The following is a 72089-nucleotide window of genomic DNA, read 5'->3' on the forward strand; positions in this document are numbered from 1 at the left end:
TCTGCTTTCCATCCTCAGACTAATGGACAGACGGAGCGAACCAATCAGACTTTGGAGGCTTATTTGAGGTGTTTTGTCTCTGCTGATCAGGACGATTGGGTGACATTCTTGCCGTTGGCTGAGTTTGCCCTTAATAATCGGGCTAGTTCCGCCACCTTGGTTTCGCCTTTTTTCTGCAACTCTGGTTTCCATCCTCGCTTTTCTTCGGGTCATGTGGAGCCTTCTGACTGTCCTGGGGTGGATTCTGTGGTGGATAGGTTGCAGCAGATCTGGAATCATGTGGTGGACAACTTGAAGTTGTCACAGGAGAAGGCTCAGCGCTTTGCCAACCGCCGCCGCGGTGTGGGTCCCCGACTACGCGTTGGGGATTTGGTGTGGCTTTCTTCCCGCTTTGTTCCTATGAAGGTCTCCTCTCCCAAATTTAAACCTCGTTTTATTGGGCCTTACAAGATATTGGAAATCCTTAATCCTGTATCTTTTCGTCTGGATCTTCCTGTGTCGTTTGCTATTCACAATGTATTTCATAGGTCCTTGTTGCGGCGGTACATTGTGCCTGTAGTTCCTTCTGCTGAGCCTCCTGCTCCGGTGTTGGTTGAGGGCGAATTGGAGTACGTGGTGGAGAAGATCTTGGATTCTCGCCTCTCCAGGCGGAGGCTTCAGTACCTGGTCAAGTGGAAGGGCTATGGTCAGGAGGATAATTCCTGGGTGGTCGCCTCTGATGTTCATGCGGCCGATTTAGTTCGTGCCTTTCATGCCGCTCATCCTGATCGCCCTGGTGGTCGTGGTGAGGGTTCGGTGACCCCTCACTAAGGGGGGGGGTACTGTTGTGAATTTGCTTTTTGCTCCCTCTAGTGGTTACTAGTTTTTTGACTCTGGTTTTTCTGTCATTCCTTTTATCCGCACCTGGGTCGTTAGTTAGGGGTGTTGCTATATAAGCTCCCTGGACCTTCAGTTCAATGCCTGGCAACGTAGTTATCAGAGCTAGTCTGCTGTGCTCTTGTCTACTGATCCTGGTTCCAGTTATATCAGCTAAGTCTGCCTTTTGCTTTTTGCTATTTGTTTTGGTTTTGTATTTTTGTCCAGCTTGTTCCAAATCTATATCCTGACCTTTGCTGGAAGCTCTAGGGGGCTGGTGTTCTCCCCCCGGACCGTTAGACGGTTCGGGGGTTCTTGAATTTCCAGTGTGGATTTTGATAGGGTTTTTGTTGACCATATAAGTTACCTTTCTTTATTCTGCTATCAGTAAGCGGGCCTCTCTGTGCTAAACCTGGTTCATTTCTGTGTTTGTCATTTCCTCTTACCTCACCGTCATTATTTGTGGGGGGCTTCTATCCAGCTTTGGGGTCCCCTTCTCTGGAGGCAAGAAAGGTCTTTGTTTTCCTCTACTAGGGGTAGCTAGATTCTCCGGCTGGCGCGTGTCATCTAGAATCAACGTAGGAATGATCCCCGGCTACTTCTAGTGTTGGCGTTAGGAGTAGATATATGGTCAACCCAGTTACCACTGCCCTATGAGCTGGACTTTTGTATTCTGCAGACTTCCACGTTCCTTTGAGACCCTCGCCATTGGGGTCATAACAGTTGCGGTCACGTGACCGCTCCGCAACCAATCACAGGCCGCGACGTCATCTAAGGACTTTCAAGCACTCATTCTTATGAACGGAGGCTGGCGGTAACAACCAGGGCGCGTCAGAGGGTGAGTATATCAATATTTTTTATTTTTATTCTTTATTTTACACATTAATATGGATTCCAGGGCCTGAAGGGGAGTTTCCTCTCCTTCAGACCCTGGGAACCATCAGGATACCTTCCGATACTTGGTGTCCCATTGACTTGTATTGGTATCGAGTATCGGTATCGGCGATATCCGATACTTTTTGGGTATCGGCCGATACTATCCGATACCGATACTTTCAAGTATCGGACGGTATCGCTCAACACTAATGATAACACCAAAATTTTTTCTCCACTCATGGTTAGTGGTTGGGTGAAGCCATTTATTGTCAAACTACTGTGTTTTCTCTTTTTAAATCATAATGACAACCCAAAACATCCAAATGACACTGATGAAAAATTCACATATGAATGTATATACGCTGGCACTTAATCACCTGAAAGGATAAGGTGGAGGCCCCAGAAGCTGCATATGGTTGAAACAGGTTCTGTGCAAGACACTGTTAAAAAATTTACCGACTAATAATAATACTGCAAACCACCGCGCTAAACTCAGGCTAAAAGTATCGTTATACTTACTTCTATTGTGGCTGTTTTTGTGTTGTGTGGGGACCCTTATGAATGAAGGGTTGCACCCGATTACAGCGATTTACTGAAAGGTAAAATATACAGGAGGTCGGTATATTATTTGGGCCGTACAAATAAATTATCAAGAATATTAGTTGAATACACTTACTCTTCTTATGAGACCGTATAGGCTGCACCTGAAGTGTTCCTATGTGGGGTTGAGTGTTTCTCCTTTCCACGGTGTGATAAACCAATGCTGGAAGGTATCCTGTATATTTTACCTTTCAGTAAATCGCTGTAATCGGGTGCAACCCTTCACTCATAAGGGTCCCCACACAACACAAAAACAGCCACAATAGAAGTAAGTATAACAATATTTTTAGCCTGAGTTTAGAGCGGTGGTTTGCAGTATTATTATTAGTCGAAAAATTCACATACCCTGGTGATTTTGGCCTGATGACATGCACAGAAGTTGGCACAAATGGGTTTGAATGGCTACTAAAGGTAACATCCTCACCTGTGACCTGTTTGCTTGTAATCAGTATGTGCATAAAAGCTGACTGGGTTTCTGAGATCCAGGCAAACTCTTGCATCTTTCATCCAGCCTCTGATGTTTCTGGATTGTGAGTCATGGGGAAAGCAAAAGAATTGTCAACGGATCTACGGGAAAAGGTACAGTAGTTGAACTGTATAAAACAGGAAAGAGATACAAAAAGATATCCAATGAATTGATAATGGCAGTCAGCAGCATTAAAACTGTAATTAACAAACGGAAAATCAGGGGCTCTGTAAAAACAAAACCACAGTCAGGTAGACCGTATTATTATTATTATAAATGCCACAAAGTATCTCTTCTACAATACGCAAAACAGCACAGAGACAAGCCTCAAAACTTCTGGAGCAAGGTAACTTGGAATGATGAGACCAAAATTAAACTTTTTGGCCACAACCATAAACGTTACATTTGGAGATAAGTCAACAAGGCCTATGATGAAAGGAACACCATTCCTACTGTTAAACACTGATCGCTGATGTTTTGGGGGATGTGTGAGCTACAAAAGCACAGGAAACTTGGTCAAAGTTGAAGGAAAGATGAATGCAGCACGTTATCAGCAAATACTGGAGACAAATGTACACTCATTAGCCTGGAAGCTGCGCATGGGATGTATTTGGACATTCCAACATGACAGCGATCCAAAACACAAGGCCAAGTCGACCTGTCATTGGTTACAGCAGAACAAAGGGAAGGTTCTGGAGCGGCCATCTCAGTCTCCTGACCTCAATATCATTGAACCACTCTGGGAAGATCTCAAGCACGCCGTTCATGCTAGACAGCCTAGGAATTTACAGGAACTGGAGGCTTTTTGCCAAGAAGAGTGAGCAGCTTTACCATCTGAGAAAATAAAAAACCTCATCCAAAACTACCACAAAAGACTTCAAGCTGTCATTGATGTTAGATGGGACAATAAACGGTATTAAGAAATGGGGTATGTGAACTTTTGATCAGGGTCATTTGGATGTTTTGGGTTGTCATTATGATTTAAAAAGAGAAAACACAGTAGCTTGACAATAAATCGCTTCACCCAACCACTAACCATGAGTGGAGAAAAAGTTTTGGTGTTATCATTCATATTGTCTGAAAAAAGGCCAAGAAAGCAAAAATTCTGCCGGGGTAATCCATCCAGGCGCCGGTAAAGGTCCAAGAAGCCCGACGCCTGCGCACTGCAGTACTTTACACTGCCCTCAACAGGGCAGATAAAGTACGCCTTCGCAGGAGCTGCGGCAGGAAGCAAGAAAGAGGACGTCATCGCATGAAGATGGGAGGTGCCGGACCCGGACCGTGACTCCCATCGGAGCGAACCACACTGGACCGCCCCCCGGGTGAGTATAATCTAAAGGCCCTGTCTCACATAGCGAGATCGCTAGCGAGATCGCTGCTGAGTCACAAGTTTTGTGACGCAACAGCGACCTCCATAGCGATCTCGCTATGTGTGACACGTACCAGCGATCAGGCCCCTGCTGCGAGATCGCTGGTCGTGTCGGAATGGCCTGGACCTTTTTTTGGTCGTTGAGGCCCCGCTGACATCGCTGAATCGGTGTGTGTGACACCGATCCAGCGATGTCTTCACTGGTAACCAGGGTAAACATCGGGTTACTAAGCGCAGGGCCGCGCTTAGTAACCCGATGTTTACCCTGGTTACCAGCGTAAATGTAAAAAAAACCAAACAGTACATACTCGCCTTTCGGTGTCCAGGTCCCTTGCCGTCTGCTTCCTGCTCTCACTGACTGCCGCCGTACAGTGAGAAGTGAGAGCACAGCGGTGACGTCACCGCTGCGCTCTGCTCTCACTGTACGGCCGGATCTCAGTCAGAGCAGGAAGCAGACGGCAAGGGACCTGGACACTGAAAGGCGAGTATGTACTGTTTGTTTTTTTTGGTAACCAGGGTAAACATCGGGTTACTAAGCGCGGCCCTGCGCTTAGTAACCCGATGTTTACCCTGGTTACCCGGGTGCTGCAGGGGGACTTCGGCATCGTTGAAGACAGTTTCAACGATGCCGAAGTCGTTCCCCTGATCGTTGGTCGCTGGAGAGAGCTGTCTGTGTGACAGCTCCCCAGCGACCACACAGCGACTTACCAACGATCACGGCCAGGTCGTATCGCTGGTCGTGATCGTTGGTAAATCGCTTAGTGAGACGGGGCCTTAACTTGTTTTTCTTATCTTTCAGGTTACATCGGGGGCTTATCTAGAGCATTACAGAATGCTGTAGATAAGCCCCTGATGGCAGTGGCTGGAGCTTATATACGAAAAAGTAGGTGACAGATTTCCTTTAACACATGAATACAGCAATGGAACCATCATCAATATATAAATACAGCACCAAAACCATTCGTGCATGAATAAAACAGCAGAAATATGTTAGCACACAAATACATCATCAAAACCATCTCCAGTACATAAATACAACGTCATCATCAGTACATGAATATGTCACCAGAACCATTATTGGTACATGAATACATCACCAGAACCATTATGAGCACAGTACATGAATACATCACCAAAAATATCATCAGTACATGCATACATCACAGCACCAACTTTAGTTCATCAATACAGAACCTGCAGTACCATCAATACATAAATACAGTACCTGGGCCATCCTTAATACATGAATATAACATCTGAACCATCTTTAGAATATGAATACTGCACCATAACCTTCCTCAGTACATGAATACATCACCAAAACCATCATAGTATGTGAATAGATAATCAAAATCATCAACAGCACATAAATGCAGCACTAGAACTACAATGAATACATGAATACAGCACCAGCAATAACATTAGTGTATGAGTACAGAACCATTGCTATTATCAGTACATGATTACAGCACCAAAACTTTCATAGACAAAATTGTAAAATCCATAAAGACATCTCTAGGAAAGGGACACATCACCATCACATTAAACATATGGGATTATTTATCACTGGGGAATTGATAAACTAATTATAACTGGGGAAGTGAGAGAGAGAGAAGACAATTCAGCCTCCATTGAGGTAGGACCTACTGCCATGAATAAGTAATAACAGTTAATCTGCTCTGAGGGCTAGTCATTAACTATAGGATTCCTAAACACAGAGGTGGAAAAGTACAGGGGCCTGTACAGTTTCCTCTGTTCAAAGGATTTAGCTTCCTCTGTTCAAAGTATTGTTCGAGGCTCTCTGGAGTCAATAGTCAATGATCAATATTGGAATTTGCCTCGATCTGATATTTATGGGAGAAATAGTTTTGGTGTTGTAGTGAAGGGACTAACATATCACATTCACTCACATCACCGTAAGGCCATCCGAAAGCCTCTAACTTACAATCGGGAAGATGGATAATGCTATCCATGTCATGTTTCATCTTTATAGAATGGTAATATCATGATTGGAAAGATGACCATGATACCTCCTGCCTGGTACCCCCAGGGGCAAAGATATCCTGAAATTTAGAGATCTTATAAAATCTTAAAAGATCTAGCGCATTCTACGACCACCCCCATATGACCTCACCAAGGGGAAGTATGTTGGCGTAACGTTGATCTATTAAGAATAAGAGGTTGGGTTTCTGTCATTGGTCAATCCTGGAAGGTACAGCTTGCTGTAGTTCTGTCCATTTTACTAAGGAGTATTTCCCTCTGCTAAGCTCTGAGACATTTTTGTGACACAGATTTAGTACTTTTTCTTTTGCTACCTTTTTTATTTTATGAGATTGTATATACTGTATTGTTATATTCCCATTTTGTAACATGTTTGTATTTTTTTTTATATATACACTGCCTACCTTTCCGAATTAAATAACGTATCTTTCGGAGTATAAGATGCACTTTTTCCTCCAAAATTTTGAAGGAAAATGGGGGTTGCATCTTTTAGTCAGGATGTACCTGCTGTGGATGGGGTGGTGGGGGAGGGGCAGCGGGTCACAGCAGGGAGGAACTGCTGCGGCAGCTGACACCAATGCTCACTGTTGAAAGAAAATTAATATTCACTGCTCCCTATGCCCATAGTCCCTCCCATCTATGTTGACTAAAGCCATCGCTGAGAGGTGGGAGGGAAAATGGGCTTGAGGAACAGTGAATATTCATCTTTTCTAATAGCACACTCTTAGCGACAGCCATCGGCTTTCTGCAGCAGCTGGGCAATCACATGTGCCAACTATTAAAGAGAATGAATATTCACTGCTCCTCACACCCATGGTCCTGGGCATGGGGAGCAATGAGTTTTCCAGCAGCTGATCTCAGCCTGTAAGCAGCACATGACTTCACCGCATTACGCTGCTTACAAGCTGTAATCAGCTGCTGGCATTAGAACAGGATGTTGCAATGGAGCGGAGGGAACGTAAGTAGAATGGTTTATATTTTATTAGTGCAGCATGATGGGGGCCATGTATACCACGATGGGGATGGGGGCCATGTACACTGCTCAAAAAAATAAAAGGAACACTTAAACAACAGAATATAACTCCAAGTAAATCAACTTTCTGTGAAATCAAATTGTCCACTTAGGAAGCAACTCTGTTTGACAATCAATTTCACATGCTGTTGTGCAAATGGAATAGACAACAGGTGGAAATTATTGGCAATTATCAAGACACACTCAATAAAGGAGTGGTTCTGCAGGTGGGGACCACAGACTACATCTCAGTACAAATGCTTTCTGGCTGATGTTTTGGTCACTTTTGAATGTTGGTTGTGCTTTCACACTCGTGGTAGCATGAGACGGACTCTACAACCCACACAAGTGGCTCAGGTAGTGCAGCTCATCCAGGATGGCACATCAAAGCGAGCTGTGGCAAGAAGTTTTACTGTGTCTGTCAGCGTAGTGTCCAGAGGCTGGAGGCGCTACCAGGAGACAGGCCAGTACACTAGGAGGGGGCCGTAGGAGGGCAACAACCGATCAGTAGGACCGCTACCTCTGCCTTTGTGCAAGGAGGAACAGGAGGAGCACTGTCAATGCCCTGCTAAATGACCTCCAGCAGGCCACAAATGTGCATGTGTCTGCACAAACAGTTAGAAACCGACTCCATGAGGATGGTCTGAGTTCCCGCCATCCACAGATGGGGGTTGTGCTCACAGCCCAACATCGTGCAGGATGCTTGGCATTTGCCACAGAACACCAGGATTGGCAAATTCGCCACTGGCGCCCTGTGCTCTTCACAGATGAAAGCAGGTTTACACTGAGCACATGTGACAGACGTGACAGAGTCTGGAGACGCTATGGAGAGCGATCTGCTGCCTGCAACATCCTTCAGCATGACCGGTTTGGCAGTGGGTCAGTAATCACCTGGGGTGGCATTTCTTTGAAGGGCCGCACAGCCCTCCATGTGCTCACCAGAGGTTGCCTGACTGCCATTAAGTACCGAGATTAAATCCTCAGAACCCATGAGAGACCATCTGCTGGTACGATTGGCCCTGGGTTCCTCCTAATGCAGGACAATGCCAAACCTAATGTGGCTGGAGTGTGTCAGCAGTTCCTGCAAAATGAAGGAATTGAAGCTATGGACTGGCCCGCCCATTCCTCAGACCTGAATTCGATTGAACACATCTGGGACATCATGTCTCGCACCATCCACCAACGTCACGTTGCACCACAGACTGTCCAGGAGTTGGTGGATGCTTTAGTCTACATGTGGGAGGAGATCCCTCAGGAGATCATCCGCCGCCTCATCAGGAGCATGCCCAGGCGTTGTAGGGAGGTCATACAGGCGTGTGGAGGCCACACACACTACTGAGCATCATTTCCTTGTCTTGAGGCATTTCCACTGAAGGTGGATCAGCCTGTAACTTCATTTTCCACTTTGATTTTGAGCATCATTCCATCTTCAGACCTCTGTGGGATATTAGTTGTGATTTACGCTGATAATTTTTAGGTTTTATTGTTCTCAACACATTTCACTATGTAATGAATAAAAATTTACAACTGGAATATTTCATTCAGTGATATCTAGGATGGGATTTTAGTGTTTCCTTTATTTTTTTGAGCAGTGTATATTAGGATGGGGATGAGGGGCCAGATATACCAGGATGGTGATGAGGGGGCTATGTATACCAGGGTGGTGACAAGGAGGCCATGTATACCCGGATGGGGATAGTGGGCCAGCTATACAAGAATGGGGCCATGTATACCAGAGTGGGGATGAGAGGGCCATGCATATCAGGATGGGGATAAGGGGGCCTTGTATACTAGGATGGTGATGAGGGGGCCATGTATACCAAGATGGTGATGAGGGGGCCATTGTACCAAGATGGTGAAGAGGGGGCATGTGTACCAGCATGGGGATGGGCGGCCATGTATACCAGGATGGGGTGGGGGGCCAGCTATACAAGGATGGGGCCATGTATACCAGAGTGGGGATGAGGGGGCCATGTATATCAGGATGGGGATGAGGGGGCCTTGTATATAAGGATGGTATGGTGATGAGGGGGCCATGTATACCAAGATGGTGATGAGGGGGCAATGTACACCAGAATGGGGATGAGGGGGCCACGTACACCAGATGGGGATGAGGGGGCCATATATATCTAGATGGGGATCATATATATCAGGATGTGGGGCCATGTATACCTGGATTTGGGATATTAGTACAAAATTGGGTGACATTACCACTATAATAGTGTCAGCAGCAGATCCACCCCCCCATAGCAGTGCATCATGACCACATTTTTTGTTTAATTTTTTTTCTATTTTCCTCCTCCAAAATCTCGGTGTGTCTTATGGTCTGGTGCATCTTATAGTCCAAAAAATATGGTATATAAAATTTAATAGCTCCATTCCTCTTACTCTGTAAACCACACCTCTGAAGCTATATGCTACCTATAAAGGGTGTCCAATCAGCCTGTATAGATGACTGATGGTGGCAGCTAGTAGTTCCTTTTGTTATTGTGGAGTGGGCAGTGACTGTACAGGGGTTTATATGTATATTCCATGAGTTGGAATCAGAGGTGTATATAGCATATACTGACTGAGTTCTCCAATAACTGGCCTGCCTAGTAATGCAAACAGCCACTTCTTTGTCCATCAGCAGTGGGATCTGCGTTCTTTTTCCAGTGCATCCCCTGACAAACTGATGGCAGCAGTGGGACTTGAGCGATCTCTCCGGTGTTCTTCCTGACAAACCATTATCAATACATAAATATATTACCAGAACTATCATGAGTTCATGAATACATCATCAAAACCATCATGAGTACATGAATACAGCACCAAAACCATCATGAGCACATGAATACATCACCAAAACTATCATCAGTACATAAATATAACATCAGAATCATCATCAGTACAGAAATACATCAGCAGAACTATAATCAGTACACAAATACAATAGCCTAGCTATATTCAGTTCATTAATACATTACCGGAATCATCAATGCATGAATATATCACAGGAATTATCATCTGTGCATGAATACAACACCAGAATCATCATAAGTATATGAATATCGCACTTCACCATCATCAGTACATGAATGCATTACCATACCCATCATCAGTACATGTGTAGAACCCCAGAATCCTTATTAGTACATGAATAAAGAACATGAATAAACCATCAGCACATGATTATAGCACCAGCAGCACCAATATCAGTACTAGTGATGAGCGAGTATACCCGTTGCTCGGGTTTTCCCAAGCACGCTCGGGTGACCTCCGAGTATTTGTTATTGCTCGGAGATATAGTTTTCATCACCTCAGTTGCATGATTTATGGCTTCCAGATAAGCTGAATACATGTGGGAATACCCTAACAAACAGGCATTGCTCACATGTATTCAGCGTATCTGAAAGCCGTAAATCATGCAACTGAGGCAATGAAAACTATATCTCCGAGCAATAACAAATACTCAGAGGTCACCCGAGCAATGAGTACACTCGCTCATCACTAATCAGTACATGAATACAGAAGCAGAACCACCATAAGCATATGAATACATAACCGAAACCATCATCAGGATAGGATACATCAGGGCCATCATTAGGATATGAATAAATCACCAGAACTTTCAGTACAAACTCATAATCAGAGACAACTTCAGTACAAGAATACATTACCAGAACCACATTAGTACATTAATACATCAATAGAACCACCATCAGTAGATAAATACAGCATCTGAACCACCTCAGTACATGACTGTCATCAGAAACACTGTTAATACATGAATACATCACCAAAACCACCATCTGTACATCAATACATGCCATAATCACTGTCTGTACATGAATAAAGCAAGGTGCCCTTAAAAACGATAGTCACCACACTTTCTGTCCTTATGACCAATTAATAATAGTTGATTAAAAGAAGAGAGTTGATCCAGCACTTTGAAATAAAATGCAAAACTTTTATTCCATCAATATTCGATCAGTAAAAACATGATTCAAGAGAAAATCCACATTCTGAAATGGATAAATATATCATCCGAGGAGAAAGTTACAAGAGAAAGAAAATTCAAAGTCCTGGGTGACTCGTTTCGAAGTGATACTTCTTATTCATAACCTCATTAGGTTTCAAAGTGATGCTTCTTATTCATAACCTCATTAACCTAATGAGGTTATGAATAAGAAGTATCACTTCGAAACTCGTTAACCAGGACTCTGAATTTTCTTTCTCTTGGGACTTTTTCCTCACATAATGTATTTATCCATTTCAGATTGTGGATTTTCTCTGGAATTGTGTTTTTACTGATGGAATATTGATAGAATAAAGATTTTGCATTTTCTTGGAAGTGCTGGATCAACTCTTTTCTCTTTATGGACTGCATTTCCTTGAATTTGGGATCCTGTGCACTTGTGGATGGGTGAGATGATCACACCTTTTTTTTGTATTTCTAGTGAATAATAATAACCTACACACATCCACATTTAACACTTTCTTATATTTACTGTTTCCTTGCACGCTGCTCACATCTCCACACTGACCTTCTTCACAATGTACCATCATACCGTTCACCCATGTTACCCCTACTCAATAAAATCTCCCCACATTAGCCATTCTGCATACTGTGCCCTGTTTCCCACTGTCTCCCTCATGCTCTCTACACTGCCCCTAAAAATTACGCCACTTCATATTGTACCCCTTTTTCACACTGCCTCTTTTATACTGTGCTCACTCTCATACCTTCTGTATACTATGTGCACCATATTTTGCTTTTAAACTGACTGCAATAAAAATAAACTGCAATAAAAATTCCATCATTCCCATCATCTTCGCAGCTTCTCAGGTGCAGCAGTGCCAGTGACATCAGCAGAGTGATCTGGTGATTTAATAACACTCCTGAAAATTGCCACAACCCCGATAGTGCTGACGTCCTACTTATAGCTGGCACTCTAGCAGCTCTGAGAGTCGGCTACCAGTTTAACACCTGGTTTGGGGAATATTTGAACCCCTCTACTGTAGAGCAGCAACATTCCACCCCGTGAGACACATTGGACCGCTCACTCAAGGCAAACCGCTGACTGTTTTGTTTTAAGCAGCTTGTGCATATAATTTTATAGATAGGTTTAGATATAGGACAAGAAGATTTCAATTTATTTTCAATGCTTGCACAATACTAGAAAACGGTATGTGCTTCAAATAGGATGGAGAACATAGACATCAAAGCTTCTATGAAAATCTGCAGTCTGGAAGAAATTAGATTGTGTTTCTGTCTCACATTCTGTTTAGGATTTTTTAATTATTTCACTTGAATATGCTCAAAAGAAGAGTTTGTTTATTTTTTGAGTTGACTTTTCTGCCTACCAGCGGTTGCAAAGAAAGGGTGAAATCAATGGAAATGAAGTGCTAATGATTTACTTTGTTTATTCAATAAATAAATATTTGCATTTCATCTTTTGAACCTAAATGTCTAACGATGTACCGTATAGGAGATAATCAAGCAGAAAAACAGTACACTGATCCACACTTGTAGGGATTTATTCACACCATGCAATGAGTAATCTTTGCCAGACATAATTTTTAGAAATTATAAAATGGTTCCTTTTTTACTATGAAGAGATTTGATTCTGGTACTTATTCAATAGATGGCAAAGCCTTCCTGATGTCCATAGTTATGTCATGTGTTAAATGAATAGGACACTATTGGCCAGTTATATATTTCAGTTTACATCTTTAGCACCTTATACTTACATACATGGCTTTTAGATAAAAGTATGACATTTCATTTTGAAATGTAATACTGCATTTGAATAAAACAGTAAGACATTTTAATGATATATCCTTTAGGATCACTACATACGCAACAACACCATGCATGGATCTTGGCCCACGACTCCCTACAATCACACTATAGGGAGCTGTAATCCAATGGAAAATATATTATTACTAGATTGTGGCCCGATTCTAACGCATCGGGTATGCTAGAATATGCATGTCCCCATAGTATATGGACAATGATCACTCCGACTGTGCCCGTCGCTGATTGGTCGAGGCAACCTTTTTGACATCATCATCGCCATGGCAACCATTATGACATCTACGTCGATACTGTGCCCGTCGCTGATTGGTCGAGGCCTGGCGGCCTCGACCAATCAGAGACGTGGGATTTCTACATCGATACTGTGCCCGTCGCTGATTGGTCGAGGCCCAGGCGGCCTCGACCAATCAGCGAATGAATAAACGGGACAGACAGACAGACAGAAAAACCCTTAGACAATTATATATATAGATGTTATTATGGCTCATTACCAATTGGTTGGGTCATGTTCATAGTTGTCCACTAACTGGATATCAAAGCAGTAAAGTGGATTACCACATTTAGACAATGTCGTAATAACCACAATTTTTTTTATAGTGACCATCTTAGCAATGTTTCTAAGACCATTAATTTATTAATTTGATAAATCACCTTTGGTGAAAAACATACTCTTATGATGCAGGATAAAGTGGGGATAAATGTCGCCTTTAGTAGAGGCACACATTTAGATAGATCACTGCTACATTTCACCCCAGTCTGTTGCATTTCTTGCGATTTTTGCATTGTGGTCACAGCAACTCACAGGTCGCAATATAGCCACATTCACTTTCATGATATTGCAGTGGTATTTGCCGACACAAGTGCCATGATTCAACAAAGTGTTTTTGCCCAATTTCTGGGGTTAAATTCTTTGAAAAGTCGCAATATTTTTGTGACGTTTGGTGTTCTGACACCAGACTCAGCCTGTTCTACTAAATTGGATGTAGTATGAGTAAGACCAGATGGGATATGGTGATGCACTCCTGACAAATTGTTCAAAAGTTGGCTCAGTGGTTAGTACTCTTGCTTTGCAGCACTGGGGTTCTGAATTCAAATCCCACCAAGGACAACATCTGTAAAGAGTTTGTATGTTCTCACCGTGTTTGTGTATGTTTCCTCCGGGTACTCCAATTTCCTCACAAAGTCCTAAAACATACTGATAGGGAATGTAGATTGTGAGCCCCACTGGGGACAATGATGTTAGTGTCTATAAAATGCTGTGGAATTAATCGCACTATATACCGTATATACGCGTGTATAAGCCGAGAATTTCAGCCCATTTTTTTAGGCTGAAATTGCCCCTCTCGGCTTATAGGTCATTCCCAGGGGTCAGCAGGGGAGGGGGAGCGGCAGCTGTCTAATCATACTCACCTGCTCCTTGCGTGGTCCCTGCACATCCCAGCTCCGTCCAATGTTGAGCGGTCACATGGTACCGCTCATTACAGTAATGAATATGGACCCGACTCCACTCCCATAGGGGTAGAGCCGCATATTCATTACTGTAATGAGCAGTACCATGTGACCGCTCAACACAGGAAGAAGCTGCCTGCGCCGGAGAACAGACGTGCAGGGACCGCGCCAGGATCAGGTGAGTATAACAGGGGCATTGTGCGATATTCAGCTGTCCGCGTTCCAACGCTGGGTGCCGTGATGATGCGATTAGTGTGCTCGCCGCCCTCTGCCTGAACTTCAGTGCAGAGGACGCGGAAGACACAGTGGCACCCAGCGGTGGAACGGGGAAAGGTGACTATAGCAAGTGTCGGGGGCCTGAGTGACGAGAGGTGAGTACGTGATTTTTTTTTTTAATCGCAGCAACAGCATATGTGGATTAATGTGTGGATGCTCCTGATTCAATGTGGATATTCAAAAACTCTTAACCTACTGATGTCTCAGTTAATTTTACTTTTATTGGTATCTATTTTTATTTTTGACATTTACCGGTAGCTGCTGCATTTTCCACCCTAGGCTTATACTCGAGTCATTACGTTTTCCCAGTTTTTTGTGGCAAAATTAGGGGTCTCGGCTTATACTCGAGTATATACGGTAAGTAAGCCAAATAAATGAATAAATAAATAAATAAAAATAATGGCACTTTAGTGAGGTAACCTAAACCAGAAATTTACTTCAGTTTGCTGAATGGAGTTACATTTCTGATGAGGTGACACTTACTGAATTAGTGGCAATGCACTCCACCACACCCCCCTCATGTACAATGCCAGTCTTACCCAAAGGTAATGTGCCTGAGTTACTGTGTCTTTTATTCAGTAAAAACTGGAGAAGCCACATACAAAATCATTATCAGATCCTGGGGTGGGTAAATCAGAGATTATTTCATTAAAGAAACAGTTGAAGAAAAAAAACAAAATCCATTATAGTGAATTAATTTGATCCGTGGCACGAACAATTCTTCCTTGTAAGCGTGAACAGTAAAGATACAAGGTCCATTTGATAATGATAACTTTTTCACTAGTTTATGTCAGCAGCATTTCAAAATTAAGAAAACATGATCCATTTGAAAAGTGTTGCAGAAAAAAACTGTGCACTAGCCAACATGTTTCGGGCAGATTAAGGCCTAGCATGTGTTCGAAACATGTTGATTACTTCAATGTTTTTTTCTGCCACACATTTCATGTGGATCAGGTTTATTGAATTTGGAAATACTGCTGAAATTATAGCTTGTCCGACAGCTATCTCTCCTGACTCCCCCATACACATGAACACTTGGCTATGGTCTCTATGAGAGAGCTCCAGCCAGGGAGAACAAAAAGATTGGCCATTAATATTGAAATTTAACAGATGATGTTGAGGAAAAGTCATGAGACCTCAATGCACACTATTTTGTCTATGCTGCTCTCACCGTTATTTAGAACAGTAGGTGTGACTTAGCACTCTTTGAGATAGGAAAGGCTGTCATATCAATAAGCTGAAACCTCAAGTGACCTCTGGACATTTTTACCCAGGTATTATTGACATTTCTACATGTTCTTCTCAAACCATGTATTTATACAGTATATAGCAAAAAGACCACGATTCATAAAACATTTTAAGCCAGTTCTATAAAGCTTTGTGAAGTTTCAAAATTTGGGGGCATCTCAGTGTTCTGCAAAAATATTGTGACTTTTTGTTTTCTCATTGCTGTTTCGCCCAGCTCCACCAAAATGGGCAGAGTTGGGGTGAGAGAAGGGTGCAGTGGGAGCGTGACACAACAGCTCGTCTAATTCATGATGAGCTGTGGCATACCTTACACCAGATATCTCACCTCAAGACTGGTGTAAAAATGGCCCGTCTTGATGAATTAAAGTCAAAGTCCTTTGTATGTCCCTCCATCACCCAAGGTTTGGGTCACTGTAATTGGCTGTAATAACCATGCTGGTTTGCTGCGATTAGAGAATCTAGTTGATTCCCTATCAATTATCATGACCGGTATTCTGCAATATAATTAAATATGTTCTTAAAATATTAGATTAATTGATTAATTAGATATAATTTATATGCTTACAAATTGAAAACTAAATGAAAAATAAAATATTAGCTAAACCATTCATTATTGTTGATTCAAGAAAACCAATACTGCATTCAGTCTATTTCTTTGTGTATATATGATTCATATCCTTCTGCTATATGTAGAGACTGAAAGTGAATCCAAACAGTCTTGTATTAACTCCTTAACAACCAATGACGGACATAGCACATCATGAGCATGTGTCAGTTCACTCATCATGATGTGCTATGTCCGTCATGGATTAAAACTGTCACAATGTCCCCGCTCTCTGATGGCTTCTCTGATGGCTGTAATCAGTCAGTCAATCTGACTGACCGATCACAGCATGAAAGTGAAAGCATACTGTGGATTCCAAATCTGCAGCATGCCCATTGTCATTGCTCAATTTTTACCCTATCCAATGCTTAGTAAATAGAGCAGGGAGAAATCCACAGGCAAAGCCGTAATGAAATTCACATACGTTACTTGTGGATTTCGTTGCAGATTCGTAAGTCTTCCTTATTTGTAATCCCTATACTAGGGATAGAGCATTAATATGTGATTTCTAGACAACGACTTTAAGTATATACAGCATATTTTTAGTTAAAAGTGGGAAATTGAAAATAGCAGACACCATAAAATCATGTACTAGATCACACTTGATTCAGCTCAAGGTTAGACTACATTCATACAGATAGTAATACCGAATACAAAGGTGCTGATGTACAAAAACTCATAAAAGAGATGTGTTCAAACTCCCCTTCTAGCCTACAAAGCTTTCAACAATTCTACTTTCATCTCAATTCATTTAGCCACTGACCTACAACTCTCAGTTTCCTTAGTACTTATTTCGAGAAGCCACTCTTTACAGCTCACTGACCCAGGTCATCAAACTGTCATGCTCAGTTTTAGGCATGCCTTAAAAATTAATTCTTCAAAAAGGCCTATGTCACAAGACCATATTCTATGGCCCAAACACAACTTGATTTCTAGCCTCAACTTGATACCTTTGTTGCAATACATTGCATTTTTTATATCCATCATGGCTCAGATGCTGGCTGGGTTGGGGGATTTTGTAACTGTATTTATATTAACCTGGCCAGCAAAGGGGCTGATTCCTTTGATAAAATTAGGATCATGTGCATTGTACATTTACATTAAAAAAGGTTGCCTGTTTAGTAAAAGAAGATAAAGAACTACAAATAGTACAAAGTAGCTAAAGAAAATTTTGCTCACCTCTTTAACCAAATGCAAGTCCAGAGAAGATGCCACAGCAGTCAATAAGCAGAGGCATAGCTAGGGTTTTGGATCAGGGGGTGGCGCAAATTCTGAGTAGGCTCTTAACCAGGTAACCTTGATTACAACTGGGTGACGCACCTTAATAGTGGAGGAGAACCTCAGCAGATGACAGCGATGTTACTGAAAATAATCTCTATATAAAGACCAACATGGATATTACTGCCATATGGTCAGTGGTAAATACCAGCCCTGCAGAACACAGCACAGTTATAGATGGTGACTTACCGCTGACATTCTTTCTGCTGGAATCATTCATTTTTCCCGTCTTTTCCATCTGGCCCACACCGACATGACAACTTCTTCCAGCTACAACTCGTCTGCAGAGAATACAACAAAGACACATTTCTCTTCTCATATTCCAGCCCCATCACCATCTATTCCCAACCTGCACAGACTCCTCATCCTGCTGATATCCCAATGCTGAGCTGCTGCCGTATGTGTCCCTATTACTGCACCTGCTGTGTGGTACTATGTGTCTTCGAAATTCTAAAGCAACCCTCTATAATATAGTAATGCCAGGTGCAAGTGCCCTAGAAAACAGTGCCCACATTTTGCTCCTAGAAAGTAATAATGCCCTGTGTGCCCCTTTGATAGTCACAGTAACCTGAGTTCCCCTATAACAATAAGTGCCCACTTTACATTTAATAATGTCCCGAGTCTGCCCCCTCAATGTATAGTACCACCCACACAGTATACTAACCCACTAACCCCTTAGTAGCCTCCAAACTGTTTGATGGCTCCAACACTGTATGATGGCCCCTTCACTGTAATCCCCACACTGTACGATGTCCCCCTCACTGTAATCTCCACACTGTATGATGCCCCCTAGATAGCCTCCATATAGTATAATGCACCAGATAGTCCTAAATGTAGTATAATGCACTCCCCATAAGCCTCCATATAGTATAATGCACTCCACATAAGCCTACTCTAAATTGTATAATGCACCCCCCACAGGCAGACTCTATAGCAAAAGGCAGCCCCCATAAGCAAACTCTATATTGTATAATGCACCCCCATAGGCAGACTCTAAAGCACAATACAGCACCCTCATAGGCAGACTCTGTAGTATAAGACAGCACCCCATAGGGAGACCCTGTAGAATAAAGCAGCACCCACATAGGCAGACCCTGTAGTATAAGGCAGCACTCCCATAGGCAGACCCTGTAGTATAAGGCAGCACCCCCATAGGCAGACCCTGTAGTATAAGGCAGCACCCCCATAGGCAGACCCTGTAGTATAAGGCAGCTCCCCCATAGACAGACCCTGTAGTATAAGGCAGCACCCCCATAGGCAGACCCTGTAGTATAAAGCAGCAGCCCCATAAGCAGACCCTGTAGCATAAGACAGCATCCCCATAGGCAGACCCTGTGATATAAAGCAGCACCCCATAGGCAGACCCTGTAGTGTCAGGCAGCACCCCTATAGTCAGATCCTATACTATAAAAAGCACCCCACAGGCAGACCCTGTAGTATAAGGCAGCACCCCACAGGCAGACCCTGTGGTATAAGACAGCACCCCCATAGGCAGACCCTGTAGTATAAGGTAGCACCCCCCATAGGCAGACTCTGTAGTATAAGGCAGCACCCCACAGGCAAACCCTGTAGTATAAGACAGCACCCCCATAGGCAGACCCTGTAATATAAGGCAGTAACCCATAGGCAGACCCTGTAATATAAGGCAGTACCTCATAGGCAGAACCTGTAGTATAAGACAGCACCCCTATAGGCAGACTCTGTAGTATAAGGCAGCACCTCACAGGCAGACCCTGTAGCATAAGACAGCACACCTATAGGCAGACCCTGTATTATAAGGCAGCACCCCATAGGCAGACCCTGTAGTATAAGACAGCATCCCCATAGGCAGATCTTGTAATATAAGGCAGTACCCCATAGGCAGACCCTGTAGTATAAGACAGCACCCCTATAGGCAGACCCTGTAGTATAAGGCAGCACCCCACAGGCAGTCCCTGCAGTATAAGGCAGCACCCCCATAGGCAGACCCTGTACTATAAGGCAGCACCCCACATGCAGACCCTGTAGTATAAGGCAGCACCCCACAGGCAGACCCTGTAGTATAAGACAGCACCCCATCGGCAGACCCTGTAATATAAGGCAGCACACCATAGGCAGACCCTGTAGTATAAGGCAGCACCCCACAGGCAGACCCTGTAGTATAAGACAGCACCCCCATAGGCAGACCCTGTAGTATAAGGCAGCACCCCCATAGGCAGACCCTGTAGTATAAGACAGCACCCCCATAGGCAGACTCGATAGTATAAGGCAACACCCCACAGGCAGACCCTGTAGTATAAGACAGCACCCCCATAGGCAGACTATGTAGTATAAGACAACACCCCGATAGGTAGACCCTGTAGTATAAGACAACACCCCCATAGGCAGACCCTGTAGTATAAGGCAGCGCCCATAAAAAATAAATAAATACTCACCTCTCTTCTTCCTGGTTCCTCCGCAGCTCTGAACGCCAGCTCATCTCCTAACAGCAGGTGCCGGTTAGTGACATCATCGCGCCCTCTGTCAGTGTCAGCATCGGTGACATCAGACGCTGACAGGGGGATGATGGGAGAAGGAGCATAGTGCTCCTTCTCCCATCGATGCGATCAGTTGTATCGGCTATATTCCAGTACAGCTGACCTTGCGATGATATTCCAGTAAAGCTGACCTTGCCTGCTCAAGGGCCCCATAGTGGCCGGGCGGCAGAGCAGGGAGATCAATTCTCCCTGCTCTGCCGCAGAATGTAGCGCTGATACAGTTACATTACCGTAACTCATGCTGGGCCCCTTCAGAGCACGGGGCCCTGGACGACCACCCCATCTGTGTCATGTCGGACGCTGTTCACACTAGGGCATCCGACAGACAGCAGTAATTCCACTTACGTCCACTACACGCTCAGTGGCGTCGGCTAGATTTTATCCAGCTTGCTCGGGGTTAATCTAGCTGGTAATCAGGTTGGAGGCTGGGTCACGCCCACGGCCTTTAAATAGTCGCGCTGGACTTTGGGCGTCGCCGATTATAGCTTGTGCTTTATGCCTGGTGATTCCGGTCTGGAGTGGTGGTCTTGTTGCAGGAATATCGTATCTGGTGGTGTATAACCCTTTGTCATATTCCTCCTTCCTATTTGTATTTGTTTTGCCCTGTGCACATTATAGTGTATTCCTGTGTGTCCGCGGCGTGGTGCGTTTTTCAGTTTTCCCTGTCTGTGCTTTCTGTGGGGATTGGTGTGTGGTCTCTTCACTGGGTGGCGGGAGGTGGTTTCAGCTTAGGGCTGAAACAGTAGTCAGGGTCAGGCCTGGTGGCCCAGACATGCACACCTTTAGTGTAACTTCTGGGAAAGGGACAGACAGGGTTTCCCTAGCCTGAGGGATGTCGCAGGGGCCTGGGTAACCTACCTTAGTCTACTCAGTTCCCCCGTGACACTCTGCCCCCCTGTAGCTACGCTACTGCTTGTCAGTCTTTGTTTTAAAACTGCCAGAAATGATGTGCAGTGGCAGCATGTAAAAACTGCAGCCAATCAATGTCAGTATGGATAGTGTTAGAATCTGTTTAGTTTGTTACTATCTGCCATTTTTTTGTGAAGTTCTGGCTGCTGGTCTTTTTCCTCTGGTGCTGGGTTTGTCTTGGGTCAGGTGTTTGTTTCACTTTTTATTAACCAGCACCTGCCTCCCAGTCCTTGCTGGACAACAGTGTTAATCTACTTGAACTCTAGCTTGTTGCTTTGCTTAGTGTTCTGTGTGTGTTATTTGTGCAGTACTGGTACCTCTGGTTCTGCCAGCCTTAGTTTGTTTTCTATTAGTTTCTAGAGCCTTCTCTGTGTTTTCTACTAGGAGGTAACCCGTTTTTGTACACAGTCCTTAGTTCTTTTAGGGTACCCCTTCCCCTTATCTATAGGTCTTCACTTGAGATTAACCTAGGATCGTCGGTGGGTCTATTCACAAGGAATGGGTCGCCCACTCCATGGTAGGGTTTCAGCCTAGTCATAGTGCAGGGTGAATTTTCCCCCTTCTACCTTAGTCCTGTGTTGCAGATCACTGTGCGCAATCATCACCCCTTGCCACTAATTCTGGATTTGTTTAACCAATTAGTTGGAGCCAAGTGGTTCTCTAAGATCGATCTCCGTGGGGCATATAATTTGCTGCGGGTTAAAGAAGGCGATGAATGGAAGAAAGCCTTTAATACCCCGGAAGGTCATTTTGATTGTTTAGATCAGCCTTACAAATGCTCCGGCGTTCTTTCAAAATTTCATTAACGACATCCTGAGGCCGTTGATCGGGAGGAGTGAGATTGTTTATTTGGATATTTTGATCTATTCGCCCAATCTGGAGTCGCATTGGCAGAGAGTCCGTGAGGTTCTGCAGATTCTGAGAGAAAGCACACTCTTTGCTAAACTGGAGAAATACAAGTTTGTGGTACAGAAAATTAGTTTTTTGGGGTACTTTGTTTCCAGTGATGGTTTTGAGATGGACCCGGTGAAGGTTCAGGCGGTATTGGAGTGGCCTAGACCTGAATGCTTGAAGTCGATTCAGAGATTTTTGGGGTTTGCTAATTATTATAGAAAATTCATAAATAATTTTTCTGTTATTGCAAAACCCCTTACTGATCTTACTAAGAAGGGTTCCAATACTGTCCAATGGTTCCCTGAGGCTGTTAAGGCTTTTGAGCATCTCAAGGAGAGGTTTAGCTCTGCTCCTGTTTTGGCCCAGACAGATGAGACTAAACCCTTTCTGGTAGAGGTGGACGCCTCATCAGTAGGAGTGGGGGCTGTTCTGTCCCAGGAGGGGGAGGATGGGATGCATCCCTGTGCTTTCTTTTCTAAAAAAATTTCAGAGGCGGAGCTCAATTATGATGTTGGGAACCAAGAATTGCTGGCTATTAAGCTTGCATTTGAGCATGGGCAACATTTTTTGGAGGGCGCTAGACATTCTATACAAGTCTTTACTGATCATAAGAACCTGATCTACCTGGATGCTGCTAAACGTTTGAATGCCCGTCAAGCTATGTGGGCATTGTTTTTTGCCTGGTTCCATTTCTTTGTGACAAATATCCCTGGGACAAAAATGTTAAAGCTGATGCTTTGTCTCTAAGTTTCTCCCCAGCGGTAAATACTGAAAAGGAAGAATCTATTCTGCAGAGAGGGGTGGTCATGGCAGCATTAGGTTCCGAGTTGGAAAATAGCATTCTTACAGCCCAGGATGCGGCATCAACTAACATTCTGTATGGGAAATTATTTGTGCCTAAAGCCCTGAGGAGAGCTTTGTTTACGGAATGTCATGAGTCTTGTTTGGCGGGTCATCCAGGGATTGCTGAAACAGGAAAGTTGATTAGTCTGAGTTTCTGGTGGCCGGGGTGGCTAAGAGAAATTGTCAAGTGGGTGCGTCAGTGTACCGTGTGCGCTAAGTCTAAGGATTCTCATGCTCCGGCAGCAGGGTTGCTTTGCCCATTAGAGCTTCCTAGTTCTCCATGGACGCATCTTGCAAATGATTTTATCACCGACCTGCAGGTCTCTTAGGGTTTTTCTGTTATCTGGGTCGTTGTGGACAGGTTTAGTAAGATGTGTCATCTGGTCCCGTTCAATAAATTACCCTGCGCTAAGACACCTGCCAGGGCATTTGGGAAAGAGATTGTCAGACTCCATGGTGTTCCCACGGACGTTGTCTCCGATAGGGGACCACAGTTTGTGGCTCGCTTTTGGCGTGCCTTTTGTGACAGACTTAAGGTTCATTTGTCATTTTCATCGGGCTAACATCCGCAGTCCAATGGACAGACCGAGATGTTTTGTAGCGGACAATCAGGAGATGTGGTCGGAATATCTACCATAAGCTGAGTTTGCTCTCAATAATCATATGTCTTCTTCGGCTGGGTGTTCTCCTTTTTTTTGTTGTACTGGGAAGAATCCATCTTTTGGTCCTTTTTCTAGGATTGGGGCGGCGGTGCCTGAGGAGGAGAGTTTTTCTGGAAATTTGGAAAGGGTTTGGACCAGTGTGCACCATAATCTTAAACAGGCTAATAGGAGGTCTAAGAAATTTTTTGACAAGAGTAGAAGGGAGGTGAGGTTTGTTGTTGGGGACATGGTTTGGTTGTCCTCTAGGAATCTGCGTTTGACAACAGTGTTAATCTGCTTGAGCTCTAGCTTGGTGCTTTGCTTTGTGTTCTGCGTGTGTTATTTGTGCAGTACTGGTACCTCTGGTTCTGCCAGCCTTAGTTTGTTTTCTATTAGTTTCTAGAGCCTTCTCTGTGTTTTCTACTGGGAGGTAACCCTTTTTTGTACACAGTCCTTAGTTCTTTTAGGGTACCCCTTCCCCTTATCTATAGGTCTTCGCTTGAGATTAACCTAGGATCGTCGGTGGGTCTATTCACAAGGAATGGGTCGCCCACTCCATGGTAGGGTTTCAGCCTAGTCATAGTGCAGGGTGAATTTTCCCCCCTCTACCTTAGTCCTGTGTTGCAGATCACTGTGCGCAATCATCACCCCTTGCCACTAATTCTGGATTTGTTTAACCAATTAGTTGGAACCAAGTGGTTCTCTAAGATCGATCTCGGGGCATATAATTTGCTGCGGGTTAAAGAAGGCGATGAATGGAAGAAAGCCTTTAATACCCCGGAAGGTCATTTTGATTGTTTAGGTCAGCCTTACAAATGCTCCGGCGTTCTTTCAAAATTTCATTAACGACATCCTGAGGCCGTTGATCGGGAGGAGTGAGATTGTTTATTTGGATATTTTGATCTATTCGCCCGATCTGGAGTCGCATTGGCAGAGAGTCCGTGAGGTTCTGCAGATTCTGAGAGAAAGCACACTCTTTGCTAAACTGGAGAAATGCAAGTTTGTGGTACAGAAGGTACCTAGGTACACAGGTAACCTAGGATCGTTGGTGGGTCTATTCGCAAGGAATGGGTCACCCACTCCATCGTAGGGTTTCAGCCTAGTCATAGTGCAGGGTCAGCTTTCCCCCTTCTACCTTCTACCTTAGTCCTGTGTTGCAGATCCGTAACAGATAGCATGCAACCACAGAGACTGACTGCAGCCATCTTGTATCAGTGGAGTACAACAATACTGAAAACATTTAAACAAAGGCTTGTGAGGGAAGGGTTTCTGCGTTGGATTGGCAGTGGTTGAAAAAGTGAGTAGTGTTTTTTTTTATTATTTCAGTCTTCCTAAGGAAATCTGTCACCGGGTTTTTGGTACCTCATCTGAGAGCTACATAATGTATAGACAGAGACTCTGACTACAGTGATGTGGTGATGTGTCAGTTACTGTGCTGCTTGCTTATAAGTACAGGACTAGTAAACCTGCTGCCATGCAGTCCTTCATAGTCATCAGCTATATATAACCCAGCCCCCACCACTGATTGCCAGCTTCCTGCATATGTACAGTGCACACCAAAATCAGTGGTCGGTGGAGACATGGTTATAAACAACTCAGCAGTCAGAGAACTGGTAGATCTACAGCAGAAAAAAACAGTTTTTAATTAAAACTGGAGCACAAAGTAAATTATATAACACAGTATAATACTGGAGTAAAGGTCTATGCCTGTACATCATATGTGGAAGTAAAAACCTGGTGACCGATTCCTTTTTAAGAACATTTGGATAGGAGGCTCTCTCCATGTGTCTAATTTTTTTTAGAATTCTTTTGTTAAACATTGCAGAATTGGAGATGTATAGATAAAACCAGTAGTATTAATCGTTGCCAGAATAATAAATGGTATATTTGCCTGAACTGAAGTCTCCAGATCCAAACAAGTGCAGTCCGCTGGCTCCCACTAGGAAATATTTGGGGAACATCTTTGATAGACAACTTTCTGACTACCGAGCGGATTCTGTAAATGTAGATGGACCATGATCACATTGCAAACCTGAGGTGGATCACAGAAAATATGAGGGAGTACCAGAAGAAGCTCTATCTGTGCTTCATTGATTAAACCATAGCTTTTGAGTGTTGAGCACTGTAAGCATTGTAAAGCACCGCATAGGTTGGAGTGCCAGCTTGCCTATTTAAATTAATGAGGTCACTCTATGATGATCAAGAATCTAGAGTATGAACCAAGTATGGAGATACAAAATGGTTCAAAATCAAAACGGGCTCAAGACAAGAATGCATTTCCTCTTCCTTTCTTTTCAACCTCTATGCAGAAGTAAATATAAGGAAACTAGACTTAGATGATTCAAATCTTGTGATGAAAATAGGACCAGCATTAATGTGAGATATGCAGATGATACAACCCTGCAGGCAGAGTGAGAATGACTTGAAGAAGTTCATGTAGTTGAAAGAAAAGCGAGTTGAAGGGCCTTTACTTGAACATCAAGAAAACCGGTATCATGAGTGCCACAAATGAGGCTGTCCACAGAAAGATCAACTATCAAGAAATATAAATGGTCGACAGGTTCATTTTACTTGGATCTCACTAGAGGTTGCGCATCAGAAATCAAGCATTGATTATCACTGGGCATGCAGCCATAATGAGCATGGATCAAATACAGAAGTACAAGGCTGTCTCAGTCACTATCAAACAAAAACTGATCTTTTCACTTCAGCTCTATTCTCAACTGTGACATATGGTTTTAAGATGTGGATAGTGTTGAGCATTCCGATACCGCAAGTATCGGGTATCGGCCGATACTTGCGGGTATCGGAATTCCGATACCGAGATCCGATACTTTTGTGGTATTGGGTATCGGTATCGAAACAACATTAATGTAAAAATGTGTAAAAGAGAGAATTAAAATAAAAAATATTGCTATACTCACCTCTCCGACGCAGCCTGCACCTTACCGAGGGAAGCGGCAGCCTTCTTTGTTTAAAATTCGCGCTTTTCTTTCCTTACGTGAAGTCCCGGCTTGTGATTGGTCGCATGCCGCCCATGTGGCGGCGACGCAACCAATCACAGCAAGCCGTGACGTAATTTCAGGTCATTCAGTATTTTAAAATTACGCTCCGGCTTTGTGATTGGTTGCGTCGCAGTCACATGGGCGACGCAACCAATCACAGCAAGCCGTGACGTAATTTCAGGTCCTTAAGGATTTTAAAATTACGTCCCGGCTTTGTGATTGGTTGCATCGCAGTCACATGGGCGACGCAACCAATCACAAGCCGTGACGTCACGGGAGGCTGGACACGCGCGCATTTTAAAATGGGCGCGTGTCCAGCCTCCCGTGACGTCCCGGCTTGTGATTGGTTGCGGCGCGGTCAACCAATCACAAGCCGGGAGGCTGGACACGCGCGCATTTTAAAATGGGCGCGTGTCCAGCCTCCCGTGACGTCCCGGCTTGTGATTGGTTGCGGCGCGGTCAACCAATCACAAGCCGGGACGTCACGGGAGGCTGGACACGCGCCCATTTTAAAATGCGCGCGTGTCCAGCCTCCCGGCTTGTGATTGGTTGACCGTGCCGCAACCAATCACAAGCCGGGACGTCACGGGAGGCTGGACACGCGCCCATTTTAAAATGCGCGCGTGTCCAGCCTCCCGTGACGTCACGGCTTGTGATTGGTTGCGTCGCCCATGTGACTGCGACGCAACCAATCACAAAGCCGGGACGTAATTTTAAAATCCTTAAGGACCTGAAATTACGTCACGGCTTGCTGTGATTGGTTGCGTCGCCCATGTGACTGCGACGCAACCAATCACAAAGCCGGAGCGTAATTTTAAAATACTGAATGACCTGAAATTACGTCACGGCTTGCTGTGATTGGTTGTGTCGCCGCCACATGGGCGGCATGCGACCAATCACAAGCCGGGACTTCACGTAAGGAAAGAAAAGCGCGAATTTTAAACAAAGAACGCTGCCGCTTCCCTCGGTAAGGTGCAGGCTGCGTCGGAGAGGTGAGTATAGCAATATTTTTTATTTTAATTCTTTCTTTTACACATTAATATGGATCCCAGGGCCTGAAGGAGAGTTTCCTCTCCTTCAGACCCTGAGAACCATCAGGAATACCGTCCGATACTTGAGTCCCATTGACTTGTATTGGTATCGGGTATCGGTATCGGATTGGATCCGATACTTTGCCGGTATCGGCCGATACTTTCCGATACCGATACTTTCAAGTATCGGACGGTATCGCTCAACACTAGATGTGGACATTAATAAAGTTAGACTGAAAAAAAATGATGACTTTGAGAAGTGGTGCTGGTGAAGACTTCTATGAAGCCCTTGGACTTCTACAATCACCAGGTGTCCCTGAAAGGCAAAATCACCATTTAGAAACTGACCTATGTTGGACATGGCAAATTTACTAAAAAGGACGATGCCACTTGGAATGGTCAGTGGCAAAAGGAAATGGGAGACCAAGGCCCGATAGCTGAATACCAATCAAGAATGACATAGGAATGCACATCAAGCAATTAAAAGAAGCTGTGAAAAACAGGGAAGCATGGTGAGAACCGGCCTACAGGGGATCCAAAAGCAAATTCATTGGAAAGGGGGATGCCACTTGGAATGGTCAATGGCAAAAGAAAATGGGAGACCACAACTTGGTGGCTGAATACCATCAAGAATAACATGGGAATCAAGAAATTAAAAAAAGCCGTGAAAAACAGCGAAACATGGTGAGAACCGGCTTACAGAGGATCCAAAAGTCAGACACAACTAAATGGATAGAATCAGAACATTAATCAGATTATTAAAAAAGTCCAGCAAGTGAGCACTGGTTTCCAAGTATACCAACGTTCTTCACTGCTGATACACAAATCTACTCTTTTCTCCTTTATAACAAATATTAAAATTGTCTGATGTCAGTAATCATTGAGATGCGGTACATTATTAAAAGGTATCAACCACTGAGGACTCTCAATTCTAAATATTTTAGTAATCATTGAAGCATATGTGTAAACCAGCCTATGTTTTTCTATGCTTGAGGGTGTCTCCAGTTTAGAATAATATGCAGGATCACTTCCCAACACATCAATGAAATAGTTAAGTCTTTTCAGCATTCCTTTCAGGCTGAGGTCATTTAATGGAAACTGTATGTTAGGAATTTACTGCTAAAGAAGCAATTCTCAGATTTACATCTCCTGCTACAAATGTGCAGTGATTTGTATCATGCCTCTGCAAACAGGCTTAGAGGGAGGCACTGCTAGGTTTAGAATGAGGCAAGTACAGACTGTAGTTCTAGGACCCTTTAAACAATATATCCCCGTTTTACAATTTTAGCTTTAAAGTAAAATATTTGAAGTTTTATTCATTCTATAAGCATGCACTCAAGTAATTCAATATTATAATTCTTCAATAAAAATTGGATACATTAAAACTGCATTATTTCACAATAGAACTGTAGCAACATTCGCTAAGGATCCAGGGCTAATGCTGACTCCAGAACAAAATCCAAGATTTATGTTAAAGAAGTTAAAAAGTCCATGCAGGGAACCTGATCAGCTTGGCTTACAGAGAGTTCTCCTTGAGTTCTTCTGTGAGTTTCATCCAGTTTTTCTTAAGTTTCCTCTTAGATAACCACAGATAATACATAATGAAAATGACATAAAATATATCATTGAAATAACCAGTGTAAATAGTATAAAAGTTATTTTATTGTAAGCTCATGTTACATTCAGGCAGAATTTGTTTTGAAACACAATAGGTAAAATAGTATGTCACAGTGCTGAAATATTCTACACATTGATAACAAATATATACCGACAATGATAATAATAATACACATTCATACAACAGTAACCTTCTCATACATTAAGCCAGTGACCATATTGAATCCTTTCCTGTTAGAACAGCTAGACCTAAAGGGAAACTGTCATATCCCCAAAGCTACTATCCTGCAGATACAGGGTTTATGCACAGGTTAACAGTCCGGCCACCTTACCGAAAGCCTGGCTACTAGGAGAATATGAACTTTCTATTGGAATCCGACGTCTTTCAGTCATGGAGATGTGCATGCAGGGGCTACAGTCACCATTTAATACACAGTGAGCGCAGTATGTCACCAGCCCTGGTATTTTCATTAATATCTCGCTTTACACAGATGAACTGTGGTGCGAGTTGTCAATCAAAGTTCAGGGGTGGGCCTACAGACATCGCTCACAATGCTGGGAGCTGTGCTTGATTAAGAGCTCGCAGCTCCTGGGAGGATAAAAGTTAACTTTCTCCCAGTGTCCACACTTTCAGCATGATGGCCTCTGCATTGGAACTCTATCTGCAGATAAGCCCTATATCTGCAGGTTAATTACATTTGGGGACATGACAACTTCCCTTTACTTAATGGAAGTTTTTCCTGTTTTGATATAATGCGATCTGATCCTGTCCTTGGCTCAATATACAGAATTTTCCTAGTTGTAATATATCATGTGTACATGGCTGTAATACAACTTGTAGGAGCTCTGTACAGCTTATGATTGTAACAGATCTCATCATTTTAAATTATAGAAGACGTCACTAAAATAAGATCTGCCAACTCTAATATCAAGGGATTTGATCCTGTCGGTAGTTTTTGGAGAGGCGTAATGATCATGACCAAGTAGATACAATCAGGGGGTCTTATTGAGCCGAATGTCATTCTTGAATGCACAATTAGCCATAATTAGTGTTGAGCATTCCGATGCTGCAAGTATCGGGTATCGGCCGATACTTGCTGTATCGGAATTCCGATACCGGGATTCCGATACTCTTGTGGTATCGGGTATCGGGTATCGCAACAACATTAATGTTAAAATGTGTAAAAGAGAGAATTAAAATAAAAAATATCGCTATCCTCACCTCTCCGACGCAGCCGGGACTTCAGCGAGGGAACCGGCAGCGTTGTTTGTTTAAAATTCGCGCTATTACTTGGTTACGTGAATTCCCGGCTTGTGATTGGTCAGGGCGGCCATGTTGCCGGGACGCGGACCAATCACAGCAAGCCGTGACGAAATTACGTCACGGCTTGCTGTGATTGGTCCGCGTCCCGGCAATATGGCCGCCCTGACCAATCACAAGCCGTGACGTCACGGGAGGCTGGACACGCGCCCATTTTAAAATGAGCGCGTCCAGCCTCCCGGCTTGTGATTGGTTGACCGCGGCGCAACCAATCACAAGCCGTGACGTCACGGGAGGCTGGACACGCGCCCATTTTAAAATGAGCGCGTCCAGCCTCCCGGCTTGTGATTGGTTGACCGCGGCGCAACCAATCACAAGCCGTGACGTCACGGGAGGCTGGACACGCGCCCATTTTAAAATGAGCGCGTGTCCAGCCTCCCGTGACGTCACGGCTTGTGATTGGTTGCGCCGCGGTCAACCAATCACAAGCCGGGAGGCTGGACGCGCTCATTTTAAAATGGGCGCGTGTCCAGCCTCCCGTGACGTCACGGCTTGTGATTGGTCAGGGCGGCCATATTGCCGGGACGCGGACCAATCACAGCAAGCCGTGACGTAATTTCGTCACGGCTTGCTGTGATTGGTCCGCGTCCCGGCAACATGGCCGCCCTGACCAATCACAAGCCGGGAATTCACGTAACCAAGTAATAGCGCGAATTTTAAACAAACAACGCTGCCGGTTCCCTCGCTGAAGTCCCGGCTGCGTCGGAGAGGTGAGTATAGCGATATTTTTTATTTTAATTCTTTATTTTACACATTTATATGATTCCCAGGGCCTGAAGGAGAGTTTCCTCTCCTTCAGACCCTGGGAACCATCAGGAATACCGTCCGATACATGAGTCCCATTGACTTGTATTGGTATCGGGTATCGGTATCGGATTGGATCCGATATTTTGCCGGTATCGGCCGATACTTTCCGATACCGATACTTTCAAGTATCGGACGGTATCGCTCAACACTAGCCATAATGTGTTACAGTGCAGAAAAATACTGTCTCCTTGGACCTCAATCGCTATGCAGTCAGCTCGCCAATTAGAGGCTGGCAACTGACGTCGACATGCCAGTCACAGGCGGCTTGTCACGTTACTGCCATGCAACGCTTCAATCAATCCTTCCATTTTACAGTGTAGTCAGATCATAAGCACTTTTCCCTGATTCTGCCATGAAGAGAAAAATATCTCTAGTATAACAAAGAACAATCTTCTGACTCTAATGCACATATTGTATAGATGGTGAACATACGTTTTACATTCATATTGCTCCCACTGAGTACATCACCCCACATTACATTTTTCCACTCCAGTAATCTGATTCTTGGCTGACCTATTTCTTACCTGCTTACTAGAATGACGTAAGATACCATATAGGATCTGTCTTTCATATTGTTGTATACATTTTCTCTGCGCCCTTTTATGACCCTCAGACCCACACTAAGCAGATTCATTTCATTTTGGGTAACAAGACATCTATGTAAAGATTTCAGGATCCTATAGTTTACCTAATATTCTGTTTTCCATCAAAATTGGTTTCCGTCAATAAATTTGATAGGATAGCATGACCAGCCATGAAGTTCTGATCCCAGTTAGGAATCCACACTCCATTTTTATGTTGGTTTCCACCACAGCCAAGAATTATTATTTTCAGAAAATTAAGTTCCCAGCTGACATCAAATATGCTTCCACGTGCTATAACATCTTCTAGAGCTTCAAGGTATTCCCAGGTCACTAACTACCTGTGTTTATTTGGGAGAAGGATGTACAGAAAGATATACTGTAAAGGCTTCATATTTCTTTATGTTAGCTCACAGGTTCTCAGTAAAACACATTTTACTGCTTAGTATATCATAGAGTGACAAACTGACATTGTCCAAAGCCATTGATTTCTTGGATGAGTCACAGATGAAACGGTAAGAGCACTTATTAAGAAAACAAAAGGGCCAAACATTGTAGAGTCGAATTGTTGGCGTAAAAAAGAAATGGGATTTATTGCAGATATATCCTTGCTGTACATCTCAACATTCACATACTGGAGGCTGCTTAATAAACCATAATAACACTACTTTGACATCGTTGCAGAAAAAATGTCATAAGACTTCATGGAAGCTTGCAAATGAAAACGTCAACATTTTGACCACTATGTTCCTTTTCTTCACTGATATAAATTTCCAAGGACTAGACACATTAACACAGGGTTTATTTATGAGCTCAAGCCTTATTAAATCCATACATCCTAATATTCGAAAGTGACTTTCGCGCTCTATCGCAGGTCTATATTTCATTTTCATTGGTCACACATATTCTTGATTAGCAGAAGACCCAACTGTTCTCAGTGACTGTGGTCAGCGCTATAGTATATATGGCATCCTAACAAAGTAAAGAAATAAAACACTTAGCTCTACTTTTTCCTGTTGTTAGAAGGCGAGTCATTGCAGAGAAGAAAAGTATGTAGCACAAAGAGTAGACTTTTTATTAAAAAAAATCTGTGTTTAGTATTCACACTAATATCTTTAAATAATTGGTGTCACAATAAATATTATTATTGTTATTGAAGCCTAGTTTAACTTGTGCAACTGTGGAAGGTGCTTAGATTTATTAGAGAACAGGTGTGTAAAGTTCAGGAAAAAAGAAAGACTAGAAGGGGAAAACATGCTGGAATGGCAAAAGGATTAACCTATAAGTAAAGGTTGAAAATAAAAGCAAAAACATATATAATAAAATTAATAATATAACAAAATTTCTTTTCGAAGATTTAGACCTAGAAGAACCCGTGTATCTAGGGAAAAGATCCAATATGCTTCTCTACTACAGTATGTAATGTGTCACTTCTGTTACCACAGCACACTTTTGTGTTCAATTGCATAGATTGTAAAACTGGTTATCTTTCTGTTATGGACATCCACAAAATGTTTAGAAGCTTTGGACATGGTACGATTAGAGGGGCATTCAATATCTTATAGGTGTTTCCTTATTCGAGTTTTGAGTCTTCTAGTTGGGGAACCTATAGATTTTAGTTTACAGGTGGTACACTTTATTATATAGATGACCTGTATTACAATTTAGGAATACTCCTGATAGGATAAATGCTAGAAAAGGTGGACATTTTAATTGCATGTGAACAGGTTTTACAAGTAGCAGAGCCATACTTGTGAAAACCACTCGTTGATAACCAGTTTTTAGTAGTAGTAGTGGAGTGTGATTTAAAAAGGCTAGGTGAGAGACGATTGGTGGGGGCTTTACCAGAAACAACTCTAATATCTTTATTCAATAGCTGATCTATTATATGATCATCTCTTAATATATTTAAATTTTGTTTGACGATGTTAGAAATAACTGTAAAAAAGGTACTACAGGTGGGATTGTACATTTTTCTTTTATGTAATAAGATTATTCCTTACCTTGGTGTCAACAATTTTAGTTGCACGATCCAGTGACCAGTTTGGATAATTTCTAGATTTGAGTCTGGAATTAATAATTGTGGATTCTTTAAAAAAAACATTCGTGATCACTGCAATTTATTTTTGCCCTAATTAGTTCCCCAACTAATTGTGTGAGGAGAATGGAAGCTACATGCATGTAAAATGGTATTTCCAGAGGAAGGTGTACGGAGAGTAGTACCGTGACTGGGTGAGTTATGAATTCCTGTAAAGCTCCAAATCTAGAAAAGAAATGCTGGTGCTGTCAACATGACTAGTAAAACGTAAATTAAACTGATTTTTGTTAAGGTACTGTAAAAAAGGAGAAATATCAGATGTGAGACCACTCCAAATGATTATTATGCCATCTATGCATCTAGCGTAATTGACAGTAGATGTTAGATAAGGATTATGGACATTGTACACAAAGCATTCTTCCCACCATGCCATAACTAAATTATGATGATGGGGAAAATTTTTCACCCATGGAAACTCTACTATTCTGAAGAATTTTTTTCATCAAACATAAATTAATTATGTGTCAATAAAAAAGTCAAAACAGATTTAATGAATTCTTGTAAATCTTGTGAATATGAACTATAATTAGCTAAATGATGATTTATGGCAGAAATAGCTATATGATGGGGAATGCTGGTGTACAATGTGATGACATCACAGGTAAGCCATGTTCAGGAGTTTGACCAATTTATGTCCTTTAATGTTTCTAAAATGTCACACGAATCACAGATATTTGTACAGCATGCTAGTGTCTACTTCTTTGAAGGCTTCCTTGACAATAAGATGATTGCAAAAAATTCACCAAGCCCTTAGCAGTCAGCTGGAAACCTGGCAGTAAGTGGTCATTTTCCTGCACAACCACCATAACTGAAATTTAGCAGTGCATAATGAATGCTTGTCTGTGTAACGCAGGTTAAAAGGTGTCTGGCGCAGTTCAATGCATTCGTTGCAACCACTCTCCACTTTAGTCAACAGATTAGTATCCTAAACAGATCACTCCTTGTAAATAACTCTGTGGGTTTGTAAACCAGAAAGAGTTACTTTGGAAAAGAGTAATATGGTACTTTTCGAGAATTGTCCATTAATTCGGACTCTTACAAAATGTAAAGACCTTTCATTATTATTTGTCTAAAATTAAAAATAAGTAATCGATATATATATATAATATTTTAATTAAATTTGTTGCTTTTAGTTCATTTATATTGTAGAAAAACAGGCCATATAGTAATGCTAGCAAGAAAATTGGGTCTTGGAATGGAAGCCAATTATTAAAGTAAATACCATATCAGTTCTCTTCTCACTTTCCAGGTTGTTTTTAGAAAGCTTATAGCACAAATAAAATAAACATGGTTGTCCCAAACATAGCCAGAAAGATTTATTCAGATAATGATCACTACTTTTCTGGCAACTGTTACTGGAAAACAACTGGCTGCGATACATAAATATGCTTTGAAGCAACCAAGAATCATTGCACAGACATATTCATTAAAATAAAAGCACCTGAGACTTGTGTATACACCGAACTACATCAAGCACAGCATCTTGTTACTATTGGTAGAGAATCCAACTCTGTCTTTCAAGTATGAAATATTCAGAAAGTTGTCATTTTACTATTCTTTGTAAATCTGAGCAAACATTGGCGTTTTCTGTCCTTAATGAAGGTAACATAAAGACTTGAAAACCACATGAAGCTCCAAAATACAGATTGAAAACTTGGTATATCAGAATAGTCGCACTGACTTGCGGTGGATACCGCGTCCTCCACTGACCAGGACACGCAGGCTCCATTTCACAGAAGGCAATACTGCTGGATTTGGCCATCCCCCTGAGACACTGGCTGTGTCCACCTATATATATGACCTTAATGAAAACCCACAATTCTTCGAGTCCACTAACTTCTATTCACGATCAAATATTGTGACTGATGAAGGTCCAGCTATAGGACCGAAATGTTTCTTCTGTTACTTACCGCGGACACCATTAAATCACTGTATCTGATTAAGTTAAGTTTGAGTGCCGAGTTTTTTGCTATTATTCATGAGATTAAAAACTTGGGACATGCAAAACAATGAAATCTTACGTCCGTTTTGCGTATAACACGCTTCTTCATCTGGACCCCTGGAAGCGTGTTATACGCGAAACAGCCGTAGTCCTGTTCTTTTGCTTACATGCCCGCATTTGTCCTGCCCTTATACACCTTGTCCATGGAAAGTATTCGTAAATAAAGGACTAAGGTTTTTGACATGATAAACGGAGTGTTGCTGCTTTTTTCTTCATTCTTGGATGAGACTAAAAAAGCTGCAGTGAGCTGTGTGAAAACTGAACAATTACTATTTTTTTAAATAAAGATCATGTAAGAAATACCCATTTTTTAAATATATGCAACATATAAACCTGATTAAAACAATAGTTTATTTTTTATGATAGCTTCTCTATACTGTAATCAATGTTTTTGTCGGTTTACAACTTGTACTTATACCAAGGAAGCTGATGGTCACAAGGGGGCATTCTCTGCGTCTGGAGGAGAGAAGGTTTTTCCACCAACATAGAAGAGGATTCTTTACTGTTAGGGCAGTGAGAATCTGTATTCCTTGCCTGAGGAGGTGGTGATGGCGAACTCAGTCGAGGGGTTCAAGAGAGGCCTGGATGTCTTCCTGGAGCAGAACAATATTGTATCTTACAATTATTAGGTTCTTTAGAAGGACGTAGATCTGGGGATTATTCTGACGGAATGTAGGCTGAACTGGATGGACAAATGCCTTTTTTCAGCCTTGCTAACTACAGTATGTTGCTATGTTACTATGTTACTTTCCTTTGTGGAGCCTGGACAACTATAGGAAGTTATAAAGTCAAATGCTTAAAATACCTGAAAAAAATCACATGAAATATGACTTGAGTATCAGTTAAAAACACCCATCTGCGGACAGCACTGGCCATTTAACACAATTTTTTAAATCCAGCTCTTGTTTGGATGATATCTGAGTATCAAGGCAGCATTTACATTGTTTGAGACAATGGAAGGAAGAATAATATACTTCACTTTTTGCAACTCTGACAACCATTAATTCAGAGTTTAATTTACTGTAGATGACAGCTGGTCGTAAATGGTTTTAGTGCTGCCTCATAACTTTTTTGTATTTTTTTGAAAGTTACCTCACACATCATGCCCCAGGCATAGAATTTACTGTCTATGGAAATAAAGTGCTCTCTATTTTTGACATGTGTCAAGACTATGTAGCCTAATCCAGTTGTGAAGATGAAAGTATCCAGACATTTTAAAAGGCTACTGTAAGATTTACAGTGGTGTTTGAAAGTTTGTGAACTCTTCAGAATTTTCCATATTTTTGGCTAAATTTTACCTAAAACTGCATCAGATTTTCATGTAAGTTTTAAAAGTAAATAAGGAGAACAAAAAAGCAAATAAGTAAAAAAAAATTTGGATTTTTTCATTTTTCATATGATGAAAATTATCCAATATTACATTTGAGTGAAAAAAAAGTATGTGAACTATTAGGATCAGCAAATTATATGAATGTGAAATTAAAGTCTGGTGTTTTCAATCAATTGGATGACATTCATGTGCGATTAGGCAACCTGTTTTATTTAAAGAACAGGGATTTGTCAAAGTCTAATTTTCACAAAGCATATTTGTGGAAGTGTATCATGCACTGAGGAATGCAGGGTTTACCATACACCCAGAGAAATGTGCCATGGGTAAGGAAGGGGCAAAATACTTTGGCTACATCGTCGAATGGGGCGAAATAAAGCTGCAAGTAAATAAGGTGGAGGCAATCCAAAATTGTCCGCAACCGGGCTCTAAAAAGCAGGTTAGGGTGTTTCTGGGAATTGTGCGATACTATCGGTGATTTATCCCAAATTTTGCAATGAGAGTCACCTCACTGACTCAACTTCTGAAGGGTGCCATGTCGATCTTATGGTGCCAACCTCCGCGGTAAGGTAGGGTAAGGAGTTCACAACCTCTCCCTAGTTTATCTTTTCTATTTAGGATAAGACTGTGTTGTTTAATCTCTTTGACCCTAACTTTTGGGTAATTTTACCCTTATTGAATAAAAGTTATATTATAGAGGTATCTTTTGCCTTGGTTGATAATCTTTTGAAGGGCACCAAGACGTCAATGGTCAATTGGTCCTCTGAAGCGGCATTCCAGGAGTTGAAACTAACCCTATGCAAACATCTGGTCTTGGTCGCACCCAACTTCACAAAAGAGTTTGTGGTCCAGACAGACGCCTCCAAGGTCGGTTTGGGAGCTGTGTTGTCCCAAGTAGTAATTGGGGATGAATGAACATCCAATCCTACACCTTGAGAGTAGGAGACTCTCCTCTTGTGAAAAGAACTATGGCATCGTAGATAAAGAGTGCTTGGCCATAAAATGGGCAATTGACATGCTGAGGCACTACTTGTTAGGCCAGAAATTCAGGTTAGTGTTAGACCATGCGCCCCTGAGTTAAATGAGGGAAAGAAACAGGAAGAATACCCGGGTGACTGGATGGTTTCTGCTCCAGGACTTCAGCTTCCACGTCAAGTATGGGCTGGGAAGCTACATGGTAACGCAGATGCCCTATTTAGACTTCCCTGCTTAGTAAGTGAAGGTGCTAAAACCCTCAGCAAAGTGCTGGAGGTGAGATACGTTTCACTGAGGCTATTAGTGATTTGAAACCCAGAAATCTCCTTCTGCACACTATGTGTTGAGTGGGGTTAATCGGCCATTTTAACGGCTGTGTTGTTGTGAACAACCATATAGTGGATTGGAGGTTGTCCACCTTATCTCCACCTCAAAGTGTGGTCTGGGGTTTAATTAGTTAGCCTCCAGAGGCATTCAGTGTTTGGTAGGCCTGTAGAGTGGAACTCCAGTACTAGGTGTCCTGACAAAGAAGCCGAACCTGTGAATGTTGATTTTTTTTTCCTGAGCAGGCGGATCTCTGCAACCACACATACTGCATGTTTTGCTTTGTTTCTTTTTCCTTTGGCCAGGAAGGCCTTGTTTTATTTTGATAACTCTACACTGGCTTATGCAGCACTCCTAATAAACCAATGAGAGTCTTAAAGAGACAGTATTCCATTGCCTACATTCTTGTGCAGCCGAGTGATCAGATCTACCACAATAATAATGGCTAACTAAAAATAAAGTTAACGTTTTAGAATGATGAAGTCAAATGCTTGACCATAATCCTGCATAAATATAGTGGAAGGACCATAAATGAGCACTACATGGGAGAAAACTCTCCAACATAACAAAGTTAAAGCTAGTTTGAAAGGAGCAATTGGCTAAAATTCCTTCAAGTCGATATGCAGGACTAATCAAAAATTACTGGAAAAGATTAGATGAGGTTATTTGTGGACAAGAGAGGTCACACTATGTACTGAAAGCAAAGGATCACATACTTTTGCCACTCACGTACATGTGCTATTGGATCAATTATCTTAGTTTAAACAAAATGAAAAGTCTAATGATTTTGACTAATTTGTTTTGATTGGTTCTCTTTATCTACTTATATGACTTGTGTGAGAATCTGATGTAGTTTGAGGTCAAATTTGAGTGGAAAGATGGACATTTCTGAAGAGTTCATACACTTTCAAGAACCACTGTAGTAACCACAACGGTTTCATCAAACATTTTTCATTTATTCAATGTATGATTTAAAGAAGGACAACTTTTTAACATACCCTTTGACCAACTATCTGTATATTACCTAATAAATGCAGTTGAAATTAAACAACCCCAGACAGAAGGAGGTTAGCATTCCTAGTTTCCAGGACACATGGGGCGAGGCTTATACTTGGCAACTTTTACCTCTGGCTTCCCAGGACACTTATGTGAAAGGGATGTCAATCATGTCAGTGATTTTTGTTTACCAAAAATCAAGGTTGGACATACCATTGGTGCCATCTGTGCAGCTGCACAGTGCCTAAGAGATAAAGGGCTCACTTCCACCTCCAAAGCGGCATGAAGATTTTTGCTACCCACCTGAGAGCTCTATGATGTAGGAGTAGATACTCTGATTCCAGTGATGTATCAAATATTGGATTGCATGGGTAATTTAGATTAAAAAAATACTGTTATCTTTGTAATACATCTAGCAGCTCTCTGAATGCTGAGCTCTGTATAACCTCACTCACACCACTGTGCACACTGTGCATAGGCAGAAAGCTGTCAATCAGTAGTGAGTAGTGTTGAGCATTCCGATACCGCAAGTATCGGGTATCGGCCGATATTTGCTGTATCGGAATTCCGATACCGAGATCCGATATTTTTGTGGTATCGGGTATCGGTATCGAAACAACATTAATGTAAAAATGTGTAAAAGAGAGAATTAAAATAAAAAATATTGCTATACTCACCTCTCCGACGCAGCCTGCACCTTACCGAGGGAAGCGGCAGCGTTCTTTGTTTAAAATTCGCGCTTTTCTTTCCTTACGTAAAGTCCCGGCTTTGTGATTGGTTGCGTTTCAGTCACATGGGCGACGCAACCAATCACAGCAAGCCGTGACGTAATTTCAGGTCCTTAAGGATTTTAAAATTACGTCCCGGCTTTGTGATTGGTTGCGTCGCAGTCACATGGGCGACGCAACCAATCACAAGCCGTGACGTCACGGGAGGCTGGACAAGCGCAAATTTTAAAATGCGCGCTTGTCCAGCCTCCCGTGACGTCACGGCTTGTGATTGGTTGCGTCGCGATCAACCAATCACAAGCCGGGAGGCTGGACACGCGCGCATTTTAAAATGCGCGCTTGTCCAGCCTCCCGTGACGTCCCGGCTTGTGATTGGTTGCGTCGCGATCAACCAATCACAAGCCGGGAGGCTGGACACGCGCGCATTTTAAAATGCGCGCTTGTCCAGCCTCCCGTGACGTCCCGGCTTCTGATTGGTTGCGTCGCGATCAACCAATCACAAGCCGGGAGGCTGGACAAGCGCGCATTTTAAAATGCGCGCATGTCCAGCATCCCGGCTTGTGATTGGTTGACCGCGAAGCAACCAATCACAAGCCGGGACGTCACGGGAGGTTGGACAAGCGCACATTTTAAAATGCGCGCGTGTCCAGCCTCCCGGCTTGTGATTGGTTGACCGCGAAGCAACCAATCACAAAGCCGGGACGTAATTTTAAAATCCTGAAGGACCTGAAATTACGTCACGGCTTGCTGTGATTGGTTGCGTCGCCCATGTGACTGCGACGCAACCAATCACAACGCCGGAACGTAATTTTAAAATCCTGAAGGACCTGAAATTATGTCACGGCTTGCTGTGATTGGTTGCGTCCCGGCCACATGGGCGGCACGCGACCAATCACAAGCCGGGACTTCACGTAAAGGAAAGAAAAGCGCGAATTTTAAACAAAGAACGCTGCCGCTTCCCTCGGTAAGGTGCAGGCTGCGTCGGAGAGGTGAGTATAGCAATATTTTTTATTTTAATTCTTTCTTTTACACATTAATATGGTTCCCAGGGCCTGAAGGAGAGTTTCCTCTCCTTCAGACCCTGGGAACCATCAGGGATACCGTCCGATACATGAGTCCCATTGACTTGTATTGGTATCGGGTATCGGTATCGGATTGGATCCGATACTTTGCCGGTATCGGCCGGTACTTTCCGATACCGATACTTTCAAGTATCGGACGGTATCGCTCAACACTAGTAGTGAGGGTGGGATTATATATACTTTATGACTATGGAGGACTACATGGCACCAATTTTACTTTGTCCTCTAGTGATAATCCCCTGCTGATAAAACAGTAATTTTACCAAATCTACGGCAAGCAGCCCAGTAAGTGACACTTCACTGAAATCATTGTCTGTCTCTACGTGATGCTGCTCTCAGATTTGAGGCAAAAAACTGGTGAAAAATTCCCTTTAAAAAGAACTCCATGTAAAAGTCTTATGACATTTTAACTGTTTACCAGTCTTCACAATTTCTAAAATGATCCCGTAGAATTAATATTCATTCAGGTTAGTGTCTCTTTAAATAGTTAAAAATTGATTCCTGGACGTCCTAGTCCATAAATCTCCCTGTCTCTTTCCCTCGGTTATATACTCAAACCACTTTCAGTTATCCAGCAGCATTTCTAGCATAGACTAAATACTCGCAGACTGCTGTAACAGTGTTATTGTGTGGGAGCCTCCACTCACAGAGTCAGCAAATTTGGACAATATTACTATTCTTGTGGCTTTTGCAGTATATCACAAATGGCCTTAGAGGTCAACTAAATATTATCGTACTTAACTGAAAATAAGCCCTCCATTCTTAAGACAGTAAGAACAAATATCCTCAGATATTATCACTAATAAAGAACATCCATGAGGGTTTACATATAGATCCGCTCTGTTTATTATGGCGCAGCACAGATCTGTCAACTCAGGGCTTTTTTGTGAGTTTAAGGGCAAAGATAAAGTATTGAACCACATACATGGAGAGCTAAATAGTCATATCTGCTGAACCTATTGTCCTGCTAAATACTATTTCCATGACAGAGTAACCCGTCTTTGGTAGCGCATTAATACATTACTTTCCCCGAGATGAATTCGGGGTTGGTAGTTTTGTGTGGGCATCTACCATAGGTGCTGGGATTGTAGGGGGCCCCAACAAGCCACCATGCTTTGGCCAGAGTCTTTTCACACAGGGCTAGGACAAATAATTGAGATTTTTCTGCACGTGAAGGAAAGTCCAGGTACAGATGTACATTTACATCAAAAGTATACTTTTGCCATGTACTTTATTCAGATCTCTCTAATGTTCTTTACATTCATGAGAGATGAGTGGATCTTTCGAAATTCAAATTTGCCCAGTTTACCAAATTTTCGACAAAAATTTTATTTCTGTTGAATAAACTCAAGAAGTCTGCTCAGCTGTGCCTAAAGCGATTAGCCTGCTCCGAGTCTTTAGCACTGTGTGAAATTGGGCCAGGAATTAATTTTTTTGGCCGATCGTTTGAATTCTCGGGGGCCTGCGAATTTCAGGAAATTCGACTTGAAGTTGATCCTCTGTGGATTGATCCACTTTTTTCAAGCATTAAGCAATTTTTGCCTTATATAATGATTGCTGGAAAACAGGCATGGCAAATATATGAGTATTGTAATTTATATATTCATGTGCAATTACATTACTAGAAGGAATGATGTAAATTCTAAGGAATAGTTGGCAGCCAGCGCAACATCGAATATTTATTCAATATTAATCTATAGTGTGTTTATATACTGTATATCAGAAATTCCTCATGTACGTGTATCATTGTAATCAGTATATCGGCACCGACCAGATACTGTGTGTAGGTTACTGTGCACAATCCTGCTGACAAGCTCCCTTTAAAATGAATAGGCAATTCCCATGACTGACGTAATGAGTCCGCCACAGGAAATTATTCTGGAAACCCACTTTCCATCAATACAGCACCCGTAAAAATCTTCTGTAACCTCAAGAGGGAGTGTGCTTTTAAAAGGGAATCTGTCACTTGGATAATGCCATTAACCCGCATATATAGCCAGCGGCTCCAGGGAGGAATAAGATTAATTTTCTCCCAGGAGCCGCACTTTGAGAATGACACCATTCCAAGGCAGGAGTCACACTACTGTATAACACGGCCGAGTGCTATGTGATAAAACATCACATAGCACTCTGCCTAGTGTTGCTCTATGGGTCAGCTCAGACTGCTATTAATTTCTCATGTTGAATAGGCATGAGAGAACAATCGATTGGCAGTGTGACTCAGCTCTCTCGCCCCTATACAAGTCTATGGGTGTGAGTAAAACATGTCACTGCACTCGGATATCACCCGAGTGCAGTGCGACTCCCGCCGACGCCGGCAGCAGAGATAGAGAAATTACTTCCTCTGTTTCCTCCACAGCTGTGCTCCCATCTGGTCATGTGAGAGGATCAGAGCACTGACACTCGGATTATGCTCGCAGCAGAGCAGGAGCCAAGGGTCATTAGCATATCGCATCCGATGCCATACGCTGGTGTGATTCCAGCCTAACGCTATTAACCTGCAGATTAACCCAATATCGATGTGACATATTACATGAGGTGCCATCTTGTCTTTTTATATTTAACTAGATGGCAGCCCGATTCTAAAGAATCGGGAGTCTAGAATCCATATATACCTTATTTATTCAAATGTAAGAATAATACAATTAATAAATAATAGTAAGAAAGAACAAAAAATGGCTGCACTCACCAGCTCTTGACAATTCTTGACAGTACGGCACATTTCTGATTGGTCGCTCGCGGCAGGCGGCAATCAATCAGAAAAGTGCCGCGCACCACGAAGGCATATATCTTTGTCCACCCTGAGCGGGTGTAGGACGCTGGTGACGTCACTTATCTCCGGACATTATCTCCGGACAAAGCCACGGAAGTTGGCACAAATTGCCGGAAGTAGTATTCTAGGCAATTATATATTAGATTTTAATGTTATCAGTGTTTACCTTTGAACGTTTATATTGTATTGTCCTGTCACCAGCCATGTGTACGATTATCGGCCGAAAGCCTCTCTGGAACCAATAATCACCCCATGTAAAGGTATCTTTATAAGTTAAAGATTCAGAATACTATGACTTTTATCATATCCTGAACAGTCAAGTTTTTTATGAACCGTTAAGGTTTTCTGGTTGAAGTAAAAAAAACTCTGAGTGTTTACAGTTTGAAACCATAAAATGTTGAAAAATTATGTCATTCTTGAGTATATCACTCAATGGTGCTCATAAACGTGTCAAATTTGATCTATAATATACTTTAATATACGTTACTTTAATCTTTAATATACTTAAGAACAGGGCCCCAGACATCACACAGGGGGTCTGAAACACCGCACAGTGGTCCAAAATATCGCTGTGCTCTGCCTGGGGCCCCATATGCTGCCTGGGGCCCCTGTGCTCTGCCTGGGGCCCCATATGCTGCCTGGGGCCACTGTGCTCTGCCTGGGGCCCCATAGGCTGCCTGGGGCCCCTGTGCTCTGCCTGGGGCCCCATATGCTGCCTGGGGCCCCTGTGCTCTGCCTGGGGCCCCATGTTCTGCCTGGGGCCCCTGTGCTCTGCCTGGGGCCACTGTGCTCTGCCTGGGGCCCCATATGCTGCCTGGGGCCCCTGTGCTCTGCCTGGGGCCCCATATGCTGCCTGGGGCCCCTGTGCTCTGCCTGGGGCCCCTGTGCTCTGCCTGGGGCCCCATGTTCTGCCTGGGGCCCCTGTGCTCTGCCTGGGGCCACTGTGCTCTGCCTGGGGCCCCATATGCTGCCTGGGGCCCCTGTGCTCTGCCTGGGGCCACTGTGCTCTGCCTGGGGCCCCATAGGCTGCCTGGGGCCCCATAGGCTGCCTGGGGCCCCTGTGCTCTGCCTGGGACCACTGTGCTCTGCCTGGGGCCCCATATGCTGCCTGGGGCCCCTGTGCTCTGCCTGGGGCCACTGTGCTCTGCCTGGGGCCCCATATGCTGCCTGGGGCCCCTGTGCTCTGCCTGGGTGTAGGACACTGGTGACGTCACTTATCTCCGGACATTAGCTCCGGACATTAGCTCCGGACATTAGCTCCGGACATTATCTCCGGACATTAGCTCCGGACATTATCTCCGGACATTAGCTCCGGACAAAGCCACGGAAGTTGGCACAAATTGCAGGAAGTAGTATTCTAGGCAATTATATATTAGATACTGATGCCAGGTATTGACCACAGTAGGCCCCCAGTAATATTATTTCACCTACCCTATTGTAATAATTATAGGGGATAACTCAGGAGACTCGTTGCGTGGAACAAGACAACTACAGGACACAGTCTTATAAGTGGTAAAGTCTATATTATAACACGGTGATCCAAACAGGTGCAGAGAGAAACTCAAGTCCACAACACTTGGTGTAAATATTAAATGCAGCTTAGCAGTCTATAGGAAACTTCAGAGGAAAATGCAATCACGCAGAAAGTCTATGAAGCACAATTATTCTTGAGGATACTTGACACGAATAAGTTCTTGTTTTAGTCCAAGCACAGATAGATATGTTTACAAGGCAGTTGAAATAATATCTTAGCTCAACCAGGGAGGCCTGGGTAAAAGTCTCAGGTTTTTGCAGAGCAGCAACAGCTTACATATCCAGCAAATGCAGATGGAAGTAAACACGAGCAGCAGATGAAGGAGGATTACTGGAAATTGGTGTATGCAGCAGGAACTCAGAGCAGAGTTGCAGGATCACCACACAGGTTAACAGGAGCAGGTATATAGCCAGGGAGTCACCAGAGTCAGGAGCTGGAAGCAAGGCAGAACACTCTAGCACAGACTGAAGGCTGGGGTGGAGTTTTATAGCAGGAAGACACAGTGCACATGAGACCAAAGACGCCATCTTGGAAAAGGGCAGTAATGCACAAAAGGTAATAAAAAATGTTCAGAGTGCTGACACCTATGTAAAATTATGTAACGTGGTATACCTAGAAATTTGGCAAAATGATCGTAAAGGAGGAGAGAATATGTTCTATCTCTTTTATAGACACACGCAATAACAATCTGTCCAGATTGTTTGTGTGTCTAAATTATGTGCAGATCCATTTAGTAAGCAACTATTACAAGTCACCACATGTAAAATGGTGAAAAGAACATTTGTGTGCTGTGGGATCATAATGCTAGTGCAGTTGTCATTGTTTCAAAATAGCTATATATGCGCCAAAAAAAAAACCTCCAACACTTTTTGCAGCAGCTAGAGTAAATATGTTTGTTATGAACTCTGAAACCATTGATCTCATCATTCTGAAGTGTACAAAATGTTAGGTCACAATGGGGGCAAGCTGTTTTGTAATTGTTTTTGGAAAGCTTCTTAATAGTCGAATGTTGCAGTGTTCCATTGAACAGCCAAAAGAGAGCTGGGCGGAGTAAGCAATGGTTTATTAAAGCATTTAGTGGTAAAACCCTTTTTAATCTTCTGAAGAACTTTGTAGAAAAATATTGTAATGGCATGCAACTTGGCAAATGCACAGTGATGCTTCAGTTTCCTAAGTGTTTTCTTATAACATTACCAGGTACCTGGGCGTGATCGGTGCTGTTCACTGTCGATAATCCTGTGTTTATTTTTAACAAGGGTTAAATATTTTCTAAAAAAGAAAAAAATAAACTAGAGGAGCGGTGATTCTTTCCCTTGCTCTTGAGTTAGGTCAGCGTTGGTTTATTCTGCGTGATGTTTTTGGACAAAAGATAAAAGATTATGCCAAATGGGATTTTGACAGCACTAAGCTTTCCCTTGTAAGTGATGGACCAGGGTCAGCTACATTTTAGTTTTCAAATAGACATGTACATACACATTTGTCAGTATTCATTTTTATCTTTTAAAATGTAGATATTTTAATAGTACCTAAGGCCAGGTTCACATTAGCGTTTCTGTGTGCAGCGTATGATCCGCATAGATCTGCATGCATCATGCGTACATATCTTTAATATTTTGTACACAGGGATATGCGTTTGTATGTGGATGCATACCCATGCCTAACTTACGGGTGCATGTCTCCAGAAACACGGGCTGGACATAATGTACTGGTGACTACTAGGGTTGAGCGAAACGGGTCGATCATTTTCAAAAGTCGCCGACTTTTGGCTAAGTCGGCGTCTCATGAAACCCGATCCGACCCCTGTGCTTGTCGGCCATGCGGTACGCGACTTTTGCGCCAAAGTCGCGTTTCAATGACGCGAAAAGCGCCATTTCTCAGCCAATGAAGGTGAACGCAGAGTGTGGGCAGCGTGATGACATAGATCCTGGTCCCCACCATCTTAGAGAAGGGCATTGCAGTGATTGGCTTGCTGTCTGCGGCGTCACAGGGGCTATAAAGGGGCGTTCCCGCCGACCGCCATCTTACTGCTGCTGATCTGAGCTTAGGGAGAGGTTGCTGCCGCTTCGTCAGAAGCAGGGATAGCGTTAGGCAGGGTCCACTAACCACCAAACCGCTTGTGCTGTAGCGATTTCCACTGTCCAACACCACCTTCGGTGTGCAGGAACAGTGGAAGCTATTTTTTTTTTTTTTTCCTCAGCGCTGTAGCTCATTGGGCTGCCCTAGAAGGCTCCGTGATAGCTGTATTGCTGTGTGTACGCCACTGTGGAAACCAACTGCTTTTTTCAAAGCACATATCCTCTTGTTCCTTCCTTTCTGCACAGCTATCTTTTTTGTTTGTCCACACTTTTTATTTAATTTGTGCATCAGTCCACTCCTATTGCTGCCTGCCATACCTGGCTTAGATTACTGCAGGGAGATAGTAATTGTAGGACAGTCCCTGTTTTTTTTTTTTTTTTTTTTTGTGGGAGATTAAGATTGGCATTTCTGCTACAGTGCCATCCCTGTGTGTGCCATCTCTCACTGAGTGGGCCATAGAAAGCCTATTTATTTTTTCCGTGATTTGTGTTCTAAATTCTACCTCAACACAAAAACACTACATCAATCAGTGGGAGAAAAATATTGGCCTCAGTCAGGGCTTGTGTGCCACTGCTGTGTGTGCTATCTCTCATTCAGTGGGCTATAGAAAGCCTATTTATTTATTTATTTTTTTTCTTATTATTTGGTTTCTAAAGTCTCCCTGAAAAAAAAAAAAAAAAAAAACAGTGGGAGAGTAATATTGCCCTTTCAGCTTGTGTGCCAGTCTTGACTCCTGGGTGTGCCACCTCTCTCATTCAGTGGGCCATAGAAAGTCTATTTATTTTTTTTTTTAAATATTATTGGGATTCTAAAGTCTCCCTTAAAAAACAAAAAATACATAAAAAACAGTGGGAGAGTAATATTGCCCTTTCAGCTTGTGTGCCAGTCTTGACTCCTGGGTGTGCCACCTCTCTCATTCAGTGGGCCATAGAAAGCCTATTTATTTTATTTTTTAAATATTATTGGGTTTCTAAAGTCTCCCTTAAAAAACAAAAAATACATAAAAAAACAGTGGGAGAGTAATATTGCCCTTTCAGCTTGTGTGCCAGTCTTGACTCCTGGGTGTGCCACCTCTCTCATTCAGTGGGCCATAGAAAGCATTTTTTTTTTTCCTTGATTTGTGTTCTAAAATCTACCTCAACACAAAAACACTACATCAATCAGTGGTAGAAAAATATTGGCCTCAGTCAGGGCTTGTGTGCCACTGCTGTGTGTGCTATCTCTCATTCAGTGGGCTATAGAAAGCCTATTTATTTATTTATTTTTTTTCTTATTATTTGGTTTCTAAAGTCTCCATGAAAAAAAAAAAAAAAAAAAAAAAACAGTGGGAGAGTAATATTGCCCTTTCAGCTTGTGTGCCAGTCTTGACTCCTGGGTGTGCCACCTCTCTCTCATTCAGTGGGCCATAGAAAGCCTATTTATTTTTTTGGTTTTTTTAATATTATTTGGTTTCTAAAGTCTCCCTGAAAATAAAAAAAAAAAACTTAAAAAAACAGTGGGAGAGTAATATTGCCGTTTCTGTTGTGAATTTGGATTCTGGGCTCCCCCGGTGGCCGCTTGTGGAATTGGACTTGTCATCCTCTTTCCTGTTTCACCTGATTCCATCAGTAGTGGGTGTCGCTATTTAAGCTCATTTCTCTGGTGGTTTCTTGCCGGTCAACAATGTTATCTGATGCCTCTCAGTGCTTGTTCCTGCTTCTAGACAACTACTAGATAAGTTGGACTTTTGTCCATGTTTTGTTTTGCCTATTTGTTCCAGTTCACAGCTGAAGTTTTGTTACTGTGTCTGGAAAGCTCTCGTTGATCAGGGATTGCTACTCTGGCGTTATGAGTTAATGCCAGAGTTTAAGGTAATCTCTGGATGGTGTTTTGTTAGTGTTTTTCTGCTGACCATGAAAGTATACTATCTGTCTTCTGCTATCTAGTAAGCGGACCTCAAATTTGCTAAGACTATTTTCCTGCTGCGTTTGTTGTTTCATCTGAACTCACCGTCATTATATGTGGGGGGCTACTGTCTTCTTTGGAATATTTCTCTAGAGGTGAGCCAGGTCTTATATTTCCCTCTGCTAGCTATTTAGGTCTTAGGCCAGAGCTGGGCATCTAGCGATAAATAGGAAATGCTACCTGGCTATTTCTAGTTGCGCGGCAGGCTTAGTTCATGGTCAGTATAGTTCCATCTTCCGAGAGCTTGTCCCTCTATAGGCTTGCTATGATCTCTGCCTGCAGAGATCATGACAGTTTGACCGGCCAATAAAGTGTTAAAGACCCAGGTTGAGAAAGGAGAGTTATAAGAAGTCTGCTGGAATTTTTTTTTTTTTTTTTTTTCCTCCAGTCTGCCTTGCTGCAGTCTTTTTTCTCTCTCTCCTCCTAATCTCTGTATGCTCTGTGTGCACCTGACAATAATGGATCTCCAGAGTGTAACTGCGGGTTTGAATAATCTCATCACGAAAGTACAAAATTTACAAGATTTTGTGGTACATGCTCCGGTATCTGAGCCGAGAATTCCTTTGCCGGAGTTCTTCACAGGGAATAGAGCTAGCTTCCAGAATTTCCGAAATAATTGTAAGCTTTATTTGTCCCTGAAGTCTCGTTCAGCTGGAGACCCTGCTCAGCAGGTTAGGATTGTGATTTCCTTGCTCAGGGGTGACCCTCAAGATTGGGCCTTCTCATTGCCAGCAGGGGATCCTGCGTTACGCGATGTGGATGCGTTTTTTCTGGCCTTGGGCTTGCTTTATGAGGAACCTCATTTGGAACTTCAGGCAGAAAAAACTTTGATGGCACTATCTCAGGGGCAAGACGAAGCTGAAGTTTTCTGCCAAAAATTCCGTAAATGGTCTGTGCTTACTCAGTGGAATGAGTGCGCCTTGGCGGCAACTTTCAGAGAAGGTCTCTCTGATGCCGTTAAGGATGTTATGGTGGGGTTCCCTTTGCCTGCAGGTCTGAATGAGTCCATGACAATGGCTATTCAGATTGATAGGCGTCTGCGGGAGCGCAAACCGGTGCACCATCTGGCGGTGTCTATGGAAAAGACGCCAGAAAGTATGCAGTGTGATAGAATTCTGTCCAGGAGCGAGCGACAGAATTTTAGACGGAAGAATGGATTGTGTTTCTATTGTGGGGATTCTACTCATGTTATATCGGCATGCTCTAGGCGTACAAAGAAGCTTGATAAGTCTGTTTCCATTGGCACCATTCAGTCTAAGTTTATTTTGTCTGTAACCCTGATTTGCTCTTTGTCATCCATTGCCACGGACGCCTATGTTGACTCTGGCGCCGCTCTGAGTCTTATGGATTGGTCCTTTGCCAATCGTTGTGGTTTTGATTTAGAGCCTTTGGAGACTCTTATTCCTCTGAAGGGGATTGACTCCACCCCATTGGCTAATAATAAACCACAATACTGGACACAAGTAACCATGCGTATCAATCCGGATCACCAGGAGACTATTCGTTTCCTGGTGCTGTATAATTTACATGACGATTTGGTACTGGGATTGCCATGGTTGCAGTCTCACAACCCAGTCTTGGACTGGAGAGCAATGTCTGTGTTGAGCTGGGGATGTAAGGGTATTCATGGGGACGTACCTTTGGTTTCTATTTCGTCGTCCATTCCCTCTGAAGTCCCTGAGTTCCTCTCTGATTATCAAGACGTCTTTGACGAACCCAAGCTTGGGTCGTTACCTCCGCACCGTGAGTGCGATTGTGCCATAGATTTGATACCGGGTTGTAAATATCCAAAGGGTCGTTTGTTTAATTTGTCTGTGCCGGAACATGCTGCTATGCGGGAATATATAAAGGAGTCTTTGGAAAAGGGACATATTCGTCCATCTTCTTCTCCCTTGGGAGCTGGGTTTTTCTTTGTCTCAAAAAAAGACGGCTCTTTGAGACCATGTATTGATTATCGGCTTCTGAATAAGATCACTGTTAAGTATCAATACCCATTGCCATTGCTTACTGATTTGTTTGCTCGTATAGAGGATGCTAAGTGGTTCTCTAAAATTGATCTTCGTGGGGCGTATAATTTGGTGCGGATCAGGCAGGGGGATGAGTGGAAGACCGCATTTAATACGCCCGAGGGCCACTTTGAGTATTTGGTCATGCCTTTTGGTCTTTCTAATGCCCCTTCAGTTTTCCAGTCTTTTATGCATGATATTTTCCGCGATTTTCTGGATAAATTTATGATAATATATCTGGATGATATTCTGATTTTTTCTGATGACTGGGACTCTCATGTCCAGCAGGTCAGGAGAGTTTTTCAGGTTCTGCGGTCTAATTCTTTATGTGTGAAGGGGTCTAAGTGCGTTTTTGGGGTCCAGAAAATTTCCTTTTTGGGGTATATTTTTTCTCCCTCTTCCATTGAGATGGATCCCGTCAAGGTGCAAGCTATTTGTGACTGGACTCAGCCCTCCTCTCTTAAGGGTCTTCAGAGATTTTTGGGCTTTGCCAACTTTTACCGCCGATTTATTGCTGGTTTTTCGGATGTCGTTAAACCACTGACTGATTTGACCAGACAAGGCGCTGATGTTGCTAATTGGTCCCCTCATGCTGTAGAGGCCTTTCAGGAGCTTAAGCGCCGTTTTGCCTCTGCCCCTGTGTTGCGTCAGCCTGATGTGAATCTGCCTTTTCAGGTTGAGGTTGACGCTTCGGAGATCGGAGCTGGGGCAGTGTTGTCGCAGAAAGGTTCCGACTGCTCCGTCATTAGGCCTTGTGCCTTCTTTTCTCGCAAATTTTCGCCCGCAGAGCGGAATTATGATGTTGGGAATCGGGAGCTTTTGGCCATGAAGTGGGCGTTTGAGGAGTGGCGCCATTGGCTCGAGGGGGCTAGGCATCAGGTGGTGGTATTGACTGACCACAAAAATTTGATTTATCTTGAGACTGCCAGACGCCTGAATCCTAGACAGGCGCGCTGGTCTTTATTTTTTTCTCGCTTTAATTTTGTGGTGTCATACCTACCGGGTTCTAAGAATGTTAAGGCAGATGCCCTTTCTAGGAGTTTTGACCCGGACTCTCCTGGTAATTCTGAACCCACAGGTATCCTTAGGGAGGGAGTAATTTTGTCGGCCGTTTCTCCTGATCTGCGGCGGTCCTTGCAAGAGTTTCAGGCGGATAGACCGGATCGTTGTCCGCCTGATAGACTGTTTGTTCCGGATGATTGGACCAGCAGAGTCATCTCTGAGGTACATTCTTCTGCATTGGCAGGTCATCCCGGAATTTTTGGTACCAGGGATTTGGTGGCAAGATCCTTCTGGTGGCCTTCTCTGTCACGAGATGTGCGAGTCTTTGTGCAGTCATGTGACGTTTGTGCTCGGGCCAAGTCTTGTAGTTCTCGGGCTAGCGGACTGCTGTTGCCCTTGCCTATTCCTAAGAGGCCTTGGACACACATCTCGATGGATTTTATTTCAGATCTGCCTGTTTCCCAGAAGATGTCTGTCATCTGGGTGGTCTGTGACCGTTTCTCTAAAATGGTCCATTTGGTTCCTCTGCCCAAGTTGCCTTCTTCTTCTGAGTTGGTTCCTCTGTTTTTTCAGAATGTTGTCCGATTGCACGGTATTCCTGAGAATATTGTTTCTGACAGAGGTACCCAATTTGTGTCTAGATTTTGGCGGGCATTCTGTGCTAGGATGGGCATAGATTTGTCTTTTTCATCTGCTTTTCACCCTCAGACTAATGGCCAGACCGAGCGGACTAATCAGACCCTTGAGTCATATCTGAGGTGTTTTGTCTCTGCTGACCAGGATGATTGGGTTGCTTTTTTGCCATTGGCAGAGTTCGCCCTCAATAATCGGGCCAGTTCTTCCACCTTGGTGTCCCCGTTTTTCTGTAATTCGGGGTTTCACCCTCGATTTTCCTCCGGTCAGGTGGAATCCTCGGATTGTCCTGGAGTGGATGCGGTGGTGGAGAGATTGCATCACATCTGGGGGCAGGTTATGGACAATTTGAAGTTGTCCCAGGAGAAGACTCAGCGTTTTGCCAACCGTCATCGTCGTGTTGGTTCTCGGCTTTGTGTTGGAGATTTAGTGTGGTTGTCTTCTCGTTTTGTCCCTATGAGGGTCTCTTCTCCTAAGTTTAAACCTCGGTTCATCGGCCCTTATAGAATATTGGAGATTCTTAATCCTGTTTCTTTCCGTTTGGACCTCCCTGCGTCCTTTTCCATTCATAACGTTTTTCATCGGTCGTTATTGCGCAGGTATGAGGTACCTGTTGTACCTTCAGTTGAGCCTCCTGCTCCGGTGTTGGTTGAGGGTGAGTTGGAGTACGTTGTGGAGAAAATTTTGGACTCTCGTGTTTCCAGACGGAAACTCCAGTATCTGGTCAACTGGAAGGGTTACGGCCAGGAGGATAATTCTTGGGTCAATGCATCTGATGTTCATGCTTCTGATCTTGTTCGTGCCTTCCATAGGGCTCATCCTGGTCGCCCTGGTGGATCTGGTGAGGGTTCGGTGCCCCCTCCTTGAGGGGGGGGTACTGTTGTGAATTTGGATTCTGGGCTCCCCCGGTGGCCGCTTGTGGAATTGGACTTGTCATCCTCTTTCCTGTTTCACCTGATTCCATCAGTAGTGGGTGTCGCTATTTAAGCTCATTTCTCTGGTGGTTTCTTGCCGGTCAACAATGTTATCTGATGCCTCTCAGTGCTTGTTCCTGCTTCTAGACAACTACTAGATAAGTTGGACTTTTGTCCATGTTTTGTTTTGCCTATTTGTTCCAGTTCACAGCTGAAGTTTTGTTACTGTGTCTGGAAAGCTCTCGTTGATCAGGGATTGCTACTCTGGCGTTATGAGTTAATGCCAGAGTTTAAGGTAATCTCTGGATGGTGTTTTGTTAGTGTTTTTCTGCTGACCATGAAAGTATACTATCTGTCTTCTGCTATCTAGTAAGCGGACCTCAAATTTGCTAAGACTATTTTCCTGCTGCGTTTGTTGTTTCATCTGAACTCACCGTCATTATATGTGGGGGGCTACTGTCTTCTTTGGAATATTTCTCTAGAGGTGAGCCAGGTCTTATATTTCCCTCTGCTAGCTATTTAGGTCTTAGGCCAGAGCTGGGCATCTAGCGATAAATAGGAAATGCTACCTGGCTATTTCTAGTTGCGCGGCAGGCTTAGTTCATGGTCAGTATAGTTCCATCTTCCGAGAGCTTGTCCCTCTATAGGCTTGCTATGATCTCTGCCTGCAGAGATCATGACACCTTTCAGCTTGTGTGCCAGTCTTGACTCCTGGGTGTGCCACCTCTCTCATTCAGTGGGCCATAGAAAGCCTATTTATTTTTTTTTTTAAATATTATTGGGTTTCTAAAGTCTCCCTTAAAAAACAAAAAATACATAAAAAAACAGTGGGAGAGTAATATTGCCCTTTCAGCTTGTGTGCCAGTCTTGACTCCTGGGTGTGCCACCTCTCTCATTCAGTGGGCCATAGAAAGTCTATTTATTTTTTTTTTTAAATATTATTGGGATTCTAAAGTCTCCCTTAAAAAACAAAAAATACATAAAAAAACAGTGGGAGAGTAATATTGCCCTTTCAGCTTGTGTGCCAGTCTTGACTCCTGGGTGTGCCACCTCTCTCTCATTCAGTGGGCCATAGAAAGCCTATTTATTTTTTTGGTTTTTTTAATATTATTTGGTTTCTAAAGTCTCCCTGAAAAAAAAAAAAAAATAAATTAGGTGGGAGATTAATATTGACATTAGTGCTTGAGTGACAGTCCTGCGTGTGTGTCATCTCTGTGATTTTGTGCCACAGAAAACAGAGTGTGTAACATTGTGCCTGATTTTCCTTGTGGTCTCACCAACCTGTTAAGGGATATTGAAATCATACTGAAGTTATAGCTCACCGTGTAAGTTGTTTGACAGCAACAAATAAAGTTACTTTGGTTAAGTTTTTAAAACAATGAGGAAGTCTGGTGCAAGAGGTCGTCGTGGGCGTTCATTGTCAGCTGGTAATGATGGTAGTGGTAGTGGAGCATCAGGTGGTCGTGGGGATAAAAATATTCCACCTAAGTCTGGAGCTGTGGAGCCAGTTTCGTCGTCAGGCTACACAAGGCCTCGAACGCTCTCTTTTCTGGGAGTAGGAAAACCGCTTTTAAAGGCGGAGCAGCAACAGCAAGTTTTGGCTTACATTGCAGACTCAGCCTCTAGCTCTTTTGCCTCCTCTTCCGAAACTGGTAAATGTAAAAGCAGCGCGTCGCTTGTGGATGTTCACGGTCAGGGACAAGTCGCTTCCTTGTCCTCCTCAGCAAAAACTACAACAAGAGAGAAGGATGCAGCAGGCGACACAACGGGTCACTCCATGGAGCTCTTTACACATACCGTCCCTGGCTTAGAAAGTGAAACATTTAACAGGCCATGCCCATTACAAGTATATTCTGACATGGAGTGCACTGATGCACAGCCACAGCCAGAGTACTATGCTGCTCCTTTGACTCAGACCACCACATTGCCCTCTCAGGGTACAGATCCACAATCAGACCCTGATGAGACTATGTTGCCCCGCCACGAACGCTATACCACCGACCGACACAGTGACACAGACGAAGTTGCACACGAGCTCGAAGAGGAGGTAATAGATGACCCAGTTATTGACCCCGATTGGCAGCCATTGGGGGAACAGGGTGCAGGCGGCAGTAGTTCAGAAGCGGAGGTGGAGGAGGGGCCGCAGCAGGCATCAACATCGCAACAGGTTCCATCTGCCGGGCCCGTATCTGGCCCAAAACGCGTGTCAAAGCCAAAACCTGTTGGAGGACAGCGTGGCCATCCGGTTAAAGCTCAGTCTGCAATCCCTGAAAAGGGATCCGAGTCTAGGAAGAGTGCAGTCTGGCATTTTTTTAAACAACATCCAACTGATCAGCGCAAAGTCATCTGTCAAAAATGTTCAACTAGCTTAAGCAGAGGTCAGAATCTGAAAAGTCTAAATACTAGTTGCATGCATAGACACTTAACCACCATGCATTTTCAAGCCTGGACTAACTACCAAACGTCCCTTAAGGTTGTAGCACCCTCGGCCAATGAAGCTAGTCAGCAACACAACATCCCTTCCGTCACTGTAAGGCCACCATTTTCCGCACCACCGGCAGTATCTGTGCAGGTTTCTTTGCCAGCCAAAAGCAGTCAGGGTCAGGGAACAACCAGTTTTGTAGGAGGAAATATTGCATCTAGGGCACCGGCGGAAACAATACCGTCTCCAACCGTCTCTCAGTCTGCCATGTACACCGGCACACCCGAAAGTTCCACGATCTCCAGCTCTCCAGTCCAGCTCACCCTACATGAGACTCTGGTTAGAAAAAGGAAGTACTTATCCTCGCATCCGCGTACACAGGGTTTTAACGCCCACATAGCTAGACTAATCTCGTTAGAGATGATGCCCTACCGGTTAGTTGAAAGCGAAGCTTTCAAAGCCCTGATGGAGTACGCTGAACCACGATACGAGCTACCCAGTCGACACTTTTTTTCCAGAAAAGCCATCCCAGCCCTGCACCAGCATGTTAAACAGCGCATCGTCCATGCACTCAGGCAATCTGTGAGTACAAAGGTGCACCTGACTACAGATGCATGGACCAGTAGGCATGGCCAGGGACGTTATGTGTCCATCACGGCACACTGGGTGAATGTGGTGGATGCAGGGTCCACAGGCGACATCAATTTAGGGACAGTTGTGCCTAGCCCACGGTCTAGGAAACAGTTGGCTGTAGGCGTTCGCACCCCCTCCTCCTCCTCGTCCTCCTGCAGAAGCTACAGCTCTTCCACAGAACGCAGTCTGCCAACCACTCCATCGGCAGATGACACTGTTGCACACCAGTTGTCCCATTATGGGCCTGCTACTGCCAAGCGTCAGCAGGCTGTATTGGCTATGAAGTGTTTGGGCGACAAAAGACACACCGCGGAAGTTCTATCCGAGTTCTTGCAACAAGAAACGCAGTCGTGGCTGGGCACAGTAGATCTTGAGGCAGGCAAGGTAGTGAGTGATAACGGAAGGAATTTCATGGCTGCCATCTCCCTTTCCCAACTGAAACACATTCCTTGCCTGGCTCACACCTTAAACCTGGTGGTGCAGTGCTTATTGAAAACTTATCCTGGGTTCTCCGACCTGCTCCTCAAAGTGCGTGCACTTTGCTCACATATCCGTCGTTCGCCTGTACACGCCAGCCGTATGCAGACCTATCAGCGGTCTTTGAACCTTCCCCAGCATCGCCTAATCATAGACGTTGCAACAAGGTGGAACTCAACACTGCACATGCTTCAGAGACTGTGCGAACAGAGGCGTGCTGTTATTTATTTGTGGGAGGATACACGGGCAGGCAGTAGGATGGCAGACATGGAGTTGTCAGGTGTGCAGTGGTCTAAGATACAAGACATGTGTCAAGTCCTTCAGTGTTTTGAGGAATGCACACGGCTGGTTAGTGCAGACAACGCCGTAATAAGCATGAGCATCCCCCTAATGCGTCTGCTGATGCAAAGTTTGACGCACGTAAAGGAGCAGGCGTCTGCACCAGAGGAAGAGGAAAGCCTTGATGACAGTCAGCCATTGTCTGGTCAGGGCAGTGTACAGGACGAGGTAGCGGGCGAAGAGGAGGTGGAGGACGAGGAGGATGATGGGGATGAGTATATTTTTAATGCCGAACCTTTCCCGGGGGCACAGGAAATTGGTTGCGTGTCACGGCCGGGTTCTGGTTTTTTGAGGGACACAAGTGACGTAGATTTGCCTGCAACTGCCCCTCAACCAATCAAAACCGGAGATTTGACAACTGGAACTTTGGCCCACATGGCGGATTATGCCTTACGTATCCTAAAAAGGGACACACGCATTACGAAAATGATGAACGATGACGATTACTGGTTGGCCTGCCTCCTTGATCCTCGCTATAAAGGCAAATTGCAAAATATTATGCCACATGAGAACTTGGAACTAATATTAGCAACCAAACAATCAACTCTTGTTGACCGTTTGCTTCAGGCATTCCCAGCACACAGCGCACGTGATCGTTCTCACACGAGCTCCAGGGGGCAGCAGACTAGGAGTGTTAGGGGTGCACACATCAGAAGTGGCGTTGGACAGAGGGGTTTTCTGACCAGGTTGTGGAGTGATTTTGCTATAACCGCAGACAGGACAGGTACTGCTGCATCAATTGAAAGTGACAGGAGACAACATTTGTCCAGTATGGTTACTAACTATTTTTCATCCCTTATCGATGTTCTCCCTCAACCGTCATTCCCATTTGATTACTGGGCCTCCAAATTAGACACCTGGCCAGAATTGGCAGAATATGCATTGCAGGAGCTTGCTTGCCCGGCAGCAAGTGTCCTATCAGAAAGAGTATTCAGTGCTGCAGGTTCAATATTAACCGAAAAAAGGACTCGTCTGGCTACCCAAAATGTTGACGATCTAACATTCATTAAAATGAACCACAACTGGATTTCGAAATCTTTTCCCCCACCTTGCCCGGCCGACACCTAGCTTTCCTATGAAAAGCTCTTGCCTGTGAATTACTTTTCTAATGTCTAATTTGCTGCAGCTGATTGTACAGCATACGACATGTTTACACCTCCCTAAATGGCAAAACTCCCCACACGGGGCCGTGGTATCGCGACTTGGCGCAAGCACCCGTGAGACTGCTGTTTGTCTGAAGAGGTGGGTGTGCTCGCTTTTGGTTGACGGCATTGCTACTGGGTCCCTCATAGTACAATGTAGTGTCTCTGGCGGTGGTGGTGCGCACCCAACGTCAGACACACCGTTGTAACATGAGGGGCCCTGGGGCGGTCCCGCCGGCCTCAAGAGAGTTCCCCCCTACCCCAGCTCAAAATGTGCTCTACCACGTGCAAAATTATGTCGCACAGCTCCACCAATCTTTAGTCTATTCGCTGACATCATTCAATGTCTGGCACTGACAATACAAATTTGTAGACATCTATGATGCAACTTAAAGTAGTCTGTGTCTGTGTCCTATATTGGCACCATGAAATAGTTACTGCCAAATTACTATGTCAGAAACTCAGTAGATGAGCCCACCCCTGTACCTAAGTATGCCACCTTTTTTTTTGTTTTGGTTGTTTTGCGAGACATTAACATCTATTTATATTTTGGGAGTACTGGGACAGACACTCCTTGCACTACTCCTCCACTCACCACCAAGCTGCCTGTGTATCCATGTAACCGCTGTAAAGCTGCCATGAGCCTATTGTTTGTTATTTTAGGCCTTTGATAGCCTGTCTGCGGTCCCTACTTTAAATACTCCTCCACTCATCACCAGCTGCCTGCCCGTGTATCCATGTAACCGCTGTAAAGCTGCCATGAGCCTATTGTTTGTTATTTTAGGCCTTTGATAGCCTGTCTGCGGTCCCTACTTTAAATACTCCTCCACTGACCACCAAGCTGCCTGTGTATCCATGTAACCGCTGTAAAGCTGCCATGAGCCTATTGTTTGTTATTTTAGGCCTTTGATAGCCTGTCTGCGGTCCCTACTTTAAATACTCCTCCACTGACCACCAAGCTGCCTGCCCGTGTATCCATGTAACCGCTGTAAAGCTGCCATGAGCCTATTGTTTGTTATTTTAGGCCTTTGATAGCCTGTCTGCGGTCCCTACTTTAAATACTCCTCCACTGACCACCAAGCTGCCTGCCCGTGTATCCATGTAACCGCTGTAAAACTGCCATGAGCCTATTGTTTGTTATTTTAGGCCTTTGATAGCCTGTCTGCGGTCCCTACTTTAAATACTCCTCCACTCACCACCAAGCTGCCTGTGTATCCATGTAACCGCTGTAAAGCTGCCATGAGCCTATTGTTTGTTATTTTAGGCCTTTGATAGCCTGTCTGCGGTCCCTACTTTAAATACTCCTCCACTCACCACCAAGCTGCCCGTGTATCCATGTAACCGCTGTAAAACTGCCATGAGCCTATTGTTTGTTATTTTAGGCCTTTGATAGCCTGTCTGCGGTCCCTACTTTAAATACTCCTCCACTGACCACCAAGCTGCCTGTGTATCCATGTAACCGCTGTAAAGCTGCCATGAGCCTATTGTTTGTTATTTTAGGCCTTTGATAGCCTGTCTGCGGTCCCTACTTTAAATACTCCTCCACTGACCACCAAGCTGCCTGCCCGTGTATCCATGTAACCGCTGTAAAACTGCCATAAGCCTATTGTTTGTTATTTTAGGCCTTTGATAGCCTGTCTGCGGTCCCTACTTTAAATACTCCTCCACTGACCACCAAGCTGCCTGCCCGTGTATCCATGTAACCGCTGTAAAGCTGCCATGAGCCTATTGTTTGTTATTTTAGGCCTTTGATAGCCTGTCTGCGGTCCCTACTTTAAATACTCCTCCACTGACCACCAAGCTGCCTGCCCGTGTATCCATGTAACCGCTGTAAAACTGCCATGAGCCTATTGTTTGTTATTTTAGGCCTTTGATAGCCTGTCTGCGGTCCCTACTTTAAATACTCCTCCACTCACCACCAAGCTGCCTGTGTATCCATGTAACCGCTGTAAAGCTGCCATGAGCCTATTGTTTGTTATTTTAGGCCTTTGATAGCCTGTCTGCGGTCCCTACTTTAAATACTCCTCCACTCACCACCAAGCTGCCCGTGTATCCATGTAACCGCTGTAAAACTGCCATGAGCCTATTGTTTGTTATTTTAGGCCTTTGATAGCCTGTCTGCGGTCCCTACTTTAAATACTCCTCCACTCACCACCAAGCTGCCCGTGTATCCATGTAACCGCTGTAAAACTGCCATGAGCCTATTGTTTGTTATTTTAGGCCTTCGAAGCCTGTCTGCGGTCCCTCCTTCCACTAGGCCTCCACTGACCAGACCACTGCTGCCCGTGTACCCCTGGAACCAATTTTAAAGTGCCTACAGCCAGCCCATTTTATTGTGTTAGGCCTTCGAAGCCTGTCTGCGGGCCCTCCTTCCACTAGGCCTCCACTGACCAGACCACTGCTGCCCGTGTACCCCTGGAACCAATTTTAAAGTGCCTACAGCCAGCCCATTTTATTGTGTTAGGCCTTCGAAGCCTGTCTGCGGTCCCTCCTTCCACTAGGCCTCCACTCACCTGACCACTGCTGCCCGTGTACCCCTGGAACCAATAATAAAGTGCCTACAGCCAGCCCATTTTATTATGTTAGGCCTTTGAAGCCTGTCTGCGGTCCCTCCTTCCACTAGGCCTCCACTGACCAGACCACTGCTGCCCGTGTACCCCTGGAACCAATAATAAAGTGCCTACCGCCAGCCCATTTTATTATGTTAGGCCTTCGAAGCCTGTCTAAGGTCCCTCCTTCCACTAGGCCTCCAATCACCTGACCACTGCTGCCCGTGTACCCCTGGAACCAATAATAAAGTGCCTAGAGCCTATTTTTTTATTTAATTTAATATTAATAAAGCCAGGATGAACTACGATATACCACGCTATGAGCTACCCAGTTGACAATTCTTTTGCGAGAAAAGCCATCCCACCCCTCCACCTGCATGTTAAAGACCGCATTGTCCTTGCATTCTGTCAATTTGTCAGTCCAAAGGTATACCTGACAACAGACACATGGACCTGTAGGCCTGGCCACGGAAGGTTACGTGTCCTTTGTGGCTAAATGGGTTAATGTATTGGATGCATGGTCCACACAGGGGACAGCCTGCAAAGTCTGTCTGCAGTCCCTAATTCAAGTTGTCCTCAACTGAATAAAGCTGAGCTTCTACCTTCTGGCTCTGATTAACTGCTGTTTTTAAAAAAATTGGCTGTTCCGTCCTTCTAAAGGTGTCTGCCCCTGCCTGGTGTTGTCCTCAACTGAATAAAGCTGAGCTTCAACCTTCAGTTCCAAACATACAACAGAAAACTGGTACAATACAAAAAGTGGCCTCCAGCTACAAAAACTTTCTCCTACAAGTAGTTAACTGACAGTTTTTTTTCCAGTGAAAACACAGATATGGCATCCAATGAGTGTTGTCCTGTCTCGTCTTCTTTATATTATTGCCAAGAAGCTGCAACTGAATAAAGCTGAGCTTCAACCTTCAGTTCCAAATTACCATTTTTAAAAAAGCAATTGGCTGTTCCGGCCTACTAAAGGTGTCTGTCTGCCCCTGCCTGGTGTTGTCCTCAACTGAATAAAGCTGAGCTTCAACCTTCTGTTCCAAATTACCATTTTTAAAAAAGCAATTGGCTGTTCCGGCCTACTAAAGGTGTCTGTCTGCCCCTGCCTGGTGTTGTCCTCAACTGAATAAAGCTGAGCTTCAACCTTCTGTTCCAAATTACCATTTTTAAAAAAGCAATTGGCTGTTCCGGCCTACTAAAGGTGTCTGTCTGCCCCTGCCTGGTGTTGTCCTCAACTGAATAAAGCTGAGCTTCAACCTTCTGTTCCAAATTACCATTTTTAAAAATGCAATTGGCTGTTCCGGCCTACTAAAGGTGTCTGTCTGCCCCTGCCTGGTGTTGTCCTCAACTGAATAAAGCTGAGCTTCTACCTTCTGCCTCTTACTAACTGCTGTTTTTTTAAAAAATTGGCTGTTCCGGCCTACTAAAGGTGTCTGTCTGCCCCTGCCTGGTGTTGTCCTCAACTGAATAAAGCTGAGCTTCAACCTTCTGTTCCAAATTACCATTTTTAAAAATGCAATTGGCTGTTCCGGCCTACTAAAGGTGAATGTCTGCCCCTGCCTGGTGTTGTCCTCAACTGAATAAAGCTGAGCTTCAACCTTCAGTTCCAAATTACCATTTTTAAAAATGCAATTGGCTGTTCCGGCCTACTAAAGGTGAATGTCTGCCCCTGCCTGGTGTTGTCCTCAACTGAATAAAGCTGAGCTTCTACCTTCTGTTCCAAATTACCATTTCTAAAAATGCCATTGGCTGTTCCGGCCTACTAAAGGTGTCTGTCTGCCCCTGCCTGGTGTTGTCCTCAACTGAATAAAGCTGAGCTTCAACCTTCAGTTCCAAATTACCATTTTTAAAAATGCCACTGGCTGTTCCGGCCTACTAAAGGTGTCTGTCTGCCCCTGCCTGGTGTTGTCCTCAACTGAATAAAGCTGAGCTTCTACCTTCAGTTCCAAATTACCATTTTTAAAAATGCCATTGGCTGTTCCGGCCTACTAAAGGTGTCTGTCTGCCCCTGCCTGGTGTTGTCCTCAACTGAATAAAGCTGAGCTTCTACCTTCTGCCTCTTACTAACTGCTGTTTTTTTTAAAAATTGGCTGTTCCGGCCTACTAAAGGTGTCTGTCTGCCCCTGCCTGGTGTTGTCCTCAACTGAATAAAGCTGAGCTTCAACCTTCAGTTCCAAATTACCATTTTTAAAAATGCAATTGGCTGTTCCGGCCTACTAAAGGTGTCTGTCTGCCCCTGCCTGGTGTTGTCCTCAACTGAATAAAGCTGAGCTTCTACCTTCTGTTCCAAATTACCATTTTTAAAAATGCAATTGGCTGTTCCGGCCTACTAAAGGTGTCTGTCTGCCCCTGCCTGGTGTTGTCCTCAACTGAAAAAAAGCTGAGCTTCTACCTTCTGTTCCAAATTACCATTTTTAAAAATGCAATTGGCTGTTCCGGCCTACTAAAGGTGAATGTCTGCCCCTGCCTGGTGTTGTCCTCAACTGAATAAAGCTGAGCTTCTACCTTCTGTTCCAAATTACCATTTTTAAAAATGCAATTGGCTGTTCCGGCCTACTAAAGGTGAATGTCTGCCCCTGCCTGGTGTTGTCCTCAACTGAATAAAGCTGAGCTTCAACCTTCTGTTCCAAATTACCATTTCTAAAAATGCCATTGGCTGTTCCGGCCTACTAAAGGTGTCTGTCTGCCCCTGCCTGGTGTTGTCCTCAACTGAATAAAGCTGAGCTTCAACCTTCTGTTCCAAATTACCATTTTTAAAAATGCAATTGGCTGTTCCGGCCTACTAAAGGTGTCTGTCTGCCCCTGCCTGGTGTTGTCCTCAACTGAATAAAGCTGAGCTTCTACCTTCTGCCTCTTACTAACTGCTGTTTTTTTAAAAAATTGGCTGTTCCGGCCTACTAAAGGTGTCTGTCTGCCCCTGCCTGGTGTTGTCCTCAACTGAATAAAGCTGAGCTTCAACCTTCTGTTCCAAATTACCATTTTTAAAAATGCAATTGGCTGTTCCGGCCTACTAAAGGTGAATGTCTGCCCCTGCCTGGTGTTGTCCTCAACTGAATAAAGCTGAGCTTCAACCTTCAGTTTCAAATTACCATTTTTAAAAATGCAATTGGCTGTTCCGGCCTACTAAAGGTGTCTGTCTGCCCCTGCCTGGTGTTGTCCTCAACTGAATAAAGCTGAGCTTCAACCTTCTGTTCCAAATTACCATTTTTAAAAATGCCATTGGCTGTTCCGGCCTACTAAAGGTGTCTGTCTGCCCCTGCCTGGTGTTGTCCTCAACTGAATAAAGCTGAGCTTCAACCTTCTGTTCCAAATTACCATTTTTAAAAATGCAATTGGCTGTTCCGGCCTACTAAAGGTGTCTGTCTGCCCCTGCCTGGTGTTGTCCTCAACTGAATAAAGCTGAGCTTCTACCTTCTGCCTCTTACTAACTGCTGTTTTTTTAAAAAATTGGCTGTTCCGGCCTACTAAAGGTGTCTGTCTGCCCCTGCCTGGTGTTGTCCTCAACTGAATAAAGCTGAGCTTCAACCTTCTGTTCCAAATTACCATTTTTAAAAATGCAATTGGCTGTTCCGGCCTACTAAAGGTGTCTGTCTGCCCCTGCCTGGTGTTGTCCTCAACTGAATAAAGCTGAGCTTCTACCTTCTGCCTCTTACTAACTGCTGTTTTTTTAAAAAATTGGCTGTTCCGGCCTACTAAAGGTGTCTGTCTGCCCCTGCCTGGTGTTGTCCTCAACTGAATAAAGCTGAGCTTCAACCTTCTGTTCCAAATTACCATTTTTAAAAATGCAATTGGCTTTTCCGGCCTACTAAAGGTGAATGTCTGCCCCTGCCTGGTGTTGTCCTCAACTGAATAAAGCTGAGCTTCAACCTTCAGTTCCAAATTACCATTTTTAAAAATGCAATTGGCTGTTCCGGCCTACTAAAGGTGTCTGTCTGCCCCTGCCTGGTGTTGTCCTCAACTGAATAAAGCTGAGCTTCAACCTTCTGTTCCAAATTACCATTTTTAAAAATGCAATTGGCTGTTCCGGCCTACTAAAGGTGTCTGTCTGCCCCTGCCTGGTGTTGTCCTCAACTGAATAAAGCTGAGCTTCAACCTTCTGTTCCAAATTACCATTTTTAAAAATGCAATTGGCTGTTCCGGCCTACTAAAGGTGTCTGTCTGCCCCTGCCTGGTGTTGTCCTCAACTGAATAAAGCTGAGCTTCTACCTTCTGCCTCTTACTAACTGCTGTTTATTTAAAAAATTGGCTGTTCCGGCCTACTAAAGGTGTCTGTCTGCCCCTGCCTGGTAATGTCCTCAACTGAATAAAGCTGAGCTTCAACCTTCTGTTCCAAATTACCATTTTTAAAAATGCAATTGGCTGTTCCGGCCTACTAAAGGTGTCTGTCTGCCCCTGCCTGGTGTTGTCCTCAACTGAATAAAGCTGAGCTTCTACCTTCATGCCTCTTACTAACTGCTGTTTTTTTAAAAAATTGGCTGTTCCGGCCTACTAAAGGTGTCTGTCTGCCCCTGCCTGGTGTTGTCCTCAACTGAATAAAGCTGAGCTTCAACCTTCTGTTCCAAATTACCATTTTTAAAAATGCAATTGGCTGTTCCGGCCTACTAAAGGTGAATGTCTGCCCCTGCCTGGTGTTGTCCTCAACTGAATAAAGCTGAGCTTCTACCTTCTGTTCCAAATTACCATTTTTAAAAATGCAATTGGCTGTTCCGGCCTACTAAAGGTGAATGTCTGCCCCTGCCTGGTGTTGTCCTCAACTGAATAAAGCTGAGCTTCTACCTTCTGTTCCAAATTACCATTTCTAAAAATGCCATTGGCTGTTCCGGCCTACTAAAGGTGTCTGTCTGCCCCTGCCTGGTGTTGTCCTCAACTGAATAAAGCTGAGCTTCAACCTTCAGTTCCAAATTACCATTTTTAAAAATGCCATTGGCTGTTCCGGCCTACTAAAGGTGTCTGTCTGCCCCTGCCTAGTGTTGTCCTCAACTGAATAAAGCTGAGCTTCTACCTTCTGCCTCTTACTAACTGCTGTTTTTTTAAAAAATTGGCTGTTCCGGCCTACTAAAGGTGTCTGTCTGCCCCTGCCTGGTGTTGTCCTCAACTGAATAAAGCTGAGCTTCAACCTTCTGTTCCAAATTACCATTTTTAAAAATGCAATTGGCTGTTCCGGCCTACTAAAGGTGAATGTCTGCCCCTGCCTGGTGTTGTCCTCAACTGAATAAAGCTGAGCTTCAACCTTCAGTTCCAAATTACCATTTTTAAAAATGCAATTGGCTGTTCCGGCCTACTAAAGGTGTCTGTCTGCCCCTGCCTGGTGTTGTCCTCAACTGAATAAAGCTGAGCTTCAACCTTCTGTTCCAAATTACCATTTTAAAAATGCCATTGGCTGTTCCGGCCTACTAAAGGTGTCTGTCTGCCCCTGCCTGGTGTTGTCCTCAACTGAATAAAGCTGAGCTTCAACCTTCTGTTCCAAATTACCATTTTTAAAAATGCAATTGGCTGTTCCGGCCTACTAAAGGTGTCTGTCTGCCCCTGCCTGGTGTTGTCCTCAACTGAATAAAGCTGAGCTTCAACCTTCTGTTCCAAATTACCATTTTTAAAAATGCAATTGGCTGTTCCGGCCTACTAAAGGTGTCTGTCTGCCCCTGCCTGGTGTTGTCCTCAACTGAATAAAGCTGAGCTTCTACCTTCTGCCTCTTACTAACTGCTGTTTTTTTAAAAAATTGGCTGTTCCGGCCTACTAAAGGTGTCTGTCTGCCCCTGCCTGGTGTTGTCCTCAACTGAATAAAGCTGAGCTTCAACCTTCTGTTCCAAATTACCATTTTTAAAAATGCAATTGGCTGTTCCGGCCTACTAAAGGTGTCTGTCTGCCCCTGCCTGGTGTTGTCCTCAACTGAATAAAGCTGAGCTTCTACCTTCTGCCTCTTACTAACTGCTGTTTTTTTAAAAAATTGGCTGTTCCGGCCTACTAAAGGTGTCTGTCTGCCCCTGCCTGGTGTTGTCCTCAACTGAATAAAGCTGAGCTTCAACCTTCTGTTCCAAATTACCATTTTTAAAAATGCAATTGGCTGTTCCGGCCTACTAAAGGTGAATGTCTGCCCCTGCCTGGTGTTGTCCTCAACTGAATAAAGTTGAGCTTCAACCTTCAGTTCCAAATTACCATTTTTAAAAATGCAATTGGCTGTTCCGGCCTACTAAAGGTGTCTGTCTGCCCCTGCCTGGTGTTGTCCTCAACTGAATAAAGCTGAGCTTCAACCTTCTGTTCCAAATTACCATTTTTAAAAATGCAATTGGCTGTTCCGGCCTACTAAAGGTGTCTGTCTGCCCCTGCCTGGTGTTGTCCTCAACTGAATAAAGCTGAGCTTCTACCTTCTGCCTCTTACTAACTGCTGTTTTTTTAAAAAATTGGCTGTTCCGGCCTACTAAAGGTGTCTGTCTGCCCCTGCCTGGTAATGTCCTCAACTGAATAAAGCTGAGCTTCAACCTTCTGTTCCAAATTACCATTTTTAAAAATGCAATTGGCTGTTCCGGCCTACTAAAGGTGTCTGTCTGCCCCTGCCTGGTGTTGTCCTCAACTGAATAAAGCTGAGCTTCTACCTTCTGCCTCTTACTAACTGCTGTTTTTTTAAAAAATTGGCTGTTCCGGCCTACTAAAGGTGTCTGTCTGCCCCTGCCTGGTGTTGTCCTCAACTGAATAAAGCTGAGCTTCAACCTTCTGTTCCAAATTACCATTTTTAAAAATGCAATTGGCTGTTCCGGCCTACTAAAGGTGAATGTCTGCCCCTGCCTGGTGTTGTCCTCAACTGAATAAAGCTGAGCTTCTACCTTCTGTTCCAAATTACCATTTTTAAAAATGCAATTGGCTGTTCCGGCCTACTAAAGGTGAATGTCTGCCCCTGCCTGGTGTTGTCCTCAACTGAATAAAGCTGAGCTTCTACCTTCTGTTCCAAATTACCATTTTTAAAAATGCAATTGGCTGTTCCGGCCTACTAAAGGTGAATGTCTGCCCCTGCCTGGTGTTGTCCTCAACTGAATAAAGCTGAGCTTCTACCTTCTGTTCCAAATTACCATTTCTAAAAATGCCATTGGCTGTTCCGGCCTACTAAAGGTGTCTGTCTGCCCCTGCCTGGTGTTGTCCTCAACTGAATAAAGCTGAGCTTCAACCTTCAGTTCCAAATTACCATTTTTAAAAATGCCATTGGCTGTTCCGGCCTACTAAAGGTGTCTGTCTGCCCCTGCCTGGTGTTGTCCTCAACTGAATAAAGCTGAGCTTCTACCTTCTGCCTCTTACTAACTGCTGTTTTTTTTTAAAATTGGCTGTTCCGGCCTACTAAAGGTGTCTGTCTGCCCCTGCCTGGTGTTGTCCTCAACTGAATAAAGCTGAGCTTCAACCTTCTGTTCCAAATTACCATTTTTAAAAATGCAATTGGCTGTTCCGGCCTACTAAAGGTGAATGTCTGCCCCTGCCTGGTGTTGTCCTCAACTGAATAAAGCTGAGCTTCAACCTTCAGTTCCAAATTACCATTTTTAAAAATGCAATTGGCTGTTCCGGCCTACTAAAGGTGTTTGTCTGCCCCTGCCTGGTGTTGTCCTCAACTGAATAAAGCTGAGCTTCAACCTTCTGTTCCAAATTACCATTTTTAAAAATGCCATTGGCTGTTCCGGCCTACTAAAGGTGTCTGTCTGCCCCTGCCTGGTGTTGTCCTCAACTGAATAAAGCTGAGCTTCAACCTTCTGTTCCAAATTACCATTTTTAAAAATGCAATTGGCTGTTCCGGCCTACTAAAGGTGTCTGTCTGCCCCTGCCTGGTGTTGTCCTCAACTGAATAAAGCTGAGCTTCTACCTTCTGCCTCTTACTAACTGCTGTTTTTTAAAAAAATTGGCTGTTCCGGCCTACTAAAGGTGTCTGTCTGCCCCTGCCTGGTGTTGTCCTCAACTGAATAAAGCTGAGCTTCAACCTTCTGTTCCAAATTACCATTTTTAAAAATGCAATTGGCTGTTCCGGCCTACTAAAGGTGAATGTCTGCCCCTGCCTGGTGTTGTCCTCAACTGAATAAAGCTGAGCTTCAACCTTCAGTTCCAAATTACCATTTTTAAAAATGCAATTGGCTGTTCCGGCCTACTAAAGGTGTCTGTCTGCCCCTGCCTGGTGTTGTCCTCAACTGAATAAAGCTGAGCTTCAACCTTCTGTTCCAAATTACCATTTTTAAAAATGCAATTGGCTGTTCCGGCCTACTAAAGGTGTCTGTCTGCCCCTGCCTGGTGTTGTCCTCAACTGAATAAAGCTGAGCTTCAACCTTCTGTTCCAAATTACCATTTTTAAAAATGCAATTGGCTGTTCCGGCCTACTAAAGGTGAATGTCTGCCCCTGCCTGGTGTTGTCCTCAACTGAATAAAGCTGAGCTTCAACCTTCAGTTCCAAATTACCATTTTTAAAAATGCAATTGGCTGTTCCGGCCTACTAAAGGTGAATGTCTGCCCCTGCCTGGTGTTGTCCTCAACTGAATAAAGCTGAGCTTCTACCTTCTGTTCCAAATTACCATTTCTAAAAATGCCATTGGCTGTTCCGGCCTACTAAAGGTGTCTGTCTGCCCCTGCCTGGTGTTGTCCTCAACTGAATAAAGCTGAGCTTCAACCTTCAGTTCCAAATTACCATTTTTAAAAATGCCATTGGCTGTTCCGGCCTACTAAAGGTGTCTGTCTGCCCCTGCCTGGTGTTGTCCTCAACTGAATAAAGCTGAGCTTCAACCTTCAGTTCCAAATTACCATTTTTAAAAATGCAATTGGCTGTTCCGGCCTACTAAAGGTGTCTGTCTGCCCCTGCCTGGTGTTGTCCTCAACTGAAAAAAGCTGAGCTTCAACCTTCTGTTCCAAATTACCATTTTTAAAAAAGCAATTGGCTGTTCCGGCCTACTAAAGGTGTCTGTCTGCCCCTGCCTGGTGTTGTCCTCAACTGAATAAAGCTGAGCTTCAACCTTCTGTTCCAAATTACCATTTTTAAAAAAGCAATTGGCTGTTCCGGCCTACTAAAGGTGTCTGTCTGCCCCTGCCTGGTGTTGTCCTCAACTGAATAAAGCTGAGCTTCAACCTTCTGTTCCAAATTACCATTTTTAAAAATGCAATTGGCTGTTCCGGCCTACTAAAGGTGTCTGTCTGCCCCTGCCTGGTGTTGTCCTCAACTGAATAAAGCTGAGCTTCTACCTTCTGCCTCTTACTAACTGCTGTTTTTTTAAAAAATTGGCTGTTCCGGCCTACTAAAGGTGTCTGTCTGCCCCTGCCTGGTGTTGTCCTCAACTGAATAAAGCTGAGCTTCTACCTTCTGCCTCTTACTAACTGCTGTTTTTTTAAAAAATTGGCTGTTCCGGCCTACTAAAGGTGTCTGTCTGCCCCTGCCTGGTGTTGTCCTCAACTGAATAAAGCTGAGCTTCAACCTTCTGTTCCAAATTACCATTTTTAAAAATGCAATTGGCTGTTCCGGCCTACTAAAGGTGTCTGTCTGCCCCTGCCTGGTGTTGTCCTCAACTGAATAAAGCTGAGCTTCTACCTTCTGCCTCTTACTAACTGCTGTTTTTTTTAAAAATTGGCTGTTCCGGCCTACTAAAGGTGTCTGTCTGCCCCTGCCTGGTGTTGTCCTCAACTGAATAAAGCTGAGCTTCAACCTTCTGTTCCAAATTACCATTTTTAAAAATGCAATTGGCTGTTCCGGCCTACTAAAGGTGTCTGTCTGCCCCTGCCTGGTGTTGTCCTCAACTGAATAAAGCTGAGCTTCTACCTTCTGCCTCTTACTAACTGCTGTTTTTTTAAAAAATTGGCTGTTCCGGCCTACTAAAGGTGTCTGTCTGCCCCTGCCTGGTGTTGTCCTCAACTGAATAAAGCTGAGCTTCAACCTTCTGTTCCAAATTACCATTTTTAAAAATGCAATTGGCTGTTCCGGCCTACTAAAGGTGTCTGTCTGCCCCTGCCTGGTGTTGTCCTCAACTGAATAAAGCTGAGCTTCTACCTTCTGCCTCTTACTAACTGCTGTTTTTTTAAAAAATTGGCTGTTCCGGCCTACTAAAGGTGTCTGTCTGCCCCTGCCTGGTGTTGTCCTCAACTGAATAAAGCTGAGCTTCAACCTTCTGTTCC

Source organism: Ranitomeya variabilis, chromosome 3 (genome assembly GCF_051348905.1).
Source record: "Ranitomeya variabilis isolate aRanVar5 chromosome 3, aRanVar5.hap1, whole genome shotgun sequence".
Lineage (NCBI taxonomy): Eukaryota > Metazoa > Chordata > Amphibia > Anura > Dendrobatidae > Ranitomeya > Ranitomeya variabilis.